This window comes from Nicotiana tabacum, chromosome 20, assembly GCF_000715075.1.
Source record: "Nicotiana tabacum cultivar K326 chromosome 20, ASM71507v2, whole genome shotgun sequence".
Lineage (NCBI taxonomy): Eukaryota > Viridiplantae > Streptophyta > Magnoliopsida > Solanales > Solanaceae > Nicotiana > Nicotiana tabacum.
Window position 1 is genome coordinate 51,785,616 of NC_134099.1, and position 72,089 is coordinate 51,857,704.

Consider the following 72,089-nt stretch of genomic DNA (forward strand, 5'->3'; position numbering starts at 1 on the left):
CGAGAAAACTGCTTTCACCACGCCTTGGGGCACCTACTGTTATCGGGTCATGCCATTTGGTCTAAAGAATGCTGGGGCTACTTACATGAGGGCCATGACCGCCATTTTCCATGACATGATGCACCAGGAAATAGAGGTGTACGTGGACGATGTGATAGTCAAATCCAGGACGCAGGATAATCACATCCAAGACTTGAGGAAATTCTTCGAGAGGCTAAGGAAGTATGACTTGAAGCTAAATCCAGCCAAATGCGCTTTCGGAGTTCCGTCGGGCAAACTTTTGGGTTTCATCGTAAGCAGGAGAGGTATCGAGCTAGATCCAACTAAGATAAAATCCATCAGAGATTTGCCTCCTCCAAAAACAAAGAAAGACGTGATGAGTCTGTTGGGCAGGTTGAACTACATCAGTCGGTTTATTGCCCAGCTGACAAGCACGTGTGAACCCATATTCAAACTGTTAAGGAAATATGCGGCGATTAAGTGGACAACAGAGTGTCAAGAAGCCTTTGATAAAGTCAAAGAATACCTTTCGAATCCCCCAGTCTTGGTCCCTCCAGAACCGGGAAGACCACTTTTCTTGTATCTGACAGTCTTAGAGAACTCTTTCGGCTGTGTCCTCGGGCAACACGACGTAACCGGAAAGAAGGAGAAAGCAATCTACTACCTGAGCAAGAAATTCACCGGTTACGAGGCCAAATACACACTGTTGGAAAGGACATGCTGCGCTCTCACATGGGTTGCACAAAAGCTGAGACATTATCTCCAAGCCCACACTACATTCCTCATAAGCAGGTTGGATCCTTTGAAGTATATATTTCAGAAGCCAATGCCTACTGGGAGACTGGCTAAATGGCAAATCCTGCTTACGGAATTCGACATAGTTTATGTCACTCGCACGGCAATGAAAGCCCAGGCGTTAGCAGATCATTTGGCCGAAAATCCGGTCGATGAGGAATACCAGCCATTGGATACCTACTTCCCAGATGAAGAAGTAAACACCGTAGAAATGATCTCGGAGGAAGCTCATGTTTGGAAGATGTTCTTTGACGGAGCCGTGAATGCCAAGGGTGTAGGGATTGGGGCAATTTTGATCTCGCCTTCCGGTCAGCATTATCCCGCCACAGCTAGACTGCGTTTCTTTTGCACAAATAATACAGCTGAGTATGAAGCCTGCATTATGGGCATGCATATGGCAATCGATCAGGATGTCGAAGACTTACTGATTATGGGAGATTCTGACATGATCATCCGGCAAGTCCAAGGTGAATGGGAGACTCGGGATGTCAAACTTATCTCATACCGGCAACATGTGGAGGACCTCAGCAAGCGCTTTACCTCAATAGAGTTCAGGTATATTCTGAGGTGTCACAATGAACTGGCAGATGCACTTGCTACTCTGGCTTCTATGCTACCCTACCCGGGCAACGCCCACGTCGATCCTTTGGAAATCCAAATCAAGGAAAGACACGGTTACTGCAGTGTAATCGAGGCGGGATCAAATACGCAGCCTTGGTACCATGACATCAAGAGGTTCCTGAAGACGCAAGAATACCCAGAGCATGCTACTGGAGACCAGAAGAGGACCATTAGGCGACATGCAAGTGGTTTCTTTCTAAGCGGTGAATTGTTATATAAGAGGACCCCGGACCTCAATCTTTTACGATGCGTCGATATCGAGGAGGCAAGAAAGATCATGCACGAAGTACACGCAGGTGTGTGTGGACCTCACATGAACGGGTATGTCTTGGCAAAGAAAGTCCTTCGAGCAGGTTATTACTGGATGACCATGGAAAAGGATTGCTTTAGTTTCGTTCGGAAGTGTCATCAGTGTCAGGTGCACGGTGATTTGATTCATGCACCTCCCACGGAACTGCATCCCATGTCCGCACCGTGGCCATTTGTCGCTTGGGGCATGGACGTCATTGGACCAATTGAACCAAAGGCTTCGAATGGACACAGGTTTATACTGGTTGCCATCGATTACTTCACAAAATGGGTAGAAGTCGTCACTCTCAAGTCGGTCACTAAGAAAGTTGTGGTAGATTTTGTACACTCAAATCTTATCTGTCGCTTCGATATTCCTGTGACCATCATTACAGATAATGCAGCAAACTTGAACAGTCACTTGATGGGAGATGTGTGCGAGCAATTCAAGATAACACACAGGAATTCCACTCCTTATCGGCCAAAAGCCAATGGTGCTGTGGAAGCTGCAAATAAAAACATCAAGAAGATTTTGAGGAAGACAATACAAAGTTCCCGACAGTGGCATGAGCAGTTACCATTTGCACTATTAGGGTACCGCACTACGGTACGCACATCGGTGGGAGCGACTCCTTATCTTTTGGTTTATGGGACCGAGGCTGTAATACCGGCAGAGGTAGAGATTCCTTCGCTTCGAATCATTGTCGAAGCAGAAATCGAGGACAGCGAGTGGGTTAAGACTCGGTTAGAGCAATTGATGCTGATTGACGAAAAGCGGATGGCTGCAGTTTGTCACGGACAGTTATACCAACGAAGGATGGCCCGTGCTTACAACAAGAAAGTCCGACCCCGGAATTTCGAAGTAGGTCAGCTGGTACTAAGGCGTATTCTGCCGCATCATGAAGAAGCAAAAGGAAAGTTCGCTCCAAATTGGAAAGGCCCATACATTGTAAGGAAGATACTGCCGCGAGGAGCATTGTATTTAGGCGATATCGAAGGAAATGACCCCGACACAGCAGTAAATGCAGATGCAGTCAAGAGGTATTACGTCTAAATCATACTCCAGTGGTCCTGACACGTTGAAAATGGCGAAGGTGTTTGTTCCCCACTACTTCCCAAACACTACCCAATCCTCTCCACCAACTTTTGAGCCGCTTACAAAACAAAAAAAAAAGAAACAAAAAAAAAACAAAACAAAATTTGATTGAGGCCTGAACTACGTTTGACTTGATTCCGAAAGGATACGTAGGCAGCCTCTCCCTGAGGTTCAGTCACACCAACAATAAAATCCCATCCACCCTGAAATTGAAAACCGGGGCACGTCGAGCAGTTGAGAAGTTAGTATCACTACCTCTCTTTACCAAGCACAAGCTTTCAAATCAATTACCAAATATGGTGGGGAATCAATAAGTTTCACAAATGAAGACCATCACACTCTGAATTGAGAAAGATAAAATGAGAGAGTCTCGGCGGTGAAAACCTTCGGGCACCACGAGGCGACGGGAGTAGAGAAACCAAAATGAGAGAGTTTGTTTAGTAAAAACTCGCAAAGAGTGCTATCAAGCGATGGCAGGAAGAGAAATGAGAGAGGTCAGCCAGCGAAAACCCGCAAAGGGCGCTGTTGGCCGAAAAGAATGACGCCATCCCAAGAAAGTTTCGGCAGAGTGCCACCAGTTTGGAATCACAGATCCGTTCTGGTTCAGGAAAACGCAAGCTCTTAGAAGGTCAGACGTCCAGTCCAAAAAGCATGTCATGTCATTGAAAGCCAGCGTTATTTTCCTCAGATAAGTCTTTCTCATCCCGAAAAGGGTATTCCTTTTCTGATTTGTTTTCCCCTTTCTTTGTTTCTTTTCGAATCCCTTTCGCATTTTAACCCCGAGTTCAGGACACACCGGAAAGGACAGGTGGCAGGTTTGTTTGCACGGAATCCCGTCTCATGAAGGAAAGCACCTCATCTCGTTGATATGATTACCCAAGCATGATGAATCATGACGTTTGATGGTGTTCCGGAGTAAAGGAAAAAGAGAGAAATCTTGAAAATCTTCCCCAGCAAGTCCACCTTCGGACAAATCCCCACAGAGTCTCCCCAATAAATAAAAAAAAAATGGAATCTCCTCAGCACATCCCAGCAAGTCCTTTTGTATATAAAAAAAATATATAAATAAAAAAAAATCCCCGTTGGAATTTCATCAGCACATCCCCAGCGAGTCCTTTTATAAATATTCCCCAACAAGCTTACCCCAACAAACCCTGGGAAACCCGTTTTGAAACAAAAACCCAGCACACCCCATTGTACAGAATCCGCACAAAGGATCCACTTTGTAAATATTCCCCCCACATAGCTTCCTTTTGTACAAGTTCCCACAGAACACCTCCAATAAAATCCCCGTTTAGAACCTTCAATCAAAACGGGACAAAAGAAAAAGAGAGGCCTTACGAGGCAAATCATCACAGAATCCGGAAATACAAGCTTGAGCAGTCTAAAGGTTTTGCCATTCGAATCAAATCAATGGCGGGACTTCGCAACAGAAATAGAGACGCAACAAAGCAATTGGTAACGATCAAGGTCACCGAACCAACCGTCGTTTCCGAACTAACAATTTTTCTTTATCTGAAAAGTTGAAACAGGAATGATCCAAGACAACCATGCAAGAAGCGGGTGTCGCCCAAAGAAGAAGGTACACGGGTACAAGAAACATTTTGGCAATAAGGAATTAAATCAAAAGGTAAGTTCCCGCAAAACTCCCTTTTATCTTCTATTGAAACAAGAAAACTCAAAAAATAGATCGTGTAGTATTCTCGAGCTTTATCTCCAGCCAATCAGCATTAGGATTTTAAACCCTAAACTGAATTTTCCTTTCAGCCAGCATTAGAGTTTTAAACTCTAAACTGAGCTTTTCCATGCAATCAGCATTAGGGTTTTAAACCCTAAACTGAACTTTTTCCTTTTAGCCAGCATTAGAGTTTTAAACTCTAAACTGAGCTTTTCCATGCAATCAGCATTAGGGTTTTAAACCCTAAACTGAATTTTCCTTTCAGCCAGCATTAGAGTTTTAAACTCTAAACTGAGCTTTTCCATGCAATCAGCATTAGGGTTTTAAACCCTAAACTGAACTTTTTCCTTTTAGCCAGCATTAGAGTTTTAAACTCTAAACTGAGCTTTTCCATGCAATCAGCATTAGGGTTTTAAACCCTAAACTGAATTTTCCTTTAGTCAGCATTAGGGTTTTAAACCCTAAACTGAACTTTTTCCTTTCAGCCAGCATTAGAGTTTTAAACTCTAAACTGAGCTTTTCCATGCAATCAGCATTAGGGTTTTAAACCCTAAACTGAATTTTCCTTTAGTCAGCATTAGGGTTTTAAACCCTAAACTGAACTTTTTCCTTTCAGCCAGCATTAGAGTTTTAAACTATAAACTGAGCTTTTACATGCAATCAGCATTAGGGTTTTAAACCCTAAACTGAATTTTCCTTTAGTCAGCATTAGGGTTTTAAACCCTAAACTGAACTTTTTCCTTTCAGCCAGTATTAGAGTTTTAAACTCTAAACTGAGCTTTTCCATGCAATCAGCATTAGGGTTTTAAACCCTAAACTGAATTTTCCTTTAGTCAGCATTAGGGTTTTAAACCCTAAACTGAACTTTTTCCTTTCAGCCAGCATTAGTGTTTTAAACTCTAAACTGAGCTTTTCCATGCAATCAGCATTAGGGTTTTGAACCCTAAACTGAATTTTCCTTTAGTCAGCATTAGGGTTTTAAACCCTAAACTGAACTTTTTCCTTTCAGCCAGCATTAGAGTTTTAAACTCTAAACTGAGCTTTTCCATGCAATCAGCATTAGGGTTTTAAACCCTAAACTGAATTTTCCTTTTAGTCAGCATTAGGGTTTTAAACCCTAAACTGAATTTTCCTTTGTTTGGCGTTAGGGTTTTTAACCCCAAACCGAACCTCTCCCCAGCTAGCCGGTGTTAGGGCTCCAGCCCTGAACTGAGCATGCATATTCTCTTTCATCAATTTTATGAACTTCCTGGTGAATAATTAACGAAATTTTCCTAGTGAAACTGGGGCAGAAACCCCCATCTTCCTTCGCCAGAAACCCGGCGGCATGGACGCCGGTGACCTTCCCCTTAACACCATAGAACCCCCTTGCCATCCTGAACCTGGATCTGTTAACCACCTAGCTCGAATCCCTTCCCACCTTCTCGAATCTTCATTTGAAGATTCGAGTCGGAACCTGACTTGCACCGTTTGACCCCAGTCTCACACCAGACACTCCCCAGACCCCCCTCGTGACCAAACCATACTTGGTTTGGTCCGAATCTGACCAGGGAAGCATGAATCCCAGATCTGACTTTTGAAACCATAAGGTTCCTCGTCACTGGTCCGTACCCGTTCGAGCCAAAGAAATTAAGGTCTAATGGACCTTAATCGAAGTGTTTCTCATCTGAGAAACACTCCGATTAAAGTCCGTTCAGCCTTAAGAAAGGCCTGACCGAGTCCGAGTTAAGGTTTTGATTTTTCGGGATTTGAGGTGAGTTCTGTTCTCTTTTCTTTGTTCTTTAGTCCATGTTTGTTTGAAAGGATGTTATTGTTGTTGTGTAATGGTTGTCCCCGAATTTTATCAACTATGCCCTGTCCACTTTTCCTGAACCTTTGTTGTTTTGATTAAGTATCTTCTTCTACTTGTTCTGATAAGCGTGTATGTATGTATTTGTTGTGCAATAATTGAGCTTCAAATGTTGACTGAGCAATTGGTTCCTCGAGTACCACTTTGCTCAGTCAGTATAATTAGAACCATGTGTCGATACTGTTAAATGTCTGATTTTTGGTTACGACTGTATGAGTTATAACTAATATAGTCGAGTCGACAAATGTCGTCAATTAATTTCAGTAGTTCAAATGTTAACGATTGAACATGTTGCCTGCTGCAACTTTGTTTGAATCAAAGTAAGAATCAAGTAGGGTCACTTATAGTTGTTGTATTTGAATCTGAAAATAAAAGGGTAGATTGTTAGCTGCAATCTGAATTGATGGCATGTGCACTTGTGCACAGCCTGGTTCCTGCATAAAGGGCTTTTGATTTTAAAATAGTTTGACAGCATATGCTGTCAGATTATACCCTGCTGCCCATATCCTGCTTTAGTTTAGAAATATTACACCTCACTTAAAAGGTAAGTCTTCCAGGGAATATCATGGGGGTTGATTTATATTTAAAGTAAGTGGAAACTGAAACAAGACAGACCACATGGGAGGGGTGTTCTTTTGGGTCTAAACAGGCTGTTAAAATGATGACTTTAGGCTTATAAAAGAGGGGATTAAAAGAAAAAGAGGGGGAGGAGAAAAAACAGATAGGCTGTGAGGAATTCTTTGAAAAAGAGAGTTGGAATACACACTAATTAGAGACACAGATAGAGCACGCAGAGATAGGGAGAGATACTAAGAGGGAATATCTTGAAGTTCAAATTTTTGAATCCAGAAAACTGGAAAAGAATCTGTCTGATAACTCAGACAAACAAAAACCAGAAATTGCTTCCTTTCCTTTTGTTTCTGACTTCAACTAAATCCGGACCTATTCTGTGCAATACTGAGTTTCTCACAAAACTGAGTCTGTTTGTTTATTGTTTGTTCTACTCGAAAGTTTAGTTTAGTTGAGGTTGATCCCACTCCAATTGTTTGAGAGTTGTAGTGGCTACTCTACTGTTTCTTGTTGCTGTTGCTATACTGCCCTGCTGCTACTGTTGGTGCTGTTACTGCTGCTGCGTTTGTTCATTGTTACTCTACTAATTGCCCCTTTCTTCAATTGCAAATATTCCCAGGTACACAATCTTTGAACCTTGTATTGTTGAAAGTGTGAAGTTGAAGCAGAAATAAAGAAGTGAATACCAGTTTATGTTATAGCATTGGTGTAAAAAGATAGTTCGAATGTTAGTTAGGCCTGTATTTTTACTGCGAACTGTAAATATTCTGTATAAACTAGCATACATTCTGTTTAAGATGAACTGTTAGATAGCATGGCTCAAAAGTAATGATAGATGACATAGACAACATGTTTTGATTTAGTATACATTCAGCTCAGTATAACACTTGTTTGATTTAGTATGACTGTATAGCATAGAGTCATGGTAGCACTTGTATGCATTTTACCTAGACCACTGAATTGACAAAACTGTGGTACTGGGTCCGGAATAAATGTATCCCAAACAAACCCCCATACAGTCACATTAAGAGTCTGACTATGAATGCCAGTTCTCCTGTCAGTTTATTCGTTCCAATGCAGGTTCGATACTGGGTTTCGGTATAGATTCTTTTGATGATTGTTGAGAAAAACTAATAATCCTTTTTGAGTTCAATTAGTAGTAATTTTCATAATAAAACAGCCGATTTCTTTATCAATTTCAAATAGTTTAGAGTGTTAAGAATAGAACTTGGAGGTCGTTAAACATAACTCAATATATGTTGTTAGTTTGTTTGCAATCTCACTTAGCGAATTAATAAGCATATTCACTTGTTGAAGACAAAGCATGCGGTAACCCTCACCTCATGAACAATCAATCAGGTAATCAAACAAGTTCAGGTTCGGCAAACATAATAAGGATTCCTTCCGTATTCGTCCAAACCAGCAAAATTCGGCATCATCCTTTTCTTTAAAGATAAATGTAGTAAAGACGTAGTCATTGTAGGGTACCCTTCTAAAATAATGAGACGAGCCTCGCCGAATAAAAAGGCAAATTGCGGGGCCCTCAATAATCGGTCATAATAAATACTTAGAATTTGGGATGGACTGTTTAGTGAATTCCACTGCTTTCCCCAAAGATAATAACGCGTTAGACTTTTTAGGCGCGACTTAATTAAATTACATTCTTAAATTCGGGTGCGCATTTATGTGACCCAAATTCAAATCTCAACGGAATCGAAATGTGTTAACAACTACGGGTGCATTGATTGTGACGTGGTTCGAGATGCATTTTCACGACGTTGCAATTCTATAAAAATAAATGATAATAATAAAAGCGGTTTAAACTTAATAAAAGCACGTAAGTCATAACATGTATTTAAATCAGATATTTAACCATTATAACAATTTAAGCGACCGTGCTAGAACCACGGGATTCGAGGGTGCCTAACACCTTCCCTCGGGTCAACAGAATTCCTTACTTAGAATTTCTGGTTCGCAGACTTCATTTGGAAAAGTCGAAAATTTCCTCGATTTGGGATTCAAGATAAACCGGTGACTTGGGACACCAAAAGCCAAACCTTTCCCAAGTGGCGACTCTGAATTAAATAAATAATCTCATTTCGAATATTGTCACTTAAATTGGAAAAACTCCACCCGCGCATTTAACCCTTCGGGGCGGGCGCGCAAAAAGGAGGTTTGACAGTCGATATCGGAGGTAAGAAATTTAGTTTTGTACATTGCAGTACTATATTCACTTCTTCCACATATAGTACAAAATTGAAACAACTTGAAAGAACAAAAAATTACTTAAACATGAATTGAAACGTACAAAATGCATTCTTACATGTCTCTTGTTTTTCTATCATGATGCTTATAGTTTGTTAACTTATTTGTCTTTGAATCTACTTATTATTGTTGGGAGATATGACTATGACTATGCATATGCATTCTTTGTTTTGGAATTATCATGTTTGGTAGTGTTTATGATTATAAATTGCTTTTGTTGTATGTATTATTGCTTCATAATTATTATTATTATGTATGCTAATAATAGAGAACTGATATTTTCTCTTTATATCCTGAAAGGTTCACGCTTGAAAGATAATACTTTCTGTTTACCGTGAAAATGGTAACAACAATTAAATTTATGAATGGGATTCTAAAAATACGTGATCTATTCTCGAGCTAGTTGTTAGAGCAGATGATGCTAAGAACGTGAAGTTTAACGATGAAGTGCAAGCTAAAACGAGGCAGTAATCTAACTAAAGGGGCCTGTTTCCCGGATGCAGAACCGGTCGATGGGGACCTCGGGGTCGAGATTCGAGTCGAGCTCGAGCTACCGGGGTAGTCGGGAATGGGATAACAATTAAGGATACGATTAAGCAAGGCGCTTTACGACTGATATTGAGCAATATAGTGAAGAACAAGTAAGAGAATGATAGATATTAAAGTGGCCTCAGGCCAGTGAGAACGAGCAAGTTAGAAAGAAAAGAGAGAGAGATATTATTGCACTTGTGGAGAAATGGAGCAATATCAGTCCTTTACAAAGTGGTATGGGTTCCCCTTATATAGGCGAGGGAATGCGGTATGGTACAGAGTGAATTAAATGTAAAGATACGGGGATGGGATGACTAGGCAAGGTACTAGAGTTTTCTAAGTCTAGCTGTCAGCCTCGGGAATTCCCCGTCCTCGAAACCTTCATCGGGTCGCTGGCGACTTCCTTATCCTCGGAATCTCTACTGGTTCGCGGACAATCCTCGATAGAGGAAGCTTGATTGTGATCCCACAGCCTCGAGATGTTGTCATGACTTTTCGAATGTACTTTAATGGCGGGAAATAGATCCCCCCGATTTCATTGCATATAGATAGTCTCCGCGTTTCCTAGAACGAAGTAGTAGGAAACGATAGTGAATCGTCGTCTTGAGGTCATTATTGCCATGACGTCAAAATGTCTAAGAGCATTAAATGCCATGACCCAGAGAACCATGCAGGGACGCTGTCAAACGCGGTAACCGAGAAACCCACGAACTACCATAGGCTCGTCTCTTCTGCTTCCCTAGCGATTCCTATAAATGTACCGGTTACTAGATATTTCCCATCTTCACCCTTCCTTCAAGCCCGTGAACCAGAATTTTGCTATTTGGCATCCTTCCCTCTTTTCATATAAAGGTTTTACCATTTTTCATGGCTAGGACTTCTAGGATGGTCCCCCTACGGAATGATACCGCATCGTCATCCCGATTACCTGAGGGAGAAAACAAGTCGGTTTCCACTTTAGAGCAATGGACTCCTCCTGATATTGACATGTCGAAGGATTTCGACATCGAGACTCCCTCATCTATGCTGGGGCGATGTGAGCACGTATCTCGATATGTTAGCATCGTGACCGATGTTAGCAAAGTGAAGAAGGACTGTCGATGGAGCAAGGCAGTGGAGGTAGAGATTCTCGGCCCCAACGACAAAATTACCGACTTCAAGGCTGGCTTTCTTTACATATATACTTACCCATTCACCCTAGGCCCTGATAAATCTGTCAAATCTCCTCCCTTGGAAATCGACCCGGTTATCCTTAACTTCTGCGCCCGATACCAAGTGACCCTTGGTCAAATCTATCCATCCTTTTGGAGGATCGTGTTAATGCTTAGGTGTTTCACTGAAGGGGTTAAAGGTAAGGTTTTTACCCTTAGCCATTTGATTAGATTGTACTGCCCTCTGCTGTATCGAGGCTTAATCAAGCTCCGTCATCAGTCCAGAAAAATATTTTTTCACCAGCGTCGATGAGGGGAAGAACCAGGGATGGATGAACAGGCTTGTCCGGGTGGGACCTCGGACATCATCCCGGCTCGGAGGATGATCTTTCTAGAGCAGTGGAATATTCGACGTAAGCGAATTTCCCTTTAACCGCTTCTCGATTACTCTTTCATTTGTCATAATAACCTCTCTGTGCTTTCCGCAGCCGCTGCCTAACATCCGGAGGTGGTCCCAGATTTGCTGGGATGGATTAGGTGTTTGGACGAGAAGTTCCCGTACCACGTTCAGTCTTGGACTGTCCTAGCTAAGGAGCGTTGAGTGGCAAGAATCACGGTGAGGTTCACTTACTGCCTGCGCTTCGCATTCTGTGTTTCTTCCGAGCCCTTAGCGAAAATGTATCGCAGTTTTGTGCTAGTCCAGGTCTCGGCGAGAATATGCAGATGAGGTTGCCCCCGGACGGTGAAGCGGAAGCCTTGGAGCTTGATACGAACAAGAAAAGGAAAAACAGGGCAGTCACTGCTCGTCCTGGTGAAACTGCTGCCCCAACCTCCGGGTTGAACCCCGATGTCGAGGGGGAGGACGATAATGGAAGTCCATTGAGAAGGAGAACAAGATCTAGCGTGAGAGATTTACAGGCGCCCCGATCGAAGGCTTCTGAGTCTGGAACGGCTAGCTCCGACAGGGCTAATGAGCCGAGGGTCCTCGAAGAGGACACTGATGTAGCTTCGAATCGTGCGGCCAGATTCGGTGTAGCTTCTACTATGAGGATCGTTGGTCCTGAGGGATCGGAGTTCGGGGCCTTCTAGGAACGTGGGTTGCTATTTGGAGAAATCGGCGACCCGAACGATTTCATTCAGAACTTTCCGGTCTCGTCGGGAGAACTGAGGGATGTCGAAAGGATGATTGGCACCACAGTTGGGACTCCTCTTAGAGGGTGAGACATCATTGCCAATATTTTTGATGGCGTAATCGACAGAGCTGATCTCGACGTCTCTGGATTCGTTAAAGCAGCAGAGAAGTCCATGCAGCAGGTGACAACATTATTCGTTGTCTTTAACTTTCTCATTATGCCACAGTGTAAAGAGATGTATGATCATGCCATTCTTCGGCTTAGTGTGGAACTCTTTTGCCACGAGAAGGGCCGTCACACTAGGGAAGCCTCCCAATGTTCCGGGCCATCGAGAGCATGTATCAAGGATTATTTCATCTGGTGAAGGAGGAGAACCTCGAGATGATCAGGGGAGAATGCAGATGGGAGGAAGGTGCGATTCTGCAAGTACCTTCCCCCGAGGAGAGTGTCATAACATATGTTGAGGGATTCTTGAGCGTGTATATCCACGTTCTTGCACCGAGTTCCCCGGACCGGGTCGTGGTTGATTTCTGTAGAAGATATCAAGTAACGTTGGCCCAGGTTCATCCCTTTCTTTGGAGGATAGTGCAGACGATGAGATATTTTCCTGACAAGGCTGGGATATAATTTACCCTCAGTCACCTCATAAGGTTGTACCAGCCATTGCGCTATCGGGGCCTGATTGCTCTTCAGCGTAGGTCCACTCGAGTCCCTACGATCGACAGCGAGGAGGATGAGGACCATGGATGGATGAGTCAGTTCGTTCAAATCAGTATGATTATACGACTAGAGAACAGATAACCAGGAAAGAAAGGGAGAACCGACCGGGGCCGGACGACCGACATTATCTCTGGAGAATTTTTACCGTTTCATGAGAAATGGAACTGCACACGTAAACGCTCTGTTCGAACTCTCTTTTTCTTCATACGAGGTTGGACCCATAACGATGTCTTCCTGTTCTTTGTTTATACAACTCATTGGTTTCCTGGCGAGGTCCCCGATTTAGCCGAATTGTCTCGTAGGCTGGCAGCTTGCTTGACTTACGATAGGTGCCGGTGGCGAGATCTTTCAAAAGGGAGATGGGAGGCGAAGCATCATGGTAGGTGCCTGGCGTCCCCCCCCCCTTTGTTTTTAGGGATGACTGGCTTTTTGTTGATTCATCTGTAGCAGGTACCAGGACTTCATTCGAGGTAAGACTGGGTTCCCCAAGGGAAAAGGAGAGATTGCTGGCCCCGGGATCAAGGAGCGTCGGTAAAAGGAAAGGTGCTCCGGGGTACGAGAAGGCTTATGGTGAGGCACCTTCTCCATAGCAATTAAGGGGAAGCGATTCGATCGACTAGCAAGCTTCCGAGATTGGTACACCATCGGACGTTGCTTCGACGAGGCTCAGCGTTTTGGCCTTATGGTGAGTTTCGGTCATGGTAAGAATGTTCTGGCCCTACACTCCTTTCTTTTCTTTTTATTCACCTGGCTTTCTTTCTCAGGCTTTTGATAAGCTCAAAGCCGAACTGCTTCGTTGCGAGGCCCCATTGCAGGAGACTCGAGATAGGGAAAAATCCCTCAAACTTCTTTGTGCGGCGAAGGAAAGCGAGCTCGTTTCTTTACGGCGTGAGGTGGACCGAAGCCGTGCCCGGGAGGTCCTCTTGGAGAAACAGGTATTCTGCATTTTGCGTTGGCCTGTGTTCCCTTTTTTGTCCTGCCATCTTTGACGTGTTGCCGTTTCAGTTGAAGGATAAGGCGGATGAGCTGGAACAACTTCGGGGCGAGGTTAGCAAAGCCAAACGTGAATTCACTTAGCTGCAAGTGCATGTTAGTACCAATTCTGAGGCCAAAGAGAGGGCTCACTCTGTGGCATCCGTTCTTGAGGCACAAATTTAGGCCACCCGTGCGAATGATTCCACTCGAGCAAAGATGATCGCGGGACTCTCATCCGAGCTGTCAAGGGCAAAAACCGAGGTGGTGAATGTTCGAGTCGTGGTTGTAATGAATAACACCAGGGCAAGGTAGAAAATGGTGGCTCATTCAAGGAGTGTTGCTGCTGCTAAGGCTGAGCTGAAGAAGACCCTCGATCGTGCAAACAATAGTAGAGAGTACGAGAGGTGCAGATCCCGGAGGGAATTCCTCGAGGAGATTTACTCCAGAGGCTTTGATCTTTCGGGGGAGATCGAACAAGCCAAAGGAGAGGAGTTCGATGCCAAGTTCCTCATGTCCGATGCTGAGGACGATGAGGAGGAGACCGCCAGACCATAGCTGCCGGGAAAAAGGGGAACGAATATTCCCTGACTTCTTTGTTGCGTATATATAGCTTTCATTATATGACGCAGGCTGAGATTGCTCTTCATCGTCAATACGTAGCAATAAGAGGGGGAACCCCGAAACTTGTATCTTCTGTATTTCTGCTCATTGGAGTTTTACTTGGGTCAATTCGATCCCGAATTTGCCCTTAAGCTTGCACGCTTTAACCGTCTTCGGGTTTAGTCTCCGAGTCGGGATCCGACTCGAGCTTAATATACCCTCGATTTTTGCATTTTTTTGGGTTGGTGATGATGGCATTTATGTCGTGCCCTTAGGTATACTGCGGTTTAGCTATTTCGGGTCAAGTCTCCGAGTTGCGTTGCGACTTGAGCTTTATTTGACCCTCAAGTACCTTTGGTTTTCAGACTGGTGATAGTGCCTCTTATGTTGTTTCGGTCATTGAGACCTTTCAACATGTGGCCTAGAGGCTTGTATAGTTAACTATTTTGGATCGGGTTTCTGGATCGGGTTACGATTCAGGCTCATTTTAATCCTCAAGTTATCAATTTTTTAGATGGCAATAATGGCTCTTACGCTCTTTGGCCGTAGAGACCTTTTAATATGTGGCCCGGAGGCTTGCTTAGCTGGCAACAATGGCTCTTACGCTCTTTGGTCGTAGAGACCGTTTAATATGCGTCCCGGTGGCTTGCTTAGCTGGTGACAATGGCTCTTACGTTGTTTTTGCCCATAGGCTTTTTTGTAGGCTTTGTTTTCCGCTTGTTAAGGTCTTTTGAGATATTTTTGCCTGACCCGTGATCGGTTCTAGAAGAACCTTGATTTCAAGTCGTTGTCGGTGATGTTTTGAGCACCTCGGAAGGTTCATAGCTCGTAGGTCGAGTAGATCGACGCTCTTGCAATTTGCATTTTTGCCTGTTGAGGGAATCCTATTTTAACCGGTTCTTTCTAAAGTATATTCGAAGTAGTGGCCTGTGATGTTTTTTTTAGTGATGGTCGGGCGTCCCCGAGTCGTGTTATTTTGGCTGTATCAGCCATTTTGACCGTAGTTATATGTGTTTGGCCATAGCCATTTTTTATCCCGAGTGATAGTTTAGGCGTCTACACCGAGGGTATGCCATTTAAGAATTCTTACAAATGCGACATATAGCCTAAACTTTGGGATTTTCATGCCTGTTGAGTTCTTACAGTTTGTGTAATGTAGAACTGATCTGGTTACGCCGAGGCTGCCCGTAGTCTCTGAGTCATTGAGTTTGTTTAAGCTTGAAGACTGCTTCTCGTGAGCTCGAAGTTGCCTTGTAGGGGCTTCATGATCCTGGAGTTCCGACCTTGGGATCATGCGGGTGTTGAATTGCTAATACTAAGTCTCCGAGTATCTCGGCACACATTCGGCGGAGAGGCATTTGCCGCGAGCGTGTTAAAATTCCCCTTTCTGAAGTAGGAGATGCCGAAAGATATTATTTGTTGCTTGGAGTAGATATACGTTGTAAATACATTCTGTTTTGTTGTTGCAAGCTCGGCCCACACGGGTGCAGCTCCTTGGACCGTTCGGTCTGTTGCATTATTTCCCGTTGGGGACTTGTTCGTCATTTTCTGGCGCGGGAGCCGGTTGTAGAGAAAGTCTCGTAGGCTTGTTGGATCCTTCTCGGGAAGTGCATTGGCACTGCCTCGTTAAAAACCCCTACCGGTAGAAAACCCATTTCAGGATAAAAAATCCGATCAATGGAAAAGAGTGCAACAGACGTTCTGAAGCATCGGAATCTTCGAGTCGGGGTATCGTCCACTGTCTTGGTTATTGTCCTGCACAAGGGTAAGTGTGAAGTAGAAGATAGGAAAAGGGAGGGGCACTTATACCTCGGTGGCGACGGCGCTTCTCGAGTTCCGGCGCCTATTCGACGGTTTTTAAATGGTCCTTTATTTGAACGCGTTTGGGGCAATCGTCAGAAGATTGTGTGCATGACGTGTTGAGGCTTGTTTGCTTTGTCTCCCTTTGTCATCTCTCCTTCTCACGATTGATTTCTAGCGCGGCTATTGAGAAGTTCCTGAAGATGCCCGTTGTCAAGCAATCGGGCCACTTTCTCTCAGAGCTGCCTGCAATCTTTGGTTCGGTGCCCACGCGAGTTATGAATCTCGCAAATCAAATTGTAATTTCTGTGGAAGGGATCTGAATGCAACGGTCTGGGCCACCTAGCATCTCCGATCTTGCTAATGGCGAACACAATGTCTGGCACATCGATGCTGATGTTGTATCCCGATAAGTGGGGCGCGTTTGTTGGCGTTATGCTTCGATCGAACCTGGTTCTGTTGACAAACCCTCGAGGGTCTTGTCCTCGATCTACCCTCCGATCATTGCGAGGCAGGTTGTGCCTCGGGGTGTTCCTTCTATCTTCGAGGTACGGCTTATATCTTTGTTTGTTTGGTTTTGATTTTTTTTATCGGGAGTCTGTTTGGGTACACTGAGCCCGAAGGGGCTCCCAACTGGTCGTCGTCGGCCCTAATCTTTGACTGATACTGGTTGTGGACGTCCGACCAGGTCACGGCCGGATATTCGATCAGGTTTTGCTTCAGCTGCACGCGGCCACCGAACTTCGTTCGTTCAGGCCTTGGGTGAAGGCCTGCACTGCCCAATCATTGGAGACCGGCAGTAGCTCCATCCGTTCCATCTAGAAGCGAGGCATGAACTCTCGTAGCATCTCGTTCTCCCTTTGCTTAATCTTGACCACGTCGGAGTGCCTTGTTGCTACCTTGATGGCACCGGCATGCGCTCTTATGAAGGGGTCCACTAACATGGTGAATGAATCTATGGAGTTGGGCGCCAAGTTGTGATACCACATCATGGCCCCCTTCGAAAGCATTTCTCCGAATTTTTTTAGCAATGCGGACTTGATCTCGTCGTTCTTTATATCGTTACCTTTTACTGCGCAGGTATAAGATGTAATGTGTTTGTTGGGGTCGGCAGTACTGTCGTACTTTGGGAGTTCCGACATTCTGAACTTTTTTGGAATAGGCTTTTGTGGCTGCTTCCTCGGGGGAATGGCCTCTGTATGAACTTCTTCGAATCCAAACCTTTTAGGATCGGGGGTGCTCCCGGGATCTGATCCACCCTAGAGTTGTAGGTCTCAACCTTTTATCGTTGTCCCCAATCATTTTCTCACCTGATTCGATCCTTCTAGCGAGCTCCTCGAGCATCTTCACTATGGCAGGGTCGGCCGTTGATCTATTATTACATGTCCTTTCGAGTACTTGCTCGACAGGGGGAGCTGTCTCTGGTGCTGTTGTACTGGGAGTCTTCGGATGGCTTTGCAGCTGAGCAATGGCCAACTGTTATTCTTGCAACATTTCAAAAATAACATGAAGACTAACTCCCTATTCTTCCTGGGCCAGGGTTCTATGAGCTTCTTGTCGTTCGTCATGTCGTATGCTCTTGTCGGTGTGGGAAGTTTCGTGGGCTTGTTGCGAGTCCTGCGAATCCGCATCCGCTAGGATCGGTCCGGGCGCAATATCAGGATTCTGTGGGGGTGCTCCAGCGGATGGGATAGCCACGCCGTTCCCTCCGTGGTTTTCGAGGTTGACGTTCTCGACTCTATTTATTGAGCCAGACATTTCGACCTGAAATCAAAGGATCTTGGGCAAGAAAAAGTGTGAAAGATAATGTGCGTTTGTGTGATGACACCAGCAAGAAAATAATCACTATTATTTCTATCCCCATGGTGAGCGCCAAACTGTTTATCGTGAAAATGGTAACAACAATTAAATTTGTAAATGGGATTCTAAAAATACGTGATCTATTCTCGAGCTAGTTGTTAGAGTAGATGATGCTAAGTACGTGAAGTTTAACAATGAAATGCAAGCTAAAACAAAGCAGTAATCAAACCGAAGGGGCTTGTTGCCCGGATGCAGAACCGGTCGATGGGGACCTCGGGGTCAAGATTCGAGTCGAGCTCGAGCTACCGTGGGTAGCCAGGAATGGGATAACAATTAAGGATACGATTAAACAAGGCTTTTTACGACTGATATTGAGCAATATAGTGAAGAATAAGTAAGAGAACGATAGATATTAAAGTGGCCTCGGGCCAGTGAGAACAAGCAAGTTAGAAAGAAAAGAGAGAGAGAGAGAGAGAGAGAGAGAGAGAGAGAGAGAGAGAGAGAGAGATATTATTGCACTTGTGGAGAAATGGAGCAATATTAGCCCTTTACAAAGTGGTATGGGTTCCCCTTATATAGGTGAGGGAATGCGGTATGGTGCAAAGTGAATTAAATGTAAAGATATGGGGATGGGACGGCTAGGCAAGGTACTAGAGTTTGTTGAGTCTAGCCGCCTGCCTCGGGAATTCCCCGTCCTCGAAACCTTCATCGATTCACTGGCGACTTCCTTATCCTCGGAATCTCTGCTGGTTCACGGACGATCCTCAAGAGAGGAAGCTCGATCGTGATCTCACAGCCTCGAGATGTTGTCATGACTTTCCAAATGTACTTTAATGGCGGGAAATAGATCCCCCTGATTTTACCGTATACACTTTCCTATGGATAAATCTTGGATTACAAAGCCAAGGAACACCACTGAGTATTTGTTTGGGTTAAATCAGTTTTTAGATTTTGCATTTGCTAATGCTGTTGTGGGAGATAAAATAAAATGTCCTTGTCCTAAATATGGATTCGCAAAGTGGCAAACTAGAGATGTAGCGTTTGATCATTTGGTATGCAAATCATTCCCTCAAAATTATGTCACTTGGAGTATTCATGGTGAAAGTAATGTACTGCCTAATTCTATAAATATTGAGGTTATACAAGATATATTACCTCCTGAAAATCCTGTAGAATTATTGATCAATGAAGCATTTGGGGGCCGAAGGCACGATGGGGTTGATGTAGGTCTGTCACAAGTAGCAGGTGGTGAAGAAAGGTTAAATGATGAGCCTGCTTCAAATGACAAAGATTTTTTCGAGTTGCTTAGAGATGGAAGTCAAGAATTGTATAAAGGGTCCAAGTACTCAAAACTAGAATTTTTATTAAAATTGTATCACATAAAGAGTTTGGGGGCCGAAGGCACGATGGGGTTGATGTAGGTCTGTCACAAGTAGCAGGTGGTGAAGAAAGGTTAAATGATGAGCCTGCTTCAAATGACAAAGATTTTTTCGAGTTGCTTAGAGATGGAAGTCAAGAATTGTATAAAGGGTCCAAGTACTCAAAACTAGAATTTTTATTAAAATTGTATCACATAAAGAGTTTGTCTGGGCTAAGTGACTAGGGAATGTCCATGATACAAGATTTGTTGAGGGACGCATTTACATTTGCACGAATCCCTAATTCTTTCTATGAGGCTAAGAAAACCATCAGTAAGCTTTGTCTTGATTATATCAAGATAGATGCTTGTCCAAATAATTGTATGTTATTTTGGGGGAATGATGCTAATGAGGAAACATGTAAGTGTTGTCACACTTTTAGGCGGAAGCCTAACAAGAACAGAAATGAAGATCTTGTGTCTGCTACAGGCAAGAAGAAAACCAAGAAGCCTGCAAAGATTTTGCGTTACTTTCCATTAAAACCAAGGTTGCAGAGATTGTTCATGTGCTCTAAAATAGCAAAATATATGAGATGGCATGCTGAGGATAGTAACAAAGATGAAATCATGAGGCATCCTAGAGATGGCGAGGCATGGAAGAGGTTTGATACAACCTTTCTTGAATTTGCTTTTGATCCTCGGAATGTTCGGTTAGGCCTAGCTAGTGATGGCTTCAATCCTTTTGGCATGAGGAGTACTAATTATAGCATTTGGCCAGTCATTTTAGTTACATATAACCTTCCTCCTTGGTTGTGCATGAAACAACCTAATTTTTTTCTTTCAATGATCATTCCTGGTCTACGTACGGCGGGAAATAACATAGATGTTTACCTATAACTCCTTATTAAGGAGTTGAATGAGTTGTGGAGTAAAGGTGTCGAAACTTTTGATTCATCAGAGAAAGAGATGTTTAGATTGTGAAATGATCTTATGTGGACAATTAGTGACTTTCCTAGACTCGATATCTTATCTAGTTGGAACTCACATACTGGTTTAGCATATCCCACTTGTAATTTTGATGCAGAACCTTGCCGGCTTCGCCATAGTAAAAAGTGGTGCTTTATTGGTCATCGCAGATTTTTAGCAAGAAATCATAAATTTATACTGATGAGCATCGCTTTGATGGAAATGTAGAGGAAAGAAACCTACCAAGAAAGTTATCCGGATCTGATATTTTGCAACAAGTGAAAGATATTGATGTTACATTTGGAAAACCGGCTGAGTTGAATGAAAGAAGAAAGATATCTACACAAAGAAATATTGGGCAAGGTGCAGCGCAACAATGGAGGAAAAAAAGCATATTCTTTAATCTTCCATATTGGGAGTTCAACTCGTTGCGCCATAATTTAGACGTCATGCACATCGAAAAGAATGTGTTTGCCAATATTATATATTCATTGCTTAGTGATAAAGACAAGTCAAAAGATAATATTAAGGCATGGAAAGATCTGCAAGATATGGGCATAAGGCGTGATCTTTGGCCTGATGAGAATGATGAGTGCCATCTTGCTGTCTTTACCATTCCAAAGGAAAAGAAAATGGCCTTCCTCACAACTTTAAAGAATATTTCAGTGTTGGATGGTTACTCGAGTAATATGTCTGGTTGCATTGATCCGGACCAAAGGAGAATCTTTGGATTAAAGAGTCATGATTGTCACATTATTATGGAACAATTGCTACCAATAGCAATTCGCAATGTGCTGCCAAAGGAGGTTGTTGCAGTCTTAGTAGAGCTTTCTTCCTTTTTCAGAGAACTTTGTCTTAAAAGTTTGAGTTTAGCGGATCTAGAAAAGTTACAAAATCGCATTGTTCTCACACTTTGCCACTTGGAGATATTATTCCCGCCAACGTTCTTTACTGTAATGGTCCATTTAACTGTCCATCTGGAAGATGAATCAATACAAGGTGGTCCTGTACATTACAGGTGGATGTATTTTATTGAAAGGTAAAATATTTCTTAACCGGAATTTTTATATTTGTAATATTAATTCAAGTTAAGTGCTTATTCTAAACCTGTTACATTTTATGTTATAGATTGTTAGGTTATTTTAAGTCCTTCATAGGGAATAAGGCACAATCAGAAGATTCCATAGCTGAAGGTTACATTGTTGAAGAAGCTCTAACTTTTTGTTCTCGTTACTTTGATGAGATTGAGTCAAGGCTGGATAGGCCTAGACGTGTGAATGATGAACCAAATCTTAATGAGGCTTCTGAAATATCCTCTATCTTCCCTCCACAAGGTAAACCATTTGGAGGCTCCTCAACGTTCCCATTGACTCTATTGGTAAAGACGCAAGCTCATCGATATGTGTTATTTAATTGTGCAGCAATGAAGCCATTTATTGAGTAAGTAAATAAAATTGATATGAATATTGGCAAAAGTTTAGAGTTAAAATGATTAAATTTGATATATTTAGCTCATTTGAAGTGAGTTTAGCGATCACATAAGAAAGAGCACAAGAGGACGAAGACCTTCAGCATCAGATATACAAAGGAGGGTTAATAGAGAGTTTCCTGATTGGTTCCAAAACGGGTGAGTGAATGGTATAATAGTTTTTGCTTCATATAGCTTTACTCATTGGATTTAATATGCTTGACTAAAATAAGTTTGTTATTATAAGATTATGAACCCAGAAATTGAAGACACCATCTCTATTGATCTGAAGTTCCTAGCACGAGGTCCAGCACCATATGCTAGAAGGTTCACTGCTTATAACATCAATGGATTCAAATTTTGAGTTTTGTCTAGAGATCAAGGATTAAAAACTCAAAATAGTGGAGTTTTTCTTACTTCTGACACCTCTTGTGTAGTATCTAGTGCTGATAGAAGTGCAAGGCAAGAAGACTTGCCATATTATGGGAAGTTAGAAGATATTATTGAGCTTAATTATTATCAATTCATAGTTGTGCTCTTCAAATGTTAGTGGGCAGACACTACTCGAGATAGAGGGTTCAAAAGATATTCTTAGAATTTTAATTGTGTCAACTTTTCTAGATTGATTCATATTGGTGATCGTGAAGATGATGATCCTTACATTGAAGCATCACAAGCAAATATGGTTTACTATGTCGATGATGAAACGGATAAAGAATGGAGTGTGGTTGTACATCTAAAACTGAGGGATTTATTGATATGGGAGAGGTTGATGAAAATGAAATATATGAGAATCAACCATACCAGCAACAAGAACTTGAATAATTTTTTGATGATGCTTATGAGAATATCCAAATTGCAATAGATGAGCATATGTCTGAATAGGCATGTCAATTTTCGTGTATCTTTGTTTGTTTATTTTTTTCTTCTATATATATGTACTTTATTTTGTATTTTGTTTTATTTTTTTTATTTTCTATTACTTATTAATTTTTTTGTTGATTGCAGATATGCCGAAGACCAAACATTTCCAGAACTTACAAAAGTCAGTTCAATCAGTGCCTTCTTCACAATTTACTGATGTGGCACTAGATATGACATCGCTATTGGCTCCTTCATTCCCGACTACATCACATCCAACTCCTTCATGTCAGACAACATCACTATCATCTCCTTCATTTCAAGCCACAAGACAGCAAACCGCTTCATTTTAGGCTACCACACAACTAACTCCTTCATGTCAGGCAACATCACTACCAGCTCCTTGTATTCAGCCGACTCCTTCATTTCAGGGGATATCACTACCAACTCCTTCATTTCAAGCCACAAGACATAAAACCGCTTCATTTCAGGCCACAACACTACCAACTCTTTTATCTCAGGCTACGGGATAGACAACTCCTTCATTTCAACCTCCAACTAATCCAACACCAGCACAAGCAACATCCAATAAGCATGCTAAACGTGAGTCTTCACATCATTCGACTGTCGATGGAATAGGTAATCATTTCCTAATTCCTTTTTCTTAATCTGCTGCGTCTTTTGTTTCTTTTTATGTGACATCGGCTTATAAATTATTCAAACTAATTCCCTAATTTTGTTAAGAGTTCTTGAAATAAATAGTTAAGCTGCATAATGTAAATTTATATAATTAACAGAGTTTGTACCAGGTCCATCTATTTGTTAGTGAAAAAGGGTAAATTTGGTTATCAATTCATGACATGCTATTCTAATTTCCTTAGCTTCTCAAGCATTATAATGACTCAAAATTTGTACTACCTTATCAGAGGTTACTGTTTGCACAGAAAAATTATAATTTTTGGAAGCTGGTTTTATTCCTTTTATTACTTCAAGAATGTCAGTTAGGAGAAAGAGTTTCAGCTCTAGAGTATAAAGAATGTCAATTTTAGTATTTTTCATTTCTTTCTCCATTGTCTAGCAGTGAAAGAACAGAAATAAACTAAACTGGACTATGATCTGATTTATACTGCAAGTGGAAGTGCTGGCCATCTACTTATTGAGTTGAGAAAGAGATCACAAATGCAGTTTGGCTTAGACACAACATATGCTACAAACAACCAACAAATGAATGTGTTAAACTCCCACACTCTATCTTTCCATCTTGTTTCTCCCTGAAAGAAAGCAAATATGAAAAAGAGACTAGCCCTTTGGTTAACTGTCAAGCATGTAAAACATGATGGATAACTTATTCATCTATTCGTTGTCTCAACATATGATGAGAAAGAATGTTACTTTACTGAAGTAAAGACCTTATTAATATGAATCGTTTTTATTTTTATTTATTAAAGATTCACATGGAGATACCAAAAGGCTCAAATTGAAGACTAGAGAAACATTAAGTTTACCTTGGGGAGAACGTGTTGTGGTGGAGTTTGATTGCTTGGATCCGATTGGCAAAGCACAAGGCCTTCTTGCAGGCGTATGTGAACTTTTAGCAACTGACTGTACCATATTTCCAATTAGCTTTGATAAATGGCTGGATATGCCTAAGTCATACTTTAACGACTGCTTTGATAACATTATAAAGGTATAAGCTTTACATCTTTATAACTATATCTCTATTGTGTCTTTTGTTTTTATATTTGTTATAAAAGATAAACTAACCAAAATTTATTTTTGAAGGCTCATTTCTATTTTATGACCATTGAGGAAGTTGCACGAGGATATGTTTATCGCTCTATTGCAAAGAAGTGGGCTGTAAGTAGGCAGAAGTTGTGGGATGAGTTTAAAGACCCACTTAAAATCAAAGATGAGATTATGGATAATGTTTTGGTAGGTATTACTCGGGATCAATGGACTTCCTTTGTGAATTACCATTATAAAGAAAAAAACTCGGGTATTTTTCTGAACGTCACATTGAAATGCATAAAAATATGATTATTCATTTATACAGTTGACTGAAATGTATCTTATTATTAGAACATGTGTAAAAGAAATGCTGAAAATCAGAAGAAACAAACAGTTCCACACACTGGTGGCTCCAAACCTAATTCTAGAAGAAAGGCTGAAATGGTGAAAGATGTCACATTATTTACCTTACTTTACTATTTAAATTTTAGATATTGTATCTATTTCTTTTATTTTAATTAATCTATTCTGACCTTTTTTTATTTTCATACATAGATGGCTGAGACAAGGAGAAAGTCTGGACAAGCACAACTTTATCTTGCTACACATACGAAACGAGATGGATCATATGTAAATGAGAAGACAAAAGAAATATGTGTAAGTTAAAATATAAGACCATTACACCTACATCATTATGTTTGTTTCAACCTTTTATGTTATGATGTTTTGGTCTAGTCTATTGACCGACTCTCAGTGATGATTCTGTTCATGTTCTCATGTTGACTTGTTTGCCTAAATGACTCTAGTAGGCAGTCTTGTTCATGATACTATATTGCTTTTAACAGCTAAGATAGAATGATCTATGTGTGACTATCATGAAAACTAGAATAAAAGGAATCATATGGTGAACTTTGTTGGCAAAACCTATTCTTGACAACTACAATTCTCAAGCAGATAAGCCGATCATATGACAGTTTTCATATGACTATCATGAAAACTACAATTCTCAAGTGGATAAGCCTTTCAATATCCAGGTACAAGGACTTATAAAGAATCTTTAAGACTTTTTTTTTCTTTGGAGTAATATTTTCAGAATATTGATATGGCAAATGACGATATAATTTTATCGTTCACACGCTGCTGACTCTTTAAGACTAACAATTCATACTTGTCTCTGCATATATAAACTTCAATGATATATTGCTTCTAATACATGAGTGTATATCAAAATGACAACGAAAGAGAGAAGTTTTCCATATCATATATGTTTTACACTTATCTACTGGAACTTACTCCTTATTTTTAAGAAGTTGTCATGTGCCTAAGTCAATAATGAACTTCTACAATTGGTTTGTTTGATCTGAAGCTAGATTTTCAAGGAAGGGGGCATATATAAGTATATCATATATACAATAGTTTAATGGACATTTATTAACATTCATATGTTGAAGTATGACTTTTCATCTTATTCATAATTTGTAAAGATCAAACTTGCAAATGGTGACATGTTGTGTTATAGTCTGCAGACTACTGTAATTACAGCTAACTGCTTGAACAAAATATCCTACATATGAACAGCTAGTTGTGGATTATAGAATATAGCTGAGGCAAAGTGCAAGAATAAGTATATTCTGAAAATACTTAGGTCATGATTTGTTCTAATGATTAACCTACTTAGAGAAGGTTATGAACTGTTGGACCTTTAGGGAGGATGATAAAATAAGTGCATATGCCCAATTTTGTCAACTACTGATGCTCTAGGCTACTGATTGCACCTTATGGCAGGAAATAGATAATTATTGTGAAGCATAGTAATAACCAATTTATAATGTTGGCTCAGATTTTTTTAATGTGTATTGTGTTTAGGAAAATATTGAGCTAGCAGTGAGTGAAAGTACATTTGATGAGTCGGAAATTTCTCCAAATGATGTTGTTGGTGCTAGGCAAAGAGCATTCTCGAAGGGTGAGATGTTTGGGATTAGCAGCTACTCCAAGCAATACTTTCAGAGAGACAAATCTTCGTCTTGGTAATATTAGAATTGTGAGTAATAATGTTGGTTGTTCTTCTTCTGGATGCCAAGAGAAGTACAATCAATTGATGAGTACTCTCAAAGAATATATGATAATGAAGGAAAGGTCAATACCAGAATAATTTGTTGGGATCTTTGCTTCTCCTCCTACAATGGTAAATGCTAAGTTCTTTTATTTTTGGTATATTGTGCAATTTTATTTTTCATTTGTGAAGGGCTGAGAGTCACTATGATAACTGGTGCGACTTTGGAGTTTTGGGACTCTACAGTTACTATGAAAAATCAACAATTTGTCTATCCTTTTCCACCTAACAAGCTGGAGAACCACAATGAATATGTAAGCAGATTGCTGCATAGAATCCTTTCCAATTTAATCTTGTACTCATTCCTTCACGTTTTAAATTTGACATATAGAAATGGCAAGAATATTAAAATGTAGAAATGTAAATGTAACTTGAATTTTCCTTTAAGGGACCAAATCTGACTTGTGTTTCTAGGATTTCAAGCAAGAAGGCGATTACTACAATGAATACTACTATAAACATGTCATACACTAGTAGAAAGAACTTACATAAAATCTTAATGTAGAGTAGTTACATGACAGAATCCTAAAATAGAATTCCACAGTATGATCATGACAAAATTCTCATAAGTAATGTCTTTGGCACAAGAAGACTCAATGAAACTTCAAATAATATCTCCAAGTGGCAAAGTGTATTTTATTTCTCATTGAGATAATTTTATTTTATCCGAATGACTTGTTTCCTGATACTCCTCTTAATAGTTGTATTTTTTTTTTACTTTTTGCTGCAGCCAAGTGATGCAGCTAGTGGACCCGTTTCACCGACGGATGCAAGAAGATTTTCTGGCGCAAGCAATCCCAGTGACAACCATTGAGATTCATTTTAATTGAAGTGGATGTATTAGGACAATATAATAGCTGATCACTAATATAGATGTTTAACTATGTTCTAACTTAGTTTGAAGACATATGATACTACTGCGTAATAGTATTTTTTCACGGTCAATGAAATGTTGATATTTCTTAATTTTAATATTTTGGTTTAAGTATAAATATTTTAATTGATATTAGGGGAAAAGTATGGCAAATTAATGATAAAAAATTAATTCTATAATATATTTAAAAATAGATGGGGATAAAATCCCCCAAAAAGAAATTACTGATTGCGGGGGTTTACAACCCCTACACTCAAAAAAAAAAAATTAAATTTTAAAAATAAAAATCTATTTTCGCGCATGAAATTGCGGATGTTAAAATTGAAATTTGCGGAGGTTAAAAACCCCCGCATTTGTCTGCCGCAAATTAATAGTGGCGATGCATACTGCGGGGGCTTGCTCAACCGTCGTGACAGCAAATAGCGGAGGTTCCTAACCTCCGCAAACTGCAATTTTAACCTTCACAATTTACCCGTCTTTTTGTAATGTATTTTTTATGATGCATTTATGGTGATCAACAGCTACTATTTTTCCATTTTTCATACAGGTGGCTGTCAGTAATAGTTGAATAGTTAGTGCTATGAATCAACTGAATCTGATAGCCCGATTCTTGCTTAGCTTATAATTTGGCATTTCTCATCAGTAGCTATTCTAATTTAATCTTATTTTGGGCTATTCTAATACTGTGTATTTTGATCAGATGGCAATGATGATTTATCATGTCGGAAGGTTCAACCCAAGAATTGTCCATGGAGGCTAACAGAATGTCTGAAAAGCAGAAAAATGTATGAACTCCTAAGAGCAAATATCTATTTTCTTTTGCAACTTTACTCTAATCTCTCAATTTGTTAGACTGGGTCGTTTCTACTTTCACTGAATTCTAGCTCCCATTTGAAGTATTTATTCAGCGGTAATTACTTGTTGAATGCCTCTGTAACTCATTTTGCTCGTTATATATGTGACAGAATGTCACACTTCCTTTCTTGGAAGAATATGAAATTTTTCCAATTAAAATGACATTATTCGAAATGAGATTTTATTTAATTAGAGTCGTCACTTGGGATAATTATTGTGGTGTCCCAAGTCACAGGTTTACTTTAAAATTCCAAATAAAGGAATTTACTCTATTTTTATGGTCCGCGAACACAGAAGACCGGGTAAGGAATTCTGTTAACTCAGGAGAAGGTGTGAGGCGCTCTCGAGTTCCGTAGTTTTAACACGGTCGTTTTAATCATACCTGGCTTAATTAATTGTTTAATTACGTATTTTTAGAATATATGTGTGTTTTACCTTTTACTACTTTTAATTATGGCGTTATGGATTTATCTTTGAAACGGATCACATATGTGTAAATTCGTTTTGTTTAGTGTGCTAAAAATCATGTCATGTCTACGTGTACACAATTAATAACACTTTATTAATTATCGAGATTGTTTTGGCCAAAGTTGCGCGAACATATACTTTGATTTAGTTTTTGGAAATTATGATTATGTCACGCGAGCGTATACACTGTCACAATAGTAAAATAAGTGCGCGCCTAAAACATCTCTACGATATGAGTGTGTTTGCTATGTTTCTGATTGTTATGGGAATCGAATTTGAGGAAGTGAGTTGAATCCTTACCAAAAATGGAGGCATGTTTCAATTTACAGTATTTTACAGAAGTGGGGAAGAACAAAACCTCCGTTAATTTAAGACATGTGAGACTAAATGATTTAAGGCTTAACAAGGGCAGGTGAAATTCGACTCCAACAACCTCTTATGATCTTAAATTGAGCAAATGTAATGGGCTAAAGAATTTAGAGGCCCATAATTGTTGAGCACGGCATTAGGCTTAATGAGTTGGGCTCCGTGTCAGATGAATCTAATCTAAACTGAATTGAAGGCCCTGACTTACTTTTGAAGTTTGGTCCAATTGCTTAACCTACACATTCTCCTTCAGCTGAAATTATCTACTGAAATTATACATATTATGGACCCTCGGATGCCTGCGTAGCTACGTACGCAAAAAGTAGTGCATAGCTACGCATAACAGCTTTCTCTAGCATGGCTTCAGGTGTTCAGTTGGCGTAGGTAGTGAGCGTAGCTACGCAAAGCAGCGTAGCTAATTTCATAAGCTCTCCAAAATTTCATCTTCCAAGTCATTAGCAGTGTAGCTACGCAAGAAGGGAGCGTATACGCACATCTTCACCTTTTCTTCCTTCATTCTTTTAACACTTTTAAGCTTCAATTCACAATTCTCGTGCATGTTTTTGATGCTTTTATTTCCTCTAGGCTCTTCCATTACTTCATATCCCGAAACTGATCATTCAAAGCATAATTAATCAATTAATCCCGACAAATGGGGCATAAAGCTGTATTCAAACACTAGAAAAATTAGCTAAAAGCTAACTTATCAAGGGTCTTTTCCACTTTCAAGTTGAGAATAATTTTGGCAAAGTTCCTTACAATGATTAACACTAATACTACTTAGCTGTTACATTGAACAATAAGCAACTTAAATTTTCAAAATTTCTTCATATACATTTGATGAGCTTAATGCAATGACTCCAAACCACAGTTCATTTCTCTGCATCATCGGCTTTTCCATTTGATTCCCCTCCCCACATTTTTATCCTCTTTGCTGCAATAGAAGCCTGCAATTTACAAAAAGGAAATCCAAAACAAACTGTGTTACAAAACTTGGATAGACATTGAAGCCCAAATATGTACTTGGGAATTAGGCCCAAGTAGTTGATAGAAATGGGGATAAATTCAGAAATAGTCAGATTTACAAGTGGTCATTCAAAAATAGCGACAGTTTCAAAAGTAATCGAAATTTAGTCACTTTTCATGTAAAGATAAATCTGAACAAAAACACTGTTCAAAATCAGGAAAATACTCCAGCATAAGTATACTGGCTGGAACTCCAGCATATTATAATAGAGTTCCAGCATAAGTATATTAAACTCCAGCATAATATACTGGAATTCCAGTATAATATACCGGTCAGCATATCATACACAGGTGCTCCAATCTCCAGTATATTATGCTGAAACTTTCCACGTGTTGGAGTTCTAGCGTAATATGCTGGAAGTTCATACACAGGTGTACCGATCTCTAGTATATTATGCTGATCCGGTCTCTGTTGCAGCAAAATAGTGGCTATTTTTCAATGACTTTGCAAACGCTGGCTATTTTTGAATGATCAGTCCGAAAACTGGCTAGCCCGTGCTATTTTTACATGGAAATGTGATGGTAATGAGCCCAGTAAATATGACCATTTTGTATATGGCGCCTAAATGTTATTTTATAAAGGAATTTTTACCTCTTATAGCAAAAGTTAACACCTTATTTATTTTAAATAAATACCATTTAAGAAAATTATATTCTATAGATACCTTTTAATGTTTATAGCAAGATATCTTATTTTGGTTATACTCCTAAGCCACTAAATACGCTATTCAGTTACACTATTTCTTTCTCTCTCTTTTTGATACATGCAATTCTCTTCCCACATTCTCTGAAAACACACCCGAGGGCTCCGTCAGAAGCAACTTGAATTTCAATAACTTGATTTTCTGTTACGAAGGGCTCCCTTATTGGGTTTTGTGAAAATTTCTCCTGCGAAAGGCACAGATGGAGGGCACTTCATTCAAGAAAATTTTTGGTGGGGTTGTTACGAAGGGCTTTTTCTTATTGATTTTCTGTTACGAAGGGCTCACAATTGGGTTTCGTAAAATACGAAGGCACTTGATTGAATACGAAGGGACTTTTTGGTGAGTTTCGGGGTTTTGCTCGACGGCGGATTCGCCGGAAATTAGGATTTGTTCTTGAATAAAGACGGCGGAGTTTGGGGTTGAGCAACTTGATTTTCTGTTAATATATTTCAATGTATTTTCAACGTATCATGCTGTATTTTCATGTATTTCACTGTATTCATTGTCTTTTTTTCCATTGTAATTCAGTTTATATCGTTGTACTCCATGTATTTCATTGTATTCACTGTATTTTTTTATTGTATTTCAATGTATCCCGCTGTATTCTATGTATTTCATTGTATTCACTGTCTCGCTATATGCCATGAATGTATTCATATATTTTTTTTAATTAATATAATTTATGTATTCAGATGTATTATATAATTTCTCTGAAGATTGCTATGTTTTTGGGGTATCTTTTGGTTGAGAATCTTTTTTATACAAGAAAATACAAAATTTGTGTGTTATAATTGAGTTTGTTGAGTTATATTAGGATTCTATTATGTTAATTGATTCACTTTCCATTTAAAAACAGTGTAATCCCCTGTTTCACGCCGTGAATATAGTTGAATACAATAATTTGTCCAGCAGTAATCCCATGTTTCACGCCATGAATACATACGAATACAAATGTAGACAATAAATTTGGTTCGAGAAAATAAAATCAAGCCTGAAAAATATCGCAACAATCGTAGTATTTTATTTCGAATATTTGAGTGTTACAATCTCTACGAATCCACTGATTCCACTTTTCAATAGTAAATAAATTCAAGGGCCTTTGAGTTTGATCTAGAATATGTATTTGTTGCCTCGAACGATGATCTTGTTCTTGAGCTTGAGCTTGATTGCTTGAACTTGACCTTGATTTGTTCTTCCAATCTCTTTTCATCAAGAGCTTCCAACTCTGCTAATCGAAGTCGAGCATTTTCTTCATCAGTGATCCCTTCTTGAATAGCCAGTCGTAACGAAGGTATTTGACGCTCAAGTGGCAAGACGGCTTTGACTCCATAAACGAGTGAATAAGGAGTCTCATGTGTTGGCGTGCGATGAGTCGTTTTATATGCCCATAGAGCTTCTTCCATACGGTCATTCCAATCTCATTTGGATTTGGAGACAACTTTCTTTAACAAGTTGCATAGAGTCTTGTTGAATGCCTCAACTAGACCATTGGCGGCAGCATTGTACATCGAAGAGTTACGTTGCTTGAAGCCAAAGAGATCACAAATCTTGTTCATCAACCTATTACCGAATGGCTTTCCATTATCCGTTATTATGTAACGAGGAATGCCAAAGCGATAAATAATGTTTACTAGGATGAAACTTGCAACATTTTTCTTTTTTACTTCCTTAAGAGCAATAGCTTCAGCCCATTTTGAGAAGTAGTCAGTTGCAGCCAAGATGTATAGGTGCCCACCAGAGGACTTTGGTAGTGGTCCAACAACATCCAATCCCCAAGCGTCAAATGGCCAGGATGCAATAGTCGGGTGCAACACTTCAGGAGGTTGATGAATAAAATTCGCATGGAATTGACAAGCCTTGCATCTTCGAGCTTAGTCCAAGCAATCTTTTACCATCGTTGGCCAATAATATTCCATCCTTTTTATATGGAAGTGGAGCTTTGGTCCGGACTGGTGTGACCCACATACCCCAGAATGTGCCTCTTGCAAAGCTTGGAGAGCTTCTTCTTCTTCTAGGCATCGCAAGAGTACTCCCTCAAACGACCTTCTGTATAGAGTATACTTATAGTAAAGGAAGCGAGGTGCACGACGACGGATTTCAGTCCTTCTCCTCGGATTTTCTGGAAGTATCCCACAGCATAAGTAGTCGATAATGGGTTGTCGCCATTCTTCTTTCTCAACTTCAGAAACCGCAACAAGATGCTTGAGTTCGTTATCTTCACCTTCGACCTCATTTGGCGGCGGTACTACCCATCTTTGGCAGACGGTAACTTGCGCTTGGTCAGGCAGGGCTAATGATGAAGCTAGAGCAGCTAAAGCACCAGCCTTCTTATTTTCTTTCCTATGGTATATACTGAATAGTCACATCGCTGAGCCACCCCATCAATTTTTTTGCGTAATCATAATGTGGGCGTAGTTCAGGCTTCTTGACCTCGTAACTACCCAAAAGCTTATTGATCACTAACTGGGAGTCACCAAAGACTTGAAATTGCAATTGTTTCATATCAACGACCATTTCAAGCCCAAGTATTAATGCTTGATATTCAGCAGCATTGTTGGAATAGAGTTGTGTCAAGGTGAAGGAGTAGGGTAAGACTTCACCTTGAGGAGTGACAAATACTATGCCAGCCCCGGCTCCCCCACGATGCGCAGCACCATCAAAGTACATCTTCCATGGAGGTTGAACTTCAATGACAATTGCGTCCTCATCAGGTAATTTATCAGTTAGCTCCCAGTCATCAGGTATCAGATGATCTGCCAAGAAGTCTGCCAATGCTTGTCCTTTTATAGCCTTTTGAGGGATGTACAAAATCTCGAATTGTTGAAATTGGAGGTACAATCTCGCTAGTAGATCACTAAGAATAGGTTTTGACATCACGAACTTGATGGGATTTGCTTTAGAAACAAGACGGAAAACATGAGCTTGAAAGTAGTGCTTCAACTTTTGAATTGAGAAACTAGCTCCAAACATAACTTTTCAATTGGCGAATAGTTCAACTCGTTAGGTGTCATCATCCTGCTCAAGTAGTAAAGAGAGTTTTCTTTCCCCTCACTATTTTCTTGGGCCAACAGTGCTCCAATAGACCTTTCCTGCGCTGCAATATATAGTATCAATGGCTTTCCTGGTATAAGAGCTGCTACAACTGGAGGCTTCATCAAGTAGGTTTTGATGCTTTCGAAGGCATTGCTACAAGCTTGATCCCACTTGAAAGGAACACCTTTCTTCATGAGGTGACTAAATGGTTGGCACCTCCCAGACAAGTTTGATATGAATCGTCTAAGGTATGCTAGCTTTCCTTGCAGACTTTTCAATTCATGGATATCTCGAGGCTCGGGCATTTTCAAAATGGCATCAACTTTGGCTTGATCAATTTCGATCCCTCGATGTCGGACAATGAAACCAAGGAACTTTCCAGAAGTAAATCCAAAGGCACATTTCAACGGATTCATCCTAAGTTGGTACCTCCGGAGCAATTCAAATACCATCCTCAAGTCTTTCATGTGGTCGCCCTTCTCTCTTGATTTCACCACCAAGTCGTCAACATAGCATTCGACATTCTTGTGGAGAAGATCGTCGAAAATATTCTACATAGCCCTTTGGTAAGTAGCACCAACATTCTTCAAGCTAAAAGGCATTATCTTGTAGCAATAAATACCCTTGGGGGTGCAAAACGCAGTAAGCTCTTCATCTTTTGGTGCCATGCGAATTTGGTTATAGCCCGACGAACCGTCAATGAAAGACATTGCCTCGTAACCAGTAGTAGCATCGATCATCAGCTCTGGAATAGGAAGCGGGAATTCATCTTTGGGACATGCATTATTAAGGTCCCTGAAGTCAACGCATACTCAAATCTGGCCATTCTTCTTCCTTGCAGGGACAATACTTGAAACCCATGTTGGGTATTTAACTTCCCGAATAAATCCAGCTTCAATGAGTTTGTTAACTTCAGTTTCAATTAGGGGAACCAAGTCCGGCCTAAAACGCCTTTGAGCTTATTTAACAGGGCGAGCACCATTTTTGACTGCAAGGTGATAGACTGCTACTTTCGGGTCCAAGCCAGACATCTCTTTGTAACTCCAAGCAAAGACATCCCTGAATTCTTTGAGTAACTCAATATAAGTGCTCTCTTCATTAGCTTCTAGTAAAACACTTAGGTAGGTGGGTCTTGGTTCCTCATCGGTGCCAAGGTTAACTTCTTTTAAGGCATCAACTGTCGCCTTCACTCCTTCTTCAAGTTCAGGTGGAGCATCTTTCACATCTTTATCTTCTTGAGGGTCCCCATCATTGAAGGATATGTGATAACATGGAGAAACATCCTCCAATTCCGCATTATCTCCCATCGAAGATGAAACACCATTCTCGCCTTACGAAGAACCTACACTTTCTTCATCTTCGTCACGTTCCTTAGTGTAGAGCACAGTGTATGGCTTTACCTTCAGTACTTCTTCACATGAAACCACCAGTTTTGTTTGTTGCCTCATTCTAGAAGGAACCAAACTTTGGAAATCCTTAGAGATCTCCTGAATTTTGGGTGAAGCGGGTGTTCTTGTATTTCGATGATTTCTCTGGAACTTATTCCCCTTCTTTAATGGACCCAATCTCTCAAATACAGAAGTTCTCATAGTTGATTTTCCAACTCGATCAAAGGCAGAATGCCTGTTAGAAGCAGCAGATTCGTCTTCTACACTGATATATAATTGCTACTCGCCCTTCTTATTGAGATGCGCACTGGTGACAGTTGCTTGTATCCCAGACCTTCACGTGGTTTCCTCGTTGCAACTTCTGATGGGAACTTCCCTAACTTTGACGGCTCATTGAGATTGTATCCAACTTTTGCAAATAGCTTGTAAGCGTTAGGATCGAAACCTTCATCTGTTCGCTTTGTAGGGACTGCCACATTCTGCAAACGATTTTGGGCTACAAACCCTGCAAGCGGCTTTGAGGACAACTTTACTTCCTCAATTCGTTTTACCGGAAGAGTTAACTCCCTTAGCGTCTTGGTTTGGAGATTTTGTGATTCGCCCTCGTCTTTCTTCCTTTTAGGGACATATTGGAGCGCGGGACTTACTTTCTTTCCATAAGACGCAATACCCCCTTTATGAGATTTATTCACATTGGCGGGTACCTCCTTAGTAACAGTTTTGGCTTTACCAATAGTCACATCAGCTCTTTTAGTTATGGGTTCATCATTCTTGCTTTTTGTACCATCATCAACTTTCAGCTCCTTCACAATGCGGTTCTTCAAGTAGAACTTTGCATCGGCAAAGTGTGACTCAGCCTCGGTGAATGGCTCATCATCAACAACTATCGTCTTCTCAACTTTACCCTCGTATATTTTAAACATTGATGGTAGGTAGATGGAACTACTTTATTCTCATGTATCCAAGGCCTCCCAAGCAAAACATTGTATGAAGTCTTCGCGTTGATCACATGCAGCCATGCACTTGATTACATATCTTCAATAGTGATTCCCATCCTGATCACGCCTATGGCTCTTTTCCCCCTTGGTTGAATCCTTGGATCATCACACGACTTTCTGAGAGTTCGTTCATGGGAATACCAAGTTCTTTCATAGCGTGGATTAGCAAAATGTTCACTGAGGATCCTCCATCAACCAAAATTCGATTTACCCTTTCATCGCGTAAATAGCCAACCATGTACAATGGGCGGTTATGAGGAGTGTCACCTAGCAAAAGATCGTCATTTGTGAATGTGACATTTTCCTCACAAGCATTAACTTCTTGAGGAGTGGACTCGATGGGCTTATCCAAAGATGGTGCCAACGGTAGGTCATCACTCTTTTCTTCCCCTTTGTCAGCATGGCAACAAGAGGCATCAATGCCCTCATGGGAAATCTTCATGCGGAACCAACTTGGTAAAAACTCCTCCAAGGTCACTGGATTTCGTGGCTTTTGAGAATGGTGCATCTCTACTTTTGCTTTCTTCAAATGCCTAATTGGATTCTTTTTCGTTGGTCTTTTTACATTATCTTCCTTGTTGGTTGTTCTATTGATTCTTTTCGTGGGCTCCTTTTGTGGTGCCTACGACGAGTCACCAATGTCCAACCTTCATCGTCATTAGGTTGATTGACTTCATCTTTGTCTCTCTCTAGTAATTCTTCATCTTTACTTTCTTTAAAACCACATAAGTCATCCGGACTGAATGAGCCAAAGGTGATAGAGACTTGGTTTGCGCTTGCTTTCTCATCTTCAAGCACGATCTTCTTTTCGCGAGCCAAATCCATAACTTTATCCTTGAAGACAAAGCACTTCTTCAGAGGGTGGCTTACAAGTCGGTGATATTTGCAGTAGTTCGGGTCATTTGTTTTCCCAGCTTCATTTGGTCACTTCATCTCTGGAAGCTCAATGAGATTTAACTCGAGGGATTCTTCGAAAATGGCTGGCACATCAGAATCCAGGAATGGGTACTCTTTTTCCTACATTTCTTTTAGAGTCAACTTTCCACTTGGCTTGTCTTGAAAAGAAGTGGATTTCATACCCTACTTCTTGCTCACCTTCGTCGTGAACTTCATAGGTGACGTATTGACATTCATAGCTTCTTTGCTTTTAGACTTGGGTACGAACTTGCCCCACTTCCTGAATTCTTGCTTGTCATTCACTTTGCGAGGTTCATAGATGGGTAGCCTTTCATTTCCAGCGGAGGCCATGCTCAATTCCATGTCATGGGCACGAGTTGCAAGTTCTTCAAATGTGCTAGGCTTGATACCTTGCAAGATGTAACGCAATCCCCAATGCATGCCTTGGATGCACATCTCTATGCCTGAAGCTTCACTAAGCCTGTCTTTGCAGTTGAGGCTTGCATTCCTCCAATGATTCATAAAGTTGATAACTGGTTCCCCCTTTCGTTGACGAGTATTTGTAAGCTCTATCATACTCATCGTGCGTCTTGCGCTATAAAAGCGATTGAGGAACTCTTGCTCTAGTTGATCCCAGTTGTCGATAGATCCAGCCTCGAGGTCCGTGTACCAGTCAAAAGCATTTCCTTTTAGCGAGTGGACAAACTGCTTGATGAGGTAATCTCCATAAGTCCCAGTATTGTTGCACGTCTCCACGAAGTGCACAATATGTTGCTTTGGGTTACCTTTACCATCAAACTGTTGAAACTTCGGAGGTTAATAGCCAGCAGGCCATCTTCAACATATCGACCCTTGCAGTGTACGGCTTTGCATATGTAAGGGAGGATTTGGCAGCAACTTCATATTTGTTCTTAATGGTTCCTTCGATGAACTCCTTCAGTTGATCGATTGGAATCATCCTTTCAGATGAGACAGGGATAGCCTTAGTAGATGCTACTTGTCTTGGGGGAGAGTCACTCTCTAGAACTTCTGGGAGCTTGCCGGGTGCATGGGTAGATTCTTCTTCCATCAAGATTCTCACCCTGTCTGTTAGCTTGTCAATTCTAGCCTCTTGATTTTGCATGCATTTGGTCAAGCCAGCGATTGCTTCCGTCAAGTTTGCCAACTGCTCCTCCATAGATGAAGTGTTTGTCACCATGGCTTGCATGATTGTCGTGGATGACGGAGAGTAGCATGGATTTTCACACAGATTGATCCTTGATTGGCTCACACTATGTGGTGTAAGTGCGGAGGATCCATCTCTTGAAGCATCATCATCTTCTTTCACAGCAGAGTGCTTGGAGTCGGAGAGGTCAAGCAGAGGAAGAGTTTTCTTGATCTTTTCAGCAATATCGCTTCCTCCTTCAGATGCATTTGTGGAAGATCTTGCTCCTTTTGAGGATGAATATCAGAAAATAGGGGTTGATGCGGACGACACTTGGGGTGCTTATTGTCCTAAAGAACTTGCTTTACTCCTCGTAACTGGTCCGAAGCTTCCAAAGGTGACATCGAGGATGCCTTCCACATCAGCATATAACCTGGAGTTAGCAGCCTGGTGAATGTTGATCTGGAGTTGATTTTCTTCGAGGCCATTTCAATGTTCTTGAACTTTGGTGATTGAAAAGTTGAGATGAGAAGTAGAGATTGTCCTACTGGGCGTGCCAGAATTTGTAGACAATAAATTTGGTTCGAGAAAATAAAATCAAGACCGAAAAATATCGCAACAATCGTAGTATTTTATTTCGAATATTTGAGTGTTACAATCTCTATGAATCCTTTGATTCTACTTTTCGATAGTAAATAAATTCAAGGGCCTTTGAGCTTGATCTTGAATATGTATTTGTTGCCTCGAACGATGATCTTGTTCTTGAGCTTGAGCTTGATCGCTTGAACTTGACCTTGATTTGTTCTTCGTTCTTGAACTTGAACTTGAAGCCTGAAACTTGTGGAGGAATTTGCAGCGTTTGATCCACGAGCTCTTTCTTGCTTTTTGTTATAACTTCTGGTGTCTTTTCTGAGTTATAAAGACCCCTATTTATAGTTGTGGAAGGGGAAGAGTTGTGATAAGAACAAACTCTTTCCAACCAATCAAATTGAAGTGTGACATGACTGCATTTGATTGGCCAGAACATGTCACTTGCACACGTGGCACGATTTCATTGGCCTTTTAGTGTGACTTGGCATGCCTTGTCATTTTGACACATGGCATGATCCTCTTGGCTCTTTCGTTTGACTTGGCGCGCCACGTCATTTGACACGTGGCACCAAACTGGCCCCCCAGGAAGATGACATCTTAGGCTTAATGAAGTGGGCTCATCACTTTAGCCCAATTAAATGGGCTAGCCCAATGGATTAAGACTTATTTATTTAATCCATATATATTGGACTTATATAATTAATTCAATTATATTAGCCCATATATTTATTTGGACCAATGTATCTTGAATTTAAAATATAATCCAAATTCTTTTATGGATTTAAAATTTATATGCCTACAACAACAACTGATTAGCTGGACTTCCCTGATTCACGCCTATTTTTGCTACTGTATTCATTAATACAATAGCTTAAATACATCTAATACATCTTATAACAACAGAAAACGTATCTACAATCCGTAATATAGCAAATGATATTTATAGATAACTAATTACCACTAAAAGATAGTGTTTTATGAAAATTTCTCTTTTATAAAGACCATGCTATAAATGTATCGTCATAAAGTTGTTGCAGCATAACAATGGTGATAATTGGTGGGTTTGGGTGCAACGCGATGATGGTTGGTGATCGTACAAATAGCAACAAGTGAAATTTAATGTACATATGTTTGTTTCTCAATAGTATGGAAATATATTTTAATATTTTTAGACAACTACACATTGAAATTAAAAGGATTTGGAGAAGGAAATTGGGACACATTTCCCAGTCTTCTCTAAATCTTTTTTGTGAATCAAACTGGGACAATTTGTTTTTGGGTTTGGGCATGGCGGAGGGAATCGATACAATTGAATCACAATGGAAGAATGGATGCATAAAAAATTTTCAGCCAGTGTATTTTATTTACCCTATTTTAGTACCTTAATGATGAAAAAGAAAAATTTACCTTATTCTTTAGGTTATAATTCAATTTATTACGGATATCATATGTAACTACCTTTATGTGATGTGTCAAGATTGTTTGATTTATTCAGCAACGCAGAAGGGATTAGTATTTTTCAAGTTACCTCTTTGTTCCAGTTGGTTTTGTAAACTATCCAAAACAAGGCGAAAGTTTGAATCACAGTTCCGCTAACCATTCCATACCAAATACCCTGACATCATGAACAAAAATGAAGATAATATGTCAAATGAAAGGACCATTTAAAACAAGAAAAAATAATTAAGTAGGTTTACAAAATGACATGTTACACTTACTTGGACACCCATATTGAGCTTATACCCTAATAATAAACCCAGTGGAATACCAAACAAATAGTAACAAGCAATATTGACATAAGCAACCAAAGCTTGCCATCCTGCTCCAATTGCCACACCAGATAGAGCTGGCTGAATGTTGTTAACCACTATGCAGAATGCAAGTAATGGTGTTAGCTCATAGACAAGACGCTTGACTGATTCACTCTCCGCGAATAAGGTAGGATATTGCCTTCGAAAGACAAGTAAAAAGACCGATAGAAGAAGGCCAATCAAGAATGAGGATACTACCACCACCACCACTGAAAATTTAGCCGTTCTTGGATGAGCTGCCCCGAGTTCATTTGACACTCTCACGCTGAAAATTTTGAGTATTATTTTTCATGTAAGAATGTACAAGAGAACTACTCTTGTCTTACTACTAATATAGTCATTTTGGATTTATGTCAAACCTTATAGCTGCATTGCATCCAATAGCTGCCATCACCGCCCAGCCCAATATGTTCATACTACAGTTTTTGACAACTCTTAATTCTTTAGACAAAGATGAAATAGAAGCTAGTACACGATAGTTCAATTTGCAATTGAAAGTAGAACCCCGCCCCCATAGAAGGGGCAGCTTAATAGAATAGTTGAGATAAAGTGAAATTTTAACTAGAGACCGTAAACTTGGATATAAAATCCATATATAGTTTTTCTTATTTATATGTATGAAGTCTACCGACATTATGTGATTATAATGAAAAGAGACAAGTTAACATCAAATGTTTGAAAAGATTTATCTGTCTTCAATGATAATCAATAGTGATTACTTGAATAGACATTAAATAATATTACATGAGTAATTTTGGGGCTCCAAAAGAGCAAGGATTTTAAGAGCTTTGGGGTTGGGACGCCCTGCCCACAAACAAAACTCTTTCCAAATTGAAGAAGTGAGAAAGAAAAGTCAAAAAGTTGCATCTCTTTCCCTCCCAATCTACGTAGCACACTAGCAATATTCAAATTTCAAACGTTAAACTTCTTGATTTTGACCATTAGTTTATATATATAATTTTTACTAACTTTTTTCAAAAATAAAATTTATATTTTCACAAACTACATAAAAAGTATTATAAATCAAAATAACAAATAATTCTAAACATTCAAAAGGCATATGAAAAAAATTGCAATAAATAAAAATCGTCTGACTCTTAAAATCAGACATCGCCACATAAATTAGGACGAAGAGAGTACTTATTAGAACTAATAATGGCGGGTATTGAAAATAAAAACAATTTGAGATATAAGTTGCTATAAAGAGAAATAATGTTCCAGATATTTTTTAAAACTTAAACGAGAAAAATATAGTGTACCAAAAAGTAGGAGAGTGGAACGAAGTAAGAGGGAGACAAAAGTAAGAGAGTGAAACATAATGAAATTGACTAAGTAATAATTTTTGTTCCTAGAGACGTACTAATCCCAGATTACAAAGATATTAAAATGTCAATAGTTTATTCTTGAATTGAAAATAAATCATTGATATCATCTAATGAAACACGCCTAAAGTTAGCTTTCTCTTCCATTATTTCACTATGGTGTTCTCGAAGGGAGGCCCTTTCCAAACTATAATGATAGTTTTTTCTTACACTCCTAGTTGATTTAAGTTTGTCCAATTATCGTTCTAGGAGTATAATATAATACTTGTAATAATGCAAGCAATGGAGCAATAATCTCTGAATATATATTGGCATTTTAACTTCATCCAAGTGGCTCTTACAAGATAAAATTGGCAATGGTGGATTCCACTTCTTCTCTTTGCCGTGTTAGAGTTTGTTTTTACATCTAAACATTAGCAAAACAACGGACTATGTTGAAAATGACATAAATTATTATTTCTTTGTTAAAACAGTATTATTTTGGCAAAGATTAAAATTACTCCCACTAGTAGTGTATGACCTTTACAAGATTTTTGTCTCTAATTACTTTCCACCAACTCCAAAGGAAAGGACAAGTGACGGACCGTTGACTCAAAGTATTCTTGTCAAGCCGCCCCATTTATAAGTTTTTATCGTCTAATATACAAACACAGCCACCAAAGTAGAATAATATAAACAATAGAAAAGGAAAATATATGACACAAATTAAATAACTATGGCAAATTATAAAGAGTTTAATGTGTTCGAAATATGGCCAGACAATAAGCATCAAGAGAGCAATTCGACACTTACCAAATGGACAAGGCATCAACAGCGACTTCTGCGTTCTTTAAATAACCAGCGAAGAGGACCAACGCCATAAAGTACCAAACTTCCAGGCTGAATATTTATTAATTAGAGCCAAAAATCAGATCAAGAAAAACATAGTGATCAGAAACAAGAGGACCACTAATTTAAAACGTAAAACTATCTTTCCATTAAATTAAGATTCCTTAATTAGCTGAAAACTTAGACCAAAAGCTTAATAGGTAACTACTGTATGTTTCGTATATGATCAGCTCTTAGTATATTTTGTAACGTGTTGATGGTGACCTTAAATGGCATCCGTAAATGCTATTACCATGAGGACATCTTAAAGTTACTAAAGGTAACTTGCCATAATTATTGAAACATGTTAAAATTAAATAAAATTGATTTTACTGGGTGGATGAATAAAAGAAAATCCTTTTCCAAATATAATAAAACCGAAAATTAGGCATCACTAAAAGTTGTTCGCAATAAAAACAAAGAAAATGGAAGGTGGATTACCCACCATAACATGACAGCTGACGCAAGAGATAATCTAACAAAGCCCCATAGATTATGGAAAGCCTTCCATGAGAAACCTGACCAAGCTTGTCCACAAGTCCCATTAAATATATATAGCAGCTGCGCCACCACTATGAACCACCACGATGAGTTCAGCACCACCGCAGCGCCGACGAGCCCCCACCCGAGCTTTAGCATAAATAACCAGCTGAAAAAACTATGCAATACCAAAGCTATTGCTGCAATCCATGCCATGACCATAATTTTGCTTTGTGACTGTATAGTAGATTTTCGGAGCACAGACATAAATATATGTATGAAAAATCACTAAAATTCTACCAAATATTAAATTTTGAACTCGTAATTTCAGAAGTATAATAAGTTCAATAATAAGAACTTAAATATTAAACCATCAAATTGAATCCTTAGTCCACCTATACCTGCAAGAACTTGGCGATTGGAAAATTCATGGCATATGCATAAAGTTGAGGAATCATATATAACGCCATTTTCCCTGCTTCCCGTGATATGTCCTCTGTTTGTCCAATTAATCTCAGAAATGGCGCCGCGAAAATGTAAAATAACATTAGAATTACTGCTGTTGTATTGAGAATAACCCATGACCTTTGCATGTATACTCCTAGCAGGTCAATTTGTCCTGCTCCAAATGCTTGTCCACATAATGTTTCTAACGCACTTCCCATTCCCAACTGTCCAAACAAAAAAACAATGGCCATCAATTCAAAATTCAAACAAATTATGATCAAAATATTTATAATTAAATCAAGAACATGGTTGTATATTCCTTTCCGGTTGGGGGTTCTGATGGAAAATATTGGTGCCATTAAATTCAAAATAAATGTGGTTAAGCTCTAGTACGTGCAATTTTTAGCTCTATAATTGTGAAGAAAATAAATATTGAGTCTAACTCAATCCTAAAAGTTAATCCATGGAGTAAGAATTAGCCCAAAATCATATAATAATATAATTTCTCGTTCCCTCAACCATGTCAAACACTTAACACTTGCATGCTTAGGACTGAACATCTGGAGCGTGGAGTATAACACAACTCAATATTGAGTGAACTAAGAATGCGAATGGGTTACTGATACCACGTGAAGAAAAAGGTTATCATGCCCAACTCATATGAAAATTAGCTCATGAGATAAGAATTACATCTAATAGCTAACAACTCATTCCCTCAATTGACATGGACGCTTATAGTCAAGCTCTGCCCTTAGGTAATAACTCAGAGATATAAAAAAATTGCAGTACACGAGGTCTCATAGTCATTGTTGCCCTGTTTGTAAACCATATGAAAAAAAAAAGAGCAGAGAGTCCCTAGAATAAACTTTTTTTTTTTACCATGACACCAAAAGAGAAACCGGCGATGACCGAGTTTTCAACAGAAACGGCAGCAAGCTCAAGAGTCCCGACATGTCCAGCAAAAGTTTGAGTGACAGCACCAAGAGAGTATTGACAAAGGGAAGTAAATATTGCTGGACCCGCAAGGTACCATAATTTCTTAGATTCAACAGAAAACTCTCTGAAGAAATCTTGGATTCCAGTAATAGGGGGAATATCATCGGAATCAGCAACAAAGGAAGGAGCAAAAGAAGTATGTGATAATCTGATAAGATAATTGTCACTAGCTTGGTCGGTGATTTGAGGGTGTCTAGGCGGAAGAAGGGGTTGCTTGGATGAGTCCTCCATTGGAGGACAGGTGCTTCGGACTCGTGGAGGCTGTTGTATGGGGATATTTATATTTATGAGGTTCAATAGATGAGTAATTGCATGAAAATTTATAGTATATGATGTTCCACCTGCTAGGTATTGTTTAACCAGAAAATAGGAATTTCGATTTTTATTTTTAAAAGTACTCGGGTTATTGATAATCAAATAACGAAATATTTTTGTAATGAGAAAGGAAAATTAGAATAAAAAATAGCAAAGCAATCAATATAAAGCAAAGTAAATAAGTATATTCCAGTAATAATCAGAACGTATCCACACAAATGTAATTTTTCTTCTTTTTATAGCTATTTCTAAGTACAACATCTCTTCCTTCAAGTAATTGAGCCATTATGAGCATTTAATGATATTAATGAAACGTTATAATTGACAATCGTAATTGTTTCATGAAGATTTTATAACGTTTCTAATTATTCATGCTCATTAATTGAAGATTAACGAATCTGTACTTTTTGCTGTCTTGATTCATTCCGCCGATGTCTCTTCAAATTATCAATAGACCCAAGCAACTGTTTCTTCTTGTCTTTTATACGTTTTGCTCATACCTATTAAGACCCGCATCTCTTTAAGTACTCTTTTCCAGCTGTCACTTCTCTAATGATCCACGTATCTTGCCATGTCAACTGCATAATTAATTTCACGTATAATATTTATTTTCCCCAATGCAGGTAGTCCCCCCGCTTGCCAATTATTCAGCAATTGAATATTTGGGAAGTGGATCTCTTTTATGGCGGGAATTTTTGCCGTTGTTTCCCATGTATCATTATACCTTCTTCTAAATTGATGCATCATATGTCACTTTCATTTAATGCATGTAACACGTGGCAATCATCGATTGGCTCTGCAACTCTGCAGCGGGTTTCAGGGTTTTTTTTGCGGCTGCTCCAATCACGAAGTGACAGTTTTTATTGTAGATAAACTTCCTCTTGCTCCTACCAGAAGTAGGAGAGGTGGTAGGTTACGTAGTTTAGGAGCAGTATCTGTACGGGGTTCTGCTTCTCAACCTAGTTCTACTCCTCCATCATCTTCTAGAACTAGTGCTTCTTTTTCACATTGATCTTCCGCTAAAAATAGGGACGCTGGTGAATCAATACGTGAACCTTCAGTTGATGAGATCATCCCTGTTGAACTATCCTTCTATTCTATAGAGAATCGATTAGAAATCAAGTTACTTCTATGACTTCTCATGATCGGGCTGATGTTTACCCCTCCCAAATTACTGAGGGTTTGATTTTCGTTGTACGTAGAGATTGTCATTGGAAATTTGATTTTCCAATTCTGGTGCCCAATGAAAACCAAAGGATCACTTCTTTTAAAGCTGGCTTTTATTTTGTGTATACATATCCATTCACATTGGGTTTTAGGCCTCCTATTGACCCAATCATTATTGAATTTTGCCATTTCTTTAACATGTATTTAGGGAAGATTGGCCCTATTGTATTGAGGGTTGTGGCATGCCTTAGGTATTTGGCTAACCTGGCTCAATTACCCTTTACCTTTAATCATCTAGTCCATCTCTACTCTCCCAAATTATTTCGTCATGGGATTTTTACTCTCGTGACGAGAATTAATAGAGTTTTAATCAGCCCTGAGGATGATAAAGATCGTGGCTAGTATGCCCGGTTCGTCAATGCTCCCACAAGTGGGTTAGTAGGTGAAGAGAATATGCCCTTCCCTCAGAAGTGTTACTTTGCACATGAGTTTTTCTTCTAATTTTTTACTTTTTTTGTAGAGCCTGTATTTCTCTTAACTATTTTACTTTTCTCTTTCAGCAACCATAGGAACTGTTGAGGAGATTTCTGATTTCTGTGGTTGGGTAGAAAAATTGTTAACAATTGCTCCTATGGAAGTAAGGTCTTGGAATCTTTCAAATAGATTTGGTTGGAAGTCTTTAGGTTAAGACTTACGGTAACTTACTCTTCCAGTTTCTCCTTTTTTTTTGTTCTTGCCTTAAAACTTATTAACCCTTCTTTTTATTAGGGTTTCCCATTCGGGATATGAGTACTGAGTCAATTGTTGCCTCTAGGCTTTCTTAGAAAGAGATCAGGAAATAATTTTGAGTTCCTTGTCAAAAAAAAGCTAACAGACCACATGATTCCGAAGATGAAGAGGAGAGGGAAGAAGGCTCATTGATTCGTAAGCCACGAGCCAGAAGACGGGTCATTTTTGATGACGAAACTACTCCTCTTCCTCATTCTGTTTCTATGTTTGAGCCTGAGAGCGCTACTTTAGTAAGTTCTGATGTAGAAATGCCTGCAGCACCCTATGATTCTACTGAACACCTTTTCTCTAGTGGATTTGATAATGACAACTTTGGCTTAATTTCAGAGGAAGCGCCTCTTGCCTCTTTCCAGTGTCTGCTCCGATGGAACCTCAGTTGTCTGTTCCTATTGTTGTCGCTACTGCTCTGCCCGTGGCTATTCTGACTTATTCAACCGTTGCTACTGTTACAACCTATCGTGTTGAAATTGGCTCTTCTAGCGGAAATAGGACGATGAAACAAGTTACCATTGAAGTCCCTACAGACGGTAACCTTTTGAAGAAATCAGGCCAGGCTGATATTTGGTTAATATTTCTAACTTAGGCTTCTAGGTCAAGAACCAAAGGGTCTAACTCAACCCAAAAAACTCTCCATAAAGAAACCAAATAACCTCGTAAGTCATAAAATCAAAATAACATGTGTGAAGCTTCAAATGGGGAAACGAGCATAAATACGCAAAATGACCAGTCAGATCATTCAATTCTCATCCTCTTAAAACAAATGTTCCTCCTCGAACGTGTATAGAGATACCTGAAGTAACGAAAAGGTGAGGATAATAACTCTGCATGTTGTGCTCTATCTCCCAAGTCGCCTCCTCGACCTAATGACCCCTCCATCAAACCTTCACCGCAACAATACTCTTTGACCTCAACTTTCTGACCTTCCTGTCCAAGATGGGCACCGGCTCCTCAACATAAGTCAAATCCTTGTCCAATTTGACTGAGCTAAAATCTAATACATGGGATGGATCAACATAATATTTCTGGAGCATGGAAATATGAAACACCGGGTGGACCGCCGATAGGATGGGTGGCAATGCAAGCTTGTAGGCTACCTCACCAACTCTCTTAAGGATCTCAAAAGGACCAATCATAGGGCTCAACTTGACCTTCTTCCCGAACCTCATCACACCCTTCATGGGTGAAACCCAGAGCAAATCCCTCTCTCCAACCATAAATGTTGTATTACGAGCCCTCCGATCAGCATAACTCTTCTCTCTAGACTAGGCTATATGAAGCCGATCTTGAATCAACTTGAGTTTCTCCAAGGCATCTCAAACCAAATCAGTGCCCAACAACCTAGCCTCCTCCGGCTCAAACCAACTGACTAGAGAATGACACCATCTCCTATATAGGGCCTCATAAGGATCCATCTATATACTCGATTAGTAGATGTTATTGAAGGCGAACTCTGCAAGTGGTGGGAACTTATCCCATGAACCATCAAAATCCATAACACATGTGCGTAGAATATCTTCTAAAATCTGAATGGTGTGCTTGGACTGTCCATCCATCTGGGGTGAAATGATGTACTTAACTCAACTTGTGTGCCTAACTCACACTTCACGGCTCTCCAAAAGTGCGATGTGAACTGTGTGTCTTGATCAAAGGTAATGGACACCGGCATGTCATTGAGACTAACAATCTCTCAATATAGATCTGAGCCAGCTATTGTGAAGAATAGGTAGTCATCAACGGGATGAAATGTGCCAAATTGGTCAGCCTATCCACAATCACCCACACTAGGTCAAATTCTTCAAAGTCTGTGGGAGTCCAACAACGAAATCCATGGTAACACGCTCCTATTTCCATTCAGGGATCTCAAGTCTCTGAAGAAAACCGACCGACCTCAGATGCTCATGTTTCACCTAATAGCACAAGCACTGAACCATATATGCCACTATATCTTTTTTCATTCTTCTCCACCAATAGTGCTGCCTCAAATCCTGATACATCTTAGCATCACTCAGATGAATGGAATACAACGAACTGTGGGCCTCCTCAAGAATCAACTCACTCAAACCATATACATTGGGCACACATATCTGGCCCTACATCCGACTCCATCATCTCCATAAGAAACCTTATTGGCATCGCCTTGCTGTACCATGTCCATAAGAACAAGCAAATGAGGGTCGTCATATTGGCGCTCTCTGATGTGCTCATATAAGGAAGATTGAGAAACCATGCAAGCAAGAACCCAGCTGGGCTCCAAATCCAATCTTACGAGTTGGTTGGCCAAGGTCTGAACATCCATGGATAGTGGCCTCTCTGCTATCGGTAAATATGCCAAACTGTCCATACTCTTCGCCATTCTACTCAAGGTATCGGCCACCATATTGGCCTTTCCGAGATGATACAGAATAGTGATATCATAGTCTTTTAACAACTTTAACCATATCCGCTGCTACAAATTGAGATCTTTCTACTTGAATATATGCTGGAGACTCTGGTGATCGGTATAGACCTTACATGGAACACCGTACAAATAGTGCCTTCAAATATTCAATGCATGAAAATAGCTGCCAATTCAAAGTCATGCACCAGATAGTTATTCTCATGAATATTCAGTTGCTGAGACGCGAAGGCAATTACCCTACCGTCTTGCATCAACATCGCACCAAGCCCAATACATGATACATCACAATAGATAGTGTAAGACCTCGAGCCCGTAGGAAACATAAACACTAGGGCTATAGTCAAAGTAGTCTTGAGCTTTTGAAAACTCGCCTCAAACTCCTCAAACCATCTAAAAGGAGCACCTTTCTGGGTAAATCTAGTCAAATGTGCAGCAATGGATGAGAAACCCTCTATGAAACGGTGATAATAAACTACCAAACCAAGGAAACTCCAAATCGCAGTAGCTGAAGACAGTCTGGGCCAACTCTGAACTACCTCAATCTTCTTCGGATCTACCTTGATCCCCTTACTAGACACCATATGACCCAAAACTCCATCGAATCAGGCAAGAATTCACACATGGAGAATTTTGCATATAATTTCTTCTCTATCATGGTTTGTAGCACGATCCTCAAATGCTACGCATGCTCCTCCCAGCTGGGAGAATATACCAAGATGTCGTCAATAAACACAATGATGAATGAGTCAAGATATGGCTAGAATACACTATTCATCAGGTGCATAAATACTGGTAGGGCATTGCTTAGCCCAAATGACATCACAATGAACTCGTAATGACTATACCGAGTCCTAAAAGTGGTATTCGGGATATCTGAATCACGAATCTTCAGCTGATAAACACCCTGACTGTAAATCAATCTCGTAGAATACTCTAGCACCCTAAAGCTGGTCGAATAAGTAATTAATACATGGTAATGGGTACCTATTCTTCATTGTAACCTTGTGCCGATAAACAATACACATGCACATAGAACCGTCCTTATTCTTCACAAATAGAACCGGAGCGCCCCATAACGAAACACTCGGCCGGATAAAACCCTTATCAATCAACTCCTGAAGCTTTCCTTTAACTCTTTCAACTACGATGATGCCATACAATATAGTGGAATGGAATTGGGTTAAGTTCTTGGCAACAAATCAATACCAAAATTGATATCACTATCGGGTGGGAATATGTCTGGAAGTCTCTTACTACCGGAACTGACTCAACGATAGGAGTATCGACATTGACATATCTTATAAAGGCTAGATATACATCACACCCTTTCTCAAGCATCAGTTGCACCTTCATGAAGGACACAACTCTACTAGGAATGTAACTTAATATACCCCTCCACTCCAACCACGGCAAACCTGGCATATCCAATGTTAGTCTTGGCGTGACAATCCAGAATAACATGATAGGGTGACAACTAATCCATTCCTAAGATCACATCAATGTCTACCATATTGAGTAACAATAGATCAACTCTGGTCTCAAAACCACCAATTACAACTAAACACGACCGATAACCACGGTCCATAACAGTAGAATCTCTCAAAAGCATGGATATATATAGAGGAGAACTCAAAGAATCACGAGATATATCTAAATAAAAAGCAAAGTAAGATGACACATATAGGTAAGCAGATCCCGGATCAAATAAGACTGATGCATCCCTATGACAAATCGGAACCATAGTTGTGATGACTGCGTCTAATGCGACTGCCTCCATATTACTTGGGAAAACATAGAATCTGGCCTGGACTCCCCCTCTAGGGAGACCTCTACCCGTTTGACCTCCGGCCCTAGCTGGTGTTATAGGTGGAGAGGCAACTGGAGCAACAACTATGACCTGAGAACCCTATGGAATTTGTGGAGCCTGAATATTCTGTGGAGGTTTACCTCTCCTGAGTCTGGGCTAGTCCTTCACCATATGTCAAGTATCACCACACTCAAGAAAGCTCTCGGTGGGCGTGGCTGCTGAAACTAACTCTGTCATGATCGGCTAGAGTGATCGCTGAAAGCACCCCATGCTGGAGGTGCACTAGAAAGCGTCTGGAAAAAAATGGGAAACCTGGGACCTCATAATAGTAGGAGCACCGCTAGTAGCTGGAAGTGCTGAAAGAACGGGGTGGCTCACTTAGACTCTACCATGACGGGCTGTAACTGGAGCACGTGCACTACTATATCCTCCTGAATCTCAAGGCTTCTTGGCCTCCTTGTCCTCTCTCTCATGGCCCTATATACCCTCCAACCTCCACACAATATCTACCACCTGCTGATACTGAGTATCCGTCTCCAACTCTCGAGTCATGCTGAATCTAATACCATAGTTGAGCCTCTTGATAAATCTGCGGACTCGCTCTCTAACTGTAGAAACCAAGGCAGGTTCATGTTGGGACAACTCACTGAATCTGATAGAATACTCTGACACCGTCATAGTCCCTCGATATAACTAGTCAAACTCTATGCAGCATGCATCCCGAAGGGTCTGGGAAATAAACTCTCTCAAAAACATCTCTGAAAATCGAGCCCAAGTGAGTGGAGCTACATCAGCTGGTCTACCTTCCTTGTAAGCCTGCCACCACTTATACTCTGTTCTTAACAGCTGGAATGTAGTAAAAGCAACTCTTCTCACCTCTATTATACCCATCATGCGGAGAATACAATGGTACTTCTCTTGAAAACCCTACACATCCTCGGTAAATGCACCACTTAAAGTACGAGGATCATATTTCTTGAACCTTTGAAGTCTCCTCTGCTTCTTCTCGGATGCCGATGGCCTGACCTCATGCTGAACTGGTATAACTAGCTTTACTGGCATGACACCCAAGATCTGATTAACATGGACCCGCTTCTTTGGAGTATGAGCCGTGGGAGTCTGAACTCTTCCCCCATCTTGAGATGTGGATGATGCAAGGGGAATCAATCCGGCCTGGGCTAGAGTGCCAAACATGCTCAAGAACTATACTAGGATCTCCTGAGGTACAAGGGTAGTAACAGGCGCCTCAGGTGCCTGTCCCCCAAAGGAGTTACTATTGGTCCTCAATCGCTGCTCGGGCAGGTGCTCTAGCTGCAGCACATGCCCCTCCTCGGCCTCTGCCCCAGACCTGGCCTCGGACGACTCTAGCGGAAGGTACATGTGTCTTATCTTCGGATCCAGCAGTGCGTGTCCTCACCATCTATGAGCAAATAAAAAGATAAGGATTCATATTTTGCAGTTAATCAACTTGTATAATAAAAAATCACAGAATTGGAATTTCCTAACAGTTCTGTAGCCTCTCGAAGATAAGCAGAGACGTCTTCGTACCATTCCACAAGATTCTACTAAAGTTGCTTATGACTCGTACCACCTATGAACCTAGAGCTCTCATACCAACTTGTCGCGACCCCAATTTCCCACCTTAGGATGTCGTGATGACACCTAGTCTCTAAGACTATGTAAGCCTAACAAACAAGATAAAAAGAAACAAAGTACGACTAAAAACAAGATATAAACTAATAAGTCTCATAAGAATCTCAATATTGATCCACAATACAATATCTCCCAAAACCCGATGAGACTAGGTCATAAGCTCTACAAAAAAGGTACTAAAATCTCAGTATACATCACTATCTAAATAAAGGATAAATAGTAATAAAAGATAGGATAATATGACTTCGAGGGTTGTGGACGTCGAGCAGGTATACCTTGAAGTCTCAAACAATAATTGAATGAACACTACCATCCGACACATGAAGATGTATGTAACGACCCGGCCGGTCGTTTCATGAGTTAGCGCTTCGTTTTTCCCATTTCTGCTTCTTTTTTGTTCAGCTTTATTATGTGGTATCGGGTTGGTTGGTTTGGGTTTGGAGTGGTTTTGGAGAGGAATGAGACACTTAGTCTCTTTTGAGTAAGCTTAAGTTGGAAAGTCAACAGGGTGTTGACTTATATGTAAAATGTCTTGGATGTGAATTCTGATGGTTTGGATAGCTTTGTTAGGTGATTTGGGACTTACGAGCGTGATCGGAATGTATTTTGGAGGTCCGTGGAAGATTTAGGCTTGAATTGGCGAAATTGAAAAATTGACATTTTTCGATCGACAGTGAAAATTTTGATATCGAGGTTGGAATGAAATTCTGGAAAATGGAGTAGGTCCGTTGTGTCATTTAGGACGAGTGTGCAAAAGTTTAGGTCATTTGGATGAGGTTTGATAGATATTTTGATCATTTGCGGAATTCGGAAGACTTGGAATCCTTAGGCTTGAATCCGATGGTAATTTGATATTTTGATGTTGTTTGGAGTGTTCCAAAGGTTGGAACAAGTTTGAATGATATTATGGGATGTGTTGGCATGTTTGGTTGAGGTTTTGAGGACCTCAGGTGAGTTTTGGGTGGTTAACGGATCATTTTATGACTTGGAAAGTTGACAGAATTGCTAGTGTTTTGTTGTAGAGAATCCTTCTTCACGTTCGCGAGAGGGATCTCGCGTTCGCGAAGGCTTGTTGAGAGAGGCAAATGGTTTATTCTTCATGTTCTGATGTAGGTCCCGCGTTCGTGAAGGTTCACGAGTTAAAGCTACGCGTTCGCGAGGAGCGTTCTGCGTTCGCGTAGGGTCGGCTGTTTCGTCTTCGCATTCGAAGGTGGGCCCTCGCGTTCGCGACGAAGAGAATATTGGTCTGAGGTAGCTTGTGCTTTGTGAATGCGAGGGAGCTACCGCATTCATGAAGAAGAAAGAAATACCTCGGCAGAATGTATAGAAACCTATCTTCGCGATTTTTAGCCCATTTCTCACCATGAATGGTTTTGAAGCTTTTTGAGAGGGATTGAAGAGGGATTCGAAGGGAAACATTTGGAGGTAAGGTTTTTGAACTCAATACTCGATTCAATGGTAATTTTTAACTAATTAGGCATAAAATTTGTGGGATTTAAAGGCTACAATTGGGGTATTAGGGCTTGGAATTGGAGAGTTTAAATTAGGGATTTGAGGTCCAAATTTTGATGTTATTGGTATGTATGGACTCGTGGGAGGATGAGGATTCTTGTGATGTGATTTTTATCGAATTTCGAAACGTGGTCCCGGGGGTCGGGTTTGGCTAATTTTGGGATTTTGAGTTAATTTGATAATTTTTGTATGAGTTTCATTCCTTTTGTGTATATTGATGATAATATACTGATTTTGGTTAGATTCGGGGCATTTGGAGGCCGAATCGAGAGGCATGAGCGTCGCGAGTTAGAGTTTGGCTTGGCTTGAGGTAAGTAACATTTCTAAACTTGGTTTTGAGGGTTCGAAACCCCCAACTATGTGTTCTATGATTACTATTGAGGTGACACAAATGCCAAGTGACGGGCGTGTGGGCGTGCACCGTGAGAATTACGGCATGGATCCTTCCATGGCACCGCTTAGTAACTCTTTCTTATTGATATCTGTGTTTTTATCATATGGTTAAGTAAATGTGCTGTGAAAACATGCTAGATATCCTGTTAGGGCTTCACGCCGATACTATTGAGACCCGAGAGGTCGTTTCTTGCTGTCATATCATTAGCTTCATTGATATTCTGTACTCAGTCCTGTTCATACATTTTTTATCATGCGTCAGGCTCGATTATTATTTTTGAGCACATCATATCATTGTTTGGGCTAGTATCATGATATTGTAAGCCCATGTGTGTGAGACTAGAGAGTGATGACTGAGTGAGGCCGAGAGCCTGATTGTGAGTGACAGTATGGGATCGGGTTGCACGCCGCAACGGTTATATTGATGATTATGATAGTGCTTGGGCTGTAGAAGCCCTTTCGGAGTCTGTTACATACCCCAGTGAGCGCAGTTGTTGATATTGAGGGATGGATCTTCCCTGGACATGGATCTTGTCCGAAGAATTATACTTGGAGATGGATCTTCTCCACAGGACTGGAATAGCCTTCCTCGGTACTGGATGACTGCGTCCAGTGATATATATATTCCGGAATGGATTTTCCCTGGGCTGGATGGCCAGATACAGTACCGAGTGGTTGAGCACTTGTGAGTGGAGGCACACAGAACATTGATCATTCTATCTGTTCATTGGTACATAGATATTTTCTGAGCTTTATACTCCGTACTGTTTAGACTGCATTTATTTACTATTGAGTTTTTGCTTGAACTGCAAGCATGTCTTCATTTTTGTACAGTTTAATGGTATTACCTGTTGAGGTTTGGTTCGTCACTACCTGTCCGTCCATACTTTGAACTTGTTACTTACTCAGTTGGTGTACTCACGTTACCCCTTGCACCTTGTGTGCAGATCCAGGTATCTCGGGTCACGGTAGTGGTTGTTGATAATTTTAGTTGCGGATTTTTCCTTGAAGATAGTGAGGTAGCTGCCTGCCGACCGTAATCCCGCCTTCTCCTTCCTTATCTTACTCTTAGCATATTTGTTGGTTATTCTCAGACTATTTTAGTCTTGTTTAATTCGAACAATTGTAGTATTTTACTCATGACTTAGTGACACCCGAGGCCGGGCTTGTATTTTCCGCTTTGTTTTGATTTTACTTTATATCTTTTATCGAATTTCTATTAAAAACATGGTTCTTAAGTTTTAAATAAAATATGGAGTACTTGAAAACCAGTTGACTGGCCTAGTTTTACGATAAGCGCCATTACGACCGGGTTGGTTTTTGGGTCGTGACAATGTACCTGAATCTGTACAAAAATATACAGCAGTACAGTATGAGTACAACACAACGGGTACCCAGTAGGTATCAAACCTAACCTCGGTAGATTAGTAATGAGGCTAGGTCAAGACACCTACTAGAATACAATAAACTGAATAAGGTATAATACTGTCAAATAATGGAAGACGAGGAAGTAATTGACAATAAAGCGTTTTAATAATATAAGCTAGTAATGGAATCTAAAGCAATAAAGGTAACAAGGAATGAATACATGATAGAGCTTTCAAAAAATCAATACGGAAAAATACAAGTAAAGCAATATGAAAATAACAAAGTATTCAACCAACAAGCCTCTTTAACATAAAGTGTGCGATAAAAATCACAACCGAGGCAACACCTTGTTTCCAGATTTCACAATTTCAATCACAATCTTTCATTATATCGCCGCTTGAGCCTTCCATTTAGTTTTGAAAATTATTTTTCCCGAAATAGATATATGTGTTTTAGCCCCCTTATTTCACCGCATGTGTATCAACCCCTATATTTATACCACCGCATGCATATCAAAATCACAACACAATAACAACTCGCACCACAAGTGCCCATATGACACAACTTGTAAAAATCAACAATACCAATATTTTTACAATAATTATCCCATGGATCAATCACAATGTGTACAATAATCTCAATGACAACAAGATAAATTAGAAATGCTCAATCATTAACAACTTCAACGTTACCGTGACAATGACTTCCACAACTTCAACAGCAATAATCCAATAAGAATATATTCCACGAAATAACAACTTCAAGTAAGAGTAATTTGACAAATAAGGATTAACAAGACAATAAGAGAGGTAATAACTTCAATTGAAGCATATGAGAGCAATTACTATAATAAAGGGTATACCAAATGCTAACAACATCAATTAGCACATGTGAGAGTAAATGTAACACTAAAAGATGTAACATATTATAACAAATTCAAGTAAAGGCAGGGAAGAAGTCTAAAAGTCTAAACTGGTTCAATTACCACATATAGCCAATGTACAGACTCGTCACTTTGTGTACATATCTTCTACATAGTAAAATTAACACAAACAACCCAAATCTTAAGTAGTAGTTCCCCCAAACAAAGTTAGGCAAGACACTTACCTCAAGTAGGCCAACTCAACCCTCAAAAATAACTTTTCCCCTAAAAGTTTCTTTCACATGGCTCAAATCTAACCAAAAATGACTTTAAAACATCAAACAATGCAAGAAAAATCAATTATAATAGATAAACCTATGATCTATACACATTTTCTAAAAAAGTCAACAAAAGTCAACCCTGGGCTCGCGCAATCAAATCCGGGTACAAGGGTAGATTCTGACTACTCATAACCCCACGAGTCCATATATGTGTTTTGTTTTAAATTCCGGATCCAAATCAACTCTCAAAATCCAAATCTTAATTTTCCAAAACATTAATAAATATCCCCAAATTTTCTCATTGATTCTCATAAATTTGATGTTAAATCTACAATATAATCATGGAATAAAGTTGAAAATTGATTAGAATCACTTACCCACTGTTTGTAGATGAAAATCCCCTCTCAAAATCGCCTCATACCGGGTCTAGGGTTCTAAAATAAGAGAGAATGAGATAATATCCCGACTCCCAGCCCTTTTGTTCAGATGGAGCTGTCGCATTTGCGACTATGGGTTCACATTTGCGAATCCTCACAATTTCGGAACAGGGATTGCAATTGCGAACCCTGACAAACTTTTTAGAAGTCGCAATTGCGACAAAGTCTTCACAATTGCGAATTTGACATCCTTCGCAAAATCGACCAAGTGGTCGCAAATGTGTCCTCGACCCAAGCCTACCGACTTCGCAAATGCATAGGGGGAAAGTCACATTTGCAAAATATGAACACCCTGCCCACTTCGCAATTGCGAGGCTGGTGCTCGCAATTGTGACATTAGAGCATCAACACACATGCAAATTCTATTTCAGTTTAAAATTATTCTGAAATACGTCCGAAACTCATCTCAACCTTCGGGGATCCAAACCAAATATCCACGCAAGTCTAAAAATATCATACCAACTCGCTCGTGCGATCAAAATACAAAATTAACATCTAGAACTATGAATCGGACATCAAAACATATAAATTTGAAAGAAAAGTTTAAGAACATCTATAATTGCAACCAAGCATCCAAGTATTATCAAACTAACTCCAAATAACACCAAATTTTGAAGACAAGTTCTAAATAGCATAGCGGGCTTATTCCAAGCCCCAAAACAAAATTCCAAACCTGATAGCCAAAAGTCAACCTACGGTCAAACTTCTAAACCTCAAATAGCCAACGTTCGGCAAAACAACACAAATCAACCTACAAACCTCTTAATTTGATTCCGAGCATACACCCAAGTCCAAAATCACAATACGAACCTATCAGGGCCATCAAAATATCATTCTAGGGTCCTTTTTTTTTATATATAAAAGTCAAAGTTTGGTTAGTATTTCTAACTTAGGCCCGTAAGTCAAGAACCAAATGGTCTAACTCAACCCAAAACCTTCCTGGAACGAAACTAAACTTCTCCGTAAATCATAAGGCCAAAATTACACATGTGTGAAGCTTCAAAAGATGAAATGGGGTGCAAATACACCAAACGACATGTTGGATCGTTACATAGATAGACCATAGCCTCCAGAATAAAATGAATAGCGATATTAATTACTATTATGTACATCTGAAAGAGGATGACCTAGATTGGGATATATCCTCCTTGATATCTTGTTTGCCATTAGCTTCACAAAAGGATATTGTACACACATTTAACATGACTTTACAAAAGTCAGGATTATCTAGTGTTAGCATCATTAAAAAGAAAATGTTTTTTCCTTAGCTTTATTCTGAAATTAGGAATGCCAAGTCGATTAAGCCTTAATATTTGGTTCACTATGTCTGGTAAACACGAACTTCATCAATTATCAGTCAAATTCTCAAGCTTTATCCAAAAATAGCTAGTTCATTGTGTCTGGTAATCGGTATTTTAAAAGGCAAGGCGCACCAAAAATGCATCAAAATAATGGTGGGAGCGAAACTCTAAAGAGGCATACGCCTGGGCATTGAGGCGAGTTGCTATAGTGAGGCGTAAGCCCGAGAATATTTTTCAAATTAAAACAAAATTTATTGATTAGATTTTTAATATAATACCCAGATTTTCAAAAACCATCTTGTACTTACTCAAAAGTTTTAAAAATGAACTACAACATTAAATTTAAAAGTCAAGACCTTTTTTATTGCTAGAAGCCCTAATTTATGTTTTTTCCTTATATATCTTGTTCACTAGTCCGTTACTATCTCTTAAAAACAATGAACAATCATTTTTTTCTTGCAAATACAAAGAAAACTCATTCTCCTTCCTAACAACAAGTTCAAACTTCGAATTGTAGGTTAGTCATCCTTTTTGTTCTTCCACGCAAAAAACTTTATTCTTTTCAACTCAAGTTACTTGTGCTTGTAAGCAACATATAATATATTATTTTGTCTATTTCTTTTGTTGGGAAAAGTACATAAATATATATATTTTTCACTTATTATAGTTGTCTTCAATTTTTATGCAACTTTACCTATTTAAAAATATTTACTAGAATTATATTATTTTATAAAATATTAAAAATAAAATGCTTATGGGGCTTACGCCCCATGCCTCGGGGCTTACGGCTCGCTAAGGCATATATGAAGTGCCTCGCCTTACGCCCACACTTTTTAAAATACTACTAGTAAACAATGAACTATTGATAGCTTGTTTTGCATTCTCCTTGCATAGTTCATTACATGTTATCAGTAGTTACATATTTGGGAATTGACTATCCGGTATGATAATCACATACCTGCACACATGTTAAATAATACTAAATTTTCCAAATATGTTAGTGTAATTATATTTAGCAGTACATCTATCCTTTCATATATTCCAACACATAATTATAGAAGACGCTGAAGAATGACTGCATGGATCCTATTATTTGCCTTAGTTAGCCACCAAGATATAATAATCTGCCAAATGTTACTATATCTAATCATAATGCCACAACTTTATTCAAAAAAGAACATTGCATGCTTAGTAATCTGACTCTCACACAAAAGGTTCATAATAGCCTCCTCCTTATGACTAGTACAACATGAACATTTAGATGGTACTAACATGGTACTATTTTCATATCATTAGTTGGAAGTCTATTTTGAAGCATCCTTAATATGAGGAAAGAGATTTTGAAAGTAATTTTCTTATGCCAAATCATACTAGTAGTAAGAGAACTATCATTTTGTCTCGTCAAGTGTTTCCAAATGGATTTGCATGAGAAAACTCAAGTAGTATCAATTGTCTGATGGCTAATCCTTTCTTCTATTATGAATATCAATTCGTAGAATATCATTGATAATATTTTCTGGAAGGGTGTCTTTGAGTTTAGTAACATTTCAGACCCTTCTTTCACTAAAATAGTTCACCAACAGATTGCTTGGAGCATTATAAAAGTGGGTGATCATGACCAAAACATCCTTTAACAGTTCAATTGTTCCACCAGAAAGACATCAAACTTGTATTAATATTCCATAATATTGGTTTGAGTAAGTTTGTTTTGATGATTGACAAAGAAATACATACATGAATCAGGCCCATACACAGTATACACATTGCACGGACAGATTCAAGCACAAGGCATGCATGTGAAGGGGATAAGCAGAAGTGGTTATATCTGATATCTCCTGAACGAAAGGGTTGAATAATTGATAAGTAGCGGGACTCCTTACTTGAAGAGAACTTCATCCTAGATAAGGGAGGACTTACCAGTTGAAGATAACTAGAACTCTTCCACCATGGAAGACTATAGTATTAGAACTTTAGCTATTCCTATTCTACTAACTCTATATATTTCAGGATATTCTCTTTTATAGGTGACACACAAACACTGGACTTAAGCAAGAATTGAAAGCAAAATAGCAAGGCATTTTGCAAGCAATTCTTGTGTGTTTTAAGTGTGTGAAACTGAAGCTACATGAACCAGATAGAAGAACCGGTTCCAAGTGTTTATGTTTTGTTCTAGTTCAATTGTAGTAGCGCTTTTGAGTTGTATCTTTCAAATTTCTCTAGAAACATTTATATTAGTTACTTTGAGTTGTATTGTTCAATTTAGAGTTAACTTGAAGTTTTTTCAATAGCCTGAGGCTGTTTTCCACAAAGGGTTAGACATAATCCTTAGGTTTGTAAACGTTGTTTTTGGCTATGTAATCTAGTGGAGTGTTGGAAAAAATCCTACTGGGAACTAAGTCGTGGTATTTTCACCTTTTGAGCCAGGTGTTTATCATATAAAAATGCTTATATTCTTTACTTTTTGCATTTGTTATTCCACAACTATAGTGTAAGGAACACGTAGAAGAACCATGTCCTTCTATAATCCGTGCATGCAAAAATTTGAACATCACAGAAATCACCCCCTCTCTTGTATGGTATTGAAATATAAAACATCAGTTGGCATCAGAGCCAGTTATCCATGAAGAGGATAACACCTTAGGAGAAGATCAAAATGAGTGCACCATCTGAAAATTGGGAAGGGCAATCCAGAGCTAGGACTCCACTCTTTAATGGTTTGTACTACTCTGGGTGAAGTCAAGAATCAGAGATCACATACAGGGAGAGGATTATGAGCTATGAGAAATTGTTTCTGATGGTCTACTAGCTACTTTGAAGAAATATGCTGAAGGAGTAGTTGTGCCAAAGGCAAGAGTTGATTGCAATGCTGGGGATTTGAAGAAGTGGGAAAAGAATCCCAAAGCAAAGAAATGGCTTGTTTGTGAACTTGGGCCAGAAGAGTACAACAGAATCCAAGGCTCTTCCACTATTAAGTAAATTTGGGACACACTGCAAGTGGCCCATGAAGGAATAACTCAAGTGAAGAGATTAAGAGGAACTCTATTGTACTCTCAGTATGAAAACTTTGATATGAAGGATGGAGAAAACATTCGGGAGATATACACAAGGTTTACTACATTGACAAATAAACTGAAATCTTTTGGCTGGATTATCCCTGAAGAAGAAAGGGTTGAGAAGATACTTACTAGGGTCTTGCCAATTACTTGGGAAACCAAGATCACTTCTATTCAGGAATCAAAGAATATTGCTACGCTCCCTTTGGATGAATTAATTGGAAATATCACTACTTTTGAACTTAGGAGACAAACAATGAAAATGGATGTGCCTAAGAAGGAAAGGAATTTTGCACTCAGAATCACTGAAGGTTTTGATCTGGAAGAGGATGAAATAACGATGATCACCAAAGCTTCAAGAAGTACCTAAGGAGAGGAAAAGGTTCTTCAAAAAATGGAAACTATAGCAAGGCAGAAGCTCCGGAGAAGTAATTCAATGATGGTTGCTACAAGTGGAAAGACTGATCATATGATCAAGAACTGTCTAGGAGATTGAGTAGAAGAAGGGAAGAGCTGAAAGAAGGAACATGAAGAAAGAATAGGTTCATCCGAAGAAAGGCAACAACCAATGATCAACTAAGACTATCGTTGTTGATTAGGGAGAAAGCTCAAATGATGATAATGATGATGAACGAGCACTAATGACTATTGGAGAATTTGATGAAAAAGCTGAGATAATTGTCTTTCATCTCAAATACAAGATTAAATTTCTATCTATAAAAAGATTATTTGAATTACTACTAGAGCTGATTGATGAATTTGAGGATGTGAATAATGAAAAGGAATAAGTGTCAAAAGAATGTGTCAATTTGAAAGCTAAGTGCAAAAATCTGAAACTTAGGGCTTGTAAAATAGATAGTGTAAATACTGTGTTGAAGGACCAGGTTCATGCACTAAAATTGAAATTAGGAACATGTAAAAAGGCAGATGGTGACACATAACTTACTTCAAAAGAGAATGTAGGTAAAATGAAACATGAGTTGTATAAAAGGGATAAATAGGTAAGTGTCTTAAAAGTGGACATGAACAAGGTTATGCATGAGCTAGGAAGAACTTGTAAATAGAACAGGCCCTCTAATGCACTTTCATCGGTACAAGAACATCATAGTAGCAACAGAAGAGGACTTGACTTTGGGAACTCTGCACCTAAATGGGATCCCAAAAGCAAGTACCTCACACTCCCTAAGAATAAAATTTGCATACACCTGTGGTAACACTGGTCACTATTAGAGTGATTGCACTACAAAAAAAAGGCAAATCAAAAGAACAAAAAATTTGTTTTAGGGAAAAATAGGATACCAAATTGGGCTAAAAAGAATTTAATTCATCCTTTTGCCTGTAGAATGGGACCCAAACTAGTTTGGGTTCTTCAGACTAACCCTTGATTTTCTTTTGCAGGTCCAAGTGAAGGGGAGCAACAAAATATGGTAAATGGATAGTGGCTGCTCAAAGCATATAACAGGAAGTAAGAACCAGTTCCTTTCACTTGAGAATCTGAAATGAGGTACTGTCTCTCTTGGAAATGAAAAGAAAAGTGAGATCATTGGGGTTAGACTAGGACTTATTATCACTCTATTGAAAATGTCTACTTGATAGATGGACTGAAGTATAGTCTAATAAGTGTATCACAATTGTGTGATAGAGGTAACATGGTAGCCTTCACCTCTAAAAAATGCTTTGTGATAAATCTTACCACTGACAAGATAATTTTGTAGGGAAACAGAGTGAATAACATATATGTGGTGGATCTGTCAACACTTTCAAATAATGAACTCACTTGCTTAAGTGTGTTGGATAGTGATCCTCTTCTTTGGCACAAGAGACTTGGGCATGCAAGTATAAGCCTGTGATGACCCAAAATGTTATCTTTAAATTAAATGATCATCTCGGTATTTTAAGACCTTGAAAAGCCTTATTAATAATTTCTCGACTTGCATGCGCAGTCCGTATAATTTTCCAGAAGATTTTTATGTGAAAAATGGATTAAATTGTGAACTAGAGCTTTAAAACTCAACTGAATTGACTTCGATTAATATTTTGAGCAAAACGAATCCGGATAAAAGTTTTGACCATTACGGTAGTCCTGTATTGTGATTTGGGACTTTGTCATATGCCCGAAATCGAATTCGGAGGTCCCTAGATTAAATTATTGCCATTTTACGGAATTTAGAAATCTAAGGCTAAAGATTTCTTAAGTTTGACCGGAGATTTGACTTTTGAGAAAAAGACCCCGGAATGGAATTTTGATGATTCCAATAGTTTCGTATGGTGATTTTGGACTTAGGCACATGTTCGAATTTGGATTTGGAAGTCTGTAGGATTATTCAGCTCATTTTGGCGAAAGTTGGAAAATAGAATATTTTTGGAAAGTTTGACCGAGGGTTGACTTTTTGATATCAGGGTCAGAATCCAGTTCTGAAAATTTTTCTAGCTTCGTTATGTCATTTATGACTTAAATTTGAAGTCATTCGGACTTGATTTGATAGGTTTTTGCATCGAATATAGAAGTTGGACGTTCTTAGATTCATTAGCCTTGAATTGGGGTGTGATGCACGATTTTAGCATTTTATGATGTGATTTGAGGTTTCAACTAAGTTCGTATTATGTTTTAGGACTGGTTGATGTATTTTGTTGAGGTCCCAAGGGCCTCGGGTGGATTTCGGAAGGTTAACGGATTGATTCAAACTGAAGAAAAGCTGCTGAAATTGTTTTGGACAGCTGCTGGATTTTTTTATAGCAGCTTGAACAATATCCGTGTACAATATCCGTTAATAGTATCAGTGAACAATATTCGTGAACAATAGCCATGTATAGTATATGTGAACAGTAGCCGTGTACAATATCCGTGAACAGTACCATAAACAGTTGCTGTGAACAGTAACACGCATGAACAGTAAGCACAAAAATTCTAGACAATTTTAAGTCCAGCAGTCCGGTTTTTGGTCATTGTTTTGACCGCCAAGCTCAGGTTTTGGGCAATTTTGAGCGAGAAATAACGGGAATTCTCGGGGTAAGTGTTTTTGAATCCCTTGTGATTATATTTCATGAATAAATTCTTCATTTTTGGCATTAGATTATTGATATTTGAAGAGAAATGGAGCAATTTTCTAAAAATCCATAAAGATGAATTTTTAAGATTTGAAAGTCATTCCGATTTCGGATTTTAGTAAAATTTATTTGGTTGGACTCGTGGTTGGATGAGGGTTCATATTCCGTGAGTTTTGTCATATTCCGAGACGTGAGCCTCATGGGCAATTTTGAGTTAAATTTTGGATTTTGTTGGAAAATTAGTATTTTCATACGGAATTAATTCTTATAATTAGTATTGACTGAATTGAGTTAACTGTGGCTAGATTCGGGTCGATTGGAGGACGATTCGAGGGGCAAAAGCATTTCAGAGTTGGATTTTTGCTCGGATTAAGGTAAGTAACGGTTATAAATCTTGTCTTGAGGGTATGAAAGCCCGGACATTATGTCGTATGACTATTTTGGAGGTGACACACATGCTAGGTGATGAGCGTGTGGACGTGCACCGTAGGGATTGTGACTTGGTCTGTCCCGCGAGATTGTGGAATTAATTGGCCTACTGTTTAATACATGTTCCCTCTGTGTTCATAGAAGTTGACTGTACTGTATGTTAGAAATCATGTTTTGGCCTTATGTGATCACTGTTGAGACCTGCGAGGTCGTGTACTTACTGAATTAGCTGTTAATTGTTGTTTTGTACTCAGTCATAGCTTTTCTTGCTTATTATGCCTCTGTCTCTTGCTGTTCATTGTTGATACATGACATTACCTCTGTTTGGGCTGTTTATATGATTTTTGTGAGCCCGAGAGACTGGAGAGATTGATGACTGAGTGAGGCCGAGGTCCTGATCTGTAATGATATTTATGGGATCGGGCTGCACGCCGCAACTTGTTGTTACTGATTCATGACTGAGTGAGGCCGAGGGCCTGATTTCTGAGGATATTTATGGGATCGGGCTGCATGTCGCAGCATGTTGTTACTGATTTATGATTGAGTGAGGCCGAGGGCCTAAGTGATTTTTGCCACGAGGTGGCTTGTTATAGCACTTGGACTGAAGGAGCCCCTCCGGAGTCTATACACACCCCCGTGACTGCAAGGTATGCAGGTGTTGAGTGCGAGTGCCGAGTGGTGAGTACATAGCGACTAGGAGGAATGAGTGAATGTGAGGAATGAGTGATTGTGAAGTTGGAGTGAGTGGGAGGACAGAGTGACTGTTATTCTGAGAAAATACATTTACTTTATTATTGTTGCATCACAGATGTCATATCACTGTTTTAAAAATTATTGGAAGATATTATTTACCTGGTCAGTCAAATTTGATATCTGGTTTATTGAGTACGTACTGATGTGACTTAAACTGTAAATTGAAAGTATGACTACTCTTATTTCAAAGTTATTGAGATAACTGTATTTGCATAGCTCGTCACTACTTCTCAGTTCCTTATTTATTTCTGTTACTTACTGAGTTGGTGTACTCACGTTACCCCCTGTACCTCGTGTAAAGATCTAGACATTTCTGGTCACGGCAGTTGCTGATTGAGTAGTCAGACTCAAGAGACAATTGAGGTAGTTGCATGGCGTTCGCTGACCTTGACTCTCCTTTCCTTTCATGTTGTACTGTTCTATATTTCCAGACAGTGTTTTATCAGTCGGATGTTGTTATCATTTAAATTCTCATGCACTCAGTGACATCGGGTTTTGGGGATGGATTGTTTAGTACTTTTGGAGTTATATTCTGTTCTTAAAGGTTTCATTTAATATTAACCGCTTCCGCCTTTATTTAAAAGTTCTACTATGTTGAGATGTTGAGTTGAGGCTTGCCTTGTACCACGATAGGCGCCTTCACGACCGGTGAGATTTTGGGTCGTGACAAGTTGGTATCAGAGCACTAGGTTACTTAGGTCTCATGAGTCATGAGCAGGTTTAGTAGAGTCTTGCGGATCGGTACGGAGACGTCTGTACTTATCTTTGAGAGTTTGCAAAACCCTTTAGGAAATTCCATATTCTTGAATTTTTATCATGCGACATTGATTAAAATTGAAGCATAATTCCTTGAATTCCTTCCACTCATTCGTGTGCGCACATGAGCGCTCGGTATATGTTGTGCATCGACAGCTTGTGATATTCTGGATGAGGTGCGAGATGTGATTTCTGTGTGTGATGTTGGGCTAGTCTGGAGAACTTGAGACCATTTTTTGTCTGGGGCTTGAGTACTTAGATTTCGATTGTGTGAGCACGTGCATTTGGGACTTATATGTCCGTTTTTGTCCTTTCTAGTGGGATTTGTGACTGGATGACTAGGGGGTGAGTATGATTTGATTGCGAGATGTGTTCAAATTGTTCGAATGTGACAGGAAGAGTTTACTGAGGATGTAGCAAGGATTATTGGGTGTTTGACTTCTGTCTTGAGTTGGCATATGGCCTCGAGCTATGGGTGTATTGAAGGACCTCTCATGTAGTTTAGTTGTTGAGCGGAGTAAATCTTCACGTTGTGTTATGAGTTCAGACTCAAAGGGAGGTTAAGTGATTGTGTAATAGTTATGATTATTGAAGAGTATAGAGAGATACCAGTTTGAGGCTAAGCAAGTGGATTATCTCCTGCGGGATGTTCTGAAGTTTGTGTGATCCTTATGTTGTTGGTTGGCAGTCCTCTTTTACCAGTGAAATATACGTGTTGCAATTTGAGTTTGGATCACTTATAAGAGTGGGCTTGGCTGTTACGAGGGTGAATGTGAGATTTGCAAATGGTTTGAGGAATTAGATGGGTTGTGTTGCATTAGCTTATGAGGGATTTAGCTTAATCTCATCAAGTTGGGGCAGCTTAACCAGTTATTGTGGTACGGGCCGATGACAGGCCTGCCTTGTCTTTTGAGGCTTTGCTGAGATTGGATACGTTTACCTAGCTATTTCCAATCCATTTCAGTGGTACACCTTCTGAGGACCCACGGGATTTTCTGAATCGCTGCCATGAAGTATTGCAGAATATGGGAATAGTTAAAAGCAATAGAGGTTGATTTTACTGTGTTTCAAATGACGGGTTCCGCCAAGAGGTGGTAGAAAGATTAGGTATACTAGACCCGTTATAGTTTTGTCTAAAGATGCGGATGTATTGAGAAGATCACACAGTGAATCATGTAAGGGTGCAACAGACCTTGATGTTTGGTTGATTTATATGAGTTACAAAGGTCAACATTGTGGATTATCGGACGTTGTGACCCATGACTTCGCACCAAATGGGGATGTCTACTATCAATGAATGGATCGAATGATCATGTGTTATATCAGGTTTGACCTGAAATGTATATATATATATGGTATTGAAATATATATATATATGGTACTGAAAGGCTACCCAATAATTTACACATATTTAAGGCATGAAACATGCAGGGGATAAGGTTTGGACTTGCGGTATGTCTGCCTCTTTAATAATCCAATACTTCAGTTTCAAAGGAGTTAGAAAGAAGAAATAAACAACTTTGCATTTACAGAAGGTTTGCTCAGTGTGGAAGTCAAGGTTGAAGATTTTGGAGTGCTTCAGAGAAAGTACAGTGGTTGATGATCTTCTGGACTATGTAGTTCATGCCAAGATTTATCTTGATGGGGTTGTACTTTTGTGATTATTGTGCATAATTAGAGGAAAGAGTTACCCTAAAGAAGAATAGAAGAGTATATGAATAAATAGGTTAGCTTGGCAGTGTTGAGTCAACATAGCAAAAGAAGAAATTAGTCGCTAGTGTTTGTGGCAAGCCTATGAAGAGGGTAGACTAGCCAATGCAATACCACCTACTCGGCTCAGTTCTCAGAAATGTTTTGAAGGAGTTTGTCTCCCGGATTCTCTGTAATATGTAGTATATGTGGTCTGAACGGTTGTGTCAGGTCACCATGACAGTGTCAGAATATGTCATCAGGTTCAATAAGTTAGCCGTCATACTCCTACGTTGGTTCCTAAGCTAGAGAGCAAGTCCACAGACTCATTAAAGTACTCTATTACGATCTTGAAATTTAGTAAAACCCGGGAAGCTACAGGTTGATGCTTCATTTAGGCTAGTGGTAGAAATTGCCAAAATGTTAGAATGTGTTCTGGATGAGGAAAAAAAAAAGGAATGTAAGAAGACCAAGAGATCTCGAGGTATTAAAGGATTCAGCGGATTCTACTCTAAAACTATAAATCATTATGACAGGGGCTTGGGCAGCCGGCCAGTCCAGTCAATATATCTGATTACTCGGGGTGCTCCAGTAAGTTCTTTTAATGCACTACCGACACGAGCTTCGTATAATGGTTATTCCAATTATCTAACATAGACTAAGTATGAGAAGCTGAACCCTCAAAGGGATTTTATGAATGTGGTAGTACTACGCACATCATGGGAAAATTGTCCTAGACTTAGGAGAAACATAATTTTTAAAAGCACTCAGGCTACGTGCCCCAATGCAGCTACTACTCCACTTAAATGACTAGCCAGAGGTAGGGGTCAGGATGTTAGAGGTGGAGGTGAGACTCCTAGAGGTGGAGACCCAACCCGTTGATATATTTTCTATGGTATGACTGAGGTCATAACACCAAATGGTGTCATTACATGTACGGTCTTGAATTATTACAAAGCAACAATTTTCTTAACTTGATTCGGTTCTGAGTATTGAGGCAAGTCCTCCTATTGTGCTCCACTTATGAGTGAGCTTCTTAATTCTGAAATCTGCTTATGTGAATACCCCTTTTGGGAGATTCGATGGAGATAGCTATGTCTATCATTATATGTTGGAATTTTGTTAAACGGAAAATATTTTGAAAGAAGAAAATGAAATATTTTGATTGGCACGAGGTGCATAATACTTGTGATTCAGAACTGAGGACAAGATCCTCACATTTTAATATAATGAGAAATATTTAAACCGGGCTACAAGTTGTGGTGGATGTTATATAAGGATGAGGTCCTTGTGGTGAAAACAAAATATGTGTTTACATGCTCCCTTTCTGAAATTAAAATTTGTACTATAGTACTTATAGGGGGTCATGTCTATTAGACTTATTTGAAAATTCTTGTATGAATATATTTGTTCATAATTTGCCAGATTTGTATTGTAATTATTGAGTTTTAGACTACGAGGTGAGTGCCCGGGGATGTAAATTGTTACTCGTTAATTCATGTAAGTAATTAAGAGATCTTCATGCCTCGTTATTAGTAAACTGGAGGTTTGAAACGAGATTTTGTTAACATGAGGTTAATTGGCGATGCTGTAATCTATTATGAACAACTATTAAGACTAGAGATGTGGTTATGGTCATACATATGACGTGTTTCATGTCAAGATATCATTGTGATAATGTCGTGCTTGTAATGCGGAGATTAGTGTTATTAATATATACTTTGTGGTGCTTTGTTGGGTTGTGAACATGTTGTTAGGAGTTGTTTTGGTGTTACTCTGATAGGTGGATAGGCCCAATTACAGAGGAGACTCTGCCAAAATTTCTGAAAAATTTGCGAGTTAGAAAAATTTGGGATATTGAGATGTGCAAAGAAAGAGATAAGTTACATTATGTGTTTAAGGACATGCTCTACTTCTCATTTGAGGACGAATGACCCTAAGTGGGGGAGAATGTAATACCCCGTATTTGATGGGTGCGTAGGCACGAGTTTCTATAGCCAGTCGAGACTAATATTATGTGTTGACGTGAAAATAGGACCTTTCTGGAAATGATTGGAGTGTAAGAAATTTGGTCTTCAAGTTTACAAATATGGATAAAGGAAATAATCTCAATTGAAATGGTGTTGTCAGACTTATGTCGAATGTGGTAATGTGGGATCAATCGCGAATATTTGTGTAAAAGTAAAATCATCAATTTGGTAACTTGAGAATAATTCTTAGTACATTCGAGGATGAACATTTATTTTAGAGGTGGAGAGTGTGATGACCCAAAATGTCATCTTTAAATTAAATGATCATCTCGGTATTTTAAGACCTTGACAAGAGGTATTAATAATTTCTCGACTTTCATGCGCAATCCGTATAATTTTCCAGAAGGTTTTTATGTGAAAAATGGATTAAATTGTGAACTAGAGCTTTAAAACTCAACTGAGTTGACTTTGGTCAACATTTTGAGCAAAACGAATCTGGATAAAAGTTTTCACCATTCCGGTAGTTCCGTATCGTGATTTGGGACTTGGTTATATGCCCGGAATCGAATTCGGAGGTCACTAGATCAAATTATCGCCATTTAACAGAATCTAGAAATCTAAGGCTAAAGATTTCTTAAGTTTGACCGGAGATTTGAATTTTGAGAAAAAGACCCCGGAATGGAATTTTGATGATTCCAATAGTTTCGTATGGTGATTTTGGACTTAGGCACATGTTCGGATTTGGATTTGGAAGTCTGTAGGATAATTCAGCGCATTTTGGCGAAAGTTGGAAAATAGAAGATTTTTGGAAAGTTTGACCGAGGGTTGACTTTTTGATATCGGGGCCAGAATCCAGTTCTAAAAATTTTCATAGCTTCGTTATGTCATTTATGACTTGTATGAAAAATTTGAAGTCATTCGGACTTGATTTGATAGGTTTTTGCATCGAATATAGAAGTTGGACGTTCTTAGATTCATTTGGCTTGAATTGGGGTGTGATGCACGGTTTTAGAATTTTATGATGTGATTTGAGGTTTTGACTAAGTTCATATTATGTTTTAGGACTGGTTGATGTATTTTGTTGAGGTCCCGAGGGCCTCGGGTGAATTTCAGAAGGTTAACGGATTGATTCAGACTGAAGAAAAGCTGCTGAAATTGTTTTGGACAGCTGCTGGATTTTTTATAGCAGCTTGAACAGTATCCGTATACAATATCCGTGAACAGTAGCCGTGAACAGTAGATGTGTACAATATCCATGAACAATAGCCGTGTACAGTATCCGTGAACTGTAGCCGTGTACTGAACTACTTTAGCCGTGAACAGTCGCCGTGAACAGTAACACGCGTGAACAGTAAACTGGAAAATTCTGGACAATTTTAAGTCTAGCAGTCCGGTTTTTGGTCATTTTTTTACTGCCAAGCTCGGGTTTTAGGCAATTTTGAGCGAGAAATCACGGGAATTCTTGGGGTAAGTGTT

General features: G+C 39.4%; 1 protein-coding gene and 1 long non-coding RNA gene across 3 annotated transcripts; one reads left to right on the plus strand and one right to left on the minus strand.

Annotated features, from left to right (window-relative positions):
* Positions 1-27,653: 27,653 nt before the first annotated feature.
* Positions 27,654-28,253, plus strand: LOC107817644 (uncharacterized). The gene is made up of 2 exons (XR_001655250.1): positions 27,654-27,786; positions 27,940-28,253. It is a non-coding gene; the product is annotated as an uncharacterized LOC107817644 (long non-coding RNA).
* Positions 28,254-29,598: 1,345 nt separating this feature from the next.
* On the minus strand, positions 29,599-44,926 carry LOC107817643 (protein DETOXIFICATION 29-like). Of its 2 annotated transcripts, none has more exons than XM_016643511.2 (8): positions 44,516-44,926; positions 43,591-43,860; positions 43,155-43,426; positions 42,635-42,721; positions 40,880-40,936; positions 40,428-40,785; positions 40,238-40,324; positions 29,599-29,875 (listed from the first exon to the last, which is right to left on the minus strand). In XM_016643511.2, the coding sequence occupies exons 1-8, from the start codon at positions 44,861-44,863 to the stop codon at positions 29,801-29,803; spliced, it is 1,554 nt and encodes a 517-aa protein (XP_016498997.2). In that variant the 5' UTR covers positions 44,864-44,926; the 3' UTR covers positions 29,599-29,800. The 2 variants fall into 2 exon arrangements, with proteins under 2 accessions (XP_016498997.2, XP_075096658.1); XM_075240557.1 differs by lacking the exon at positions 29,599-29,875 and adding an exon at positions 38,883-39,027.
* Between the last annotated feature and the right edge of the window lie 27,163 nt (positions 44,927-72,089).

Coding starts and splice junctions, on each gene's coding strand:
- LOC107817643 (XM_016643511.2), bottom strand. CDS start 44,863: ATGGAGGACTCATCCAAGCAACCCCTTCTTCCGCCTAGACACCCTCAA. Junction 43,861..44,515: donor GTTTCTCTTTTGGTGTCATG/GTAAAAAAAAAA, acceptor TTGTTTGGACAG/TTGGGAATGGGAAGTGCGTT. Junction 40,937..42,634: donor GTTGATGCCTTGTCCATTTG/GTAAGTGTCGAA, acceptor CAAAAACTGTAG/TATGAACATATTGGGCTGGG.